Genomic DNA, 60948 nt, shown 5'->3' on the forward strand with positions numbered 1-60948 from the left:
AAATTATTTGTATAGAAAGTATAGAGAGAGGAATCTAGGATGATTACAAGACTCTATCTGGGTAGGTAGGAGAATGGCAGTACCATTCACAGAGAAAAATGACTTTACAATGTTGAGAACAAGAGAGGGAAACATTTATTCAATGGGAAAAAACCAAAAGAATGAAAAATAATCTTTTTGAAGCAAAAAAAGTATTACAAAAGCCAGCTCCATAAGAAAATTCTGGGAAGAGTGCAGTAAAAGCGTATTTTCATGAATCTTTCTAAATTCTACTGTAAAACAGACAAGCACCTAGCAAGTAATTTCAAAACCCCATGACAATATCTACAAGTTAACTAAGTGACAGTATAACTGTAAGAACCCCAGAATGTTAGCAGGAGAGGATAACTTACAAACAACCACGAGACATAAATGGTGTTACTGTTGGTACATGATAAAGAAGAAATAAGGAACAGGGCATTTAACTGATGTGAAATAGGAAAATATCAAAATAACTTATAGGTGTTTATGGGAAAGTAGTGAAGCCAATTGAGAACAACAGCTGAAACAGTGATTTTTTTTCCCAATTGAATGGCAAGTGAATAAAAAGTAATATAGAGAGGACTGAATGAGTACAGTATTAAAGCTCCTATGAATTTGTGAAACTGAGGGACCAGGAGTAGCTTCTTGCATAGGTCTCTACACCAAGGAGAAAATTCTGGGAATGGAATCAAAATATAGCAGGGATAAAAGGACTGATGAACCCTAGATAAAATGACTGAAGGGTACAGAGCAACAAAATCTCAGGATAAAAGCTAATAAACTTTTGAACATTACACAAAAACAACAGAAGAGGAGCTCTAAGAAGTTAAAAGAGCTACATTTAGCCATACTTCCTTTTAAATGTTTAGAAAAACAAATCTGATGCTCAGCACAGCAGGGGTGGGGGCACATACCTATAATCCCAGCTACTTTGAAGGTTTAAGCAGAAGGATTTCAAGCTAAAGGTTCACCTGGGAAAATTAGCAAAACCCTATCTCAAAATAAAATTTAAGAAGGAAAAAACAAATTTTACATAAATGTTGTTATAAGAAATTTCACAAAGTCACTATAACAAAAAGGAGGAAAAGGTGAGAAATTAAGTGACAGAATTCATGGAAGAATTGTAGGCAAAAGATGATTTTTGAATACAAAATCAAACTAGAAGGGACAATATTGAATAATGATAACATATTATGCTTTTATAAAACTAGGCAACAATGAGAAAAAATTTAGTATGCTTTATTGGTGTATCATAGTCTCGCATCATAATATAAATCATGTTCACGGTGACAAACATTCACACGGCACTTGGTGCCCCCACCTCCCCATTTCATCCCTTCCCAATATAAAGTACTGAGATTGACATTGGTGTATTCACATATGTACACATAGTTGATGGCAGTATTCCCATAAATGAACCTCAGTCTTCCTCTTCCCCTTCCCTTAGACCAACTTCCTGACTCTACTGAGATATCTCCTCCATTATCTGGAGTCCCTTTTGTATTCCAATTCCTCACTAGCTTGTGCATATTAGAAAAAACATATGACCTTTCACTGTCTGTGATTGGCTAATCTCACTTAACATAATGTTCTCCAGATCCTTCCATTTCTTGCACATGACAAAATTATGTTCTTCTTTACAGCTGAGTAGAATTCTATTGTGTGAATATCCCATAATATTGTAATCCATTCGTCTGTTGATGGACAGCTAGATTGGTTCCATAATTAGACTATTGAGAATTGTTCTCCTTTGCAATGAACATGGGTATGCATATATTACTGTAATTATCTGATTTCAGCTTTTTTTTAAAAAATACTCATGAGTGGTAGAGCTGGATCATGAGGTGGATTCATACTCAGTTTTCTGAGGAATCTCCATAACAGCTGAACTGATTTGCAATTCCACCAACAGTGTAGAAGAGTTCATAAGTAATAAGAGTTCAAAATAGTTGAAGAAGAACTGTAGAAGAGTTAATAAATAATAAGAGTTCAAAATAGTTGCAGAAGAACTGACGTACAGATAACAGGATTTCCATAAGAAATAAAACAAAGGGAAACCCAAATCTTAAAAACCTACCTTATTAAAGGACGCCACATAACTGAAAACAAATCCATATTGATTAACACCAAGACATATTCTCAAAGAATTATTGGGCTACCAAGAAAATACAAACTTTCTCAAGAATCTATACTGCAGTGGTTCTTAACCAGTATTATTTTTTTCTGAGGTGAACACTTAACCTAAGGAAATGCTTTTTGTTGTCACAACTAAAAGATGTGGAATGCTACTGAATATAGAAGATAGAGACCATGAATTCTGCTATACACTTTATAAAAGATAGAAATAATCCCCCAAAAGTAACCATCCCAAAATATCAATATTGCTAAGATTTAGAAACCATTATATACACTGAGCACAGTAGCAAAGGCTTGCAGTCCCAGCTACTGAGATTATGTTGAGGCAAGAGAATTTGAGCCCAAGAGTCTAGCTCAGCTGCTGAGGCTGGCCTCTAAACTGTGACCCAATTTATTTTTATTTCTTTCGTAAAGTTTTGTGAATTGTTTATATGCTTTTTGTCATTTATATGTATTCCTTTTTGAAGTGTCTGTTCAGATATTTGGACCAATTTAATTTACATGGTCTTTAAAATTTTATTGATGTCATAGTGATATTCAAAGGATAGATTCTTATGTGATACAACATCTCTTGGTGTGTTTGCCTCCTAAATCCATCCTGCTTTCCCTCTCTTCCCTCCTTGTACAAGAAAATAAGGTTGTTACTGATACTTTCATATATGGAAATAATATTATTTGATCTGTTTCCTTCCTCAGGCCTCTTTTTATCCCCTCCACTGCCCTTTCACTTCTACTGGTCTCTTTTTGTTATCATGAAATTTCTTTGCTTTCCTATTTTTTCTCTAGCTTCCACATATGAAAGAAAACATATGATCCTTAAATTTCTGAGACTGGCTGATCTCAGCATAAAGATCTCTAGTTTTATCCATTTTATTGCTAAATACATAATTGTGTTCTTTTTAAAATTTTATTGGTATATTATAGTCAAACATCTTAATGGGATAAAAGACTAGTGGAGACATACATGCACACATCATTCAATTAGCCCTTACCCAATCCTCAACCCATTTTCTCCCCACCCCTCCTTCCCATGCTTAGCTTAGTGAATGACTTCTATATGTTTAAGTACATTGTGTGTTTTAGAGAATTTCCTCTTCCCCCCTCCTTTCTCTTCCTTTAAGGTCCCCTGTTTGCTCCTCTATAGGATCTCCTTTTTCATCTAGAGTTCCTCCTATGACCCCTTTCTCCCTAACTCTCACATATTAGGGAAAGCATCTGCTTTCTTATTTTTTGTGACTGACTAATCTCACTTAGCATAATATCCTCCAGTTCCATCCATTTCCCTGAAAATGATGTAATTAAGTGTTTTTAATGGCTGAGTAAAATTCCATTGTGTACATTTCCCACAGTTTTGTAATCCATTCCTCTGTCGATGGACATCTTGGCTGGTTCCATAGTTTGGCTATGGTGAATTGTGCAGCTATGAATATAGATACACATGCATTACTTTGGTAGTTTGTTTTCCTATCTTTTGGGTAGATACCCAGAAGTGGTATTGCTGGATCAAATGGTAGATTTGTTCCCATTCTTCTGAGGATTCTCCATACTGTTTTCCAAAGTGGTTGCACTAACTTGCAATCCCACCAACAATGTCTTAGAGTTCCCACTTCTCCACATCCTTGCCAGCATCTGTTGTTGTTTGTGTTTTGAATGACTGCCATTCTAGTTGGAGTTAGGTGAAATCTCAGGGTAGTTTTGATTTGCATCTCTCTGATTGCCAGTGATGTTGAGCATTTCTTCATGCATTTATTGGCCATTTGAATTTCTTCTTTTGTGAAGTATCTATTTAGTTTATTTGCCCATTTTGTTATTGAATGCCTTGTTTTCTTAGTGTTGAGTTTCTTGAGTTCTCTGTATATTCTAGATATTAGTCCTCTATTGGTGCTGTAGGTGGCAAAAATCTTCTCCCATTCTGTTGGCTCTCGAATGAGGTTCTTGACAGTTTCCTTTGCTGAACAGAATGCCATATATTGATTCACCTTTTAATTTGTTGTGCCTTTGGGGTCTTTTTGAGAAAGTGTTTACCTGTGCCTATGTGTTGCAGTGTTGGACCTATGCGCTCTTCAAGGAGCTTCAAGGTCTCTGGTCTAATTTCCAAGCCTTTGATCCATCTTGAATGAACTCTTGTGCAGGGTGAGAAAGTGGGATTTATTTCCATTTTTCGGCATATGGTTAACAATTTTCTCAACATCATTTATTGAACATTTGCCAACACCATTCTGTTAGCTCTTGATTGAGGTTCTTGACAGTGTCCTTTGCTGTACAGACGCCCTTCAGTTTCATGCAATCTATCACATTTTCTTGACCTATTCATCTCCAGCCTATCTCAGTTATATGTTTTCAGATATTTCTCTTAATTTGTGGTTTGATCATTCATCTTTCTTTTTTGTGTGTGATGCTGGGGATTGAATCCAGGAGCATTCTATCACCGAGCTATACTCTGAGCCCAATATTTTTTTATTCTTTACTTTGAAGGACAGTCTCCTTAAGTTGCAGAGGTCTTCACTAAGTAGCTGAGGTTGGCTTTGAACCTATGCAATCCTTCTGTCTCAGCCTCCAAAGTACTGCGATTACAAGCGTGTGCCACCACGCCTAGCTGTATATTTTTCTTAATGATGTCTTTGGATGGACAGTTTTAAATATATATGAAGTATGTTTTTTTAAAAAAAGCTTTTAATTGTAGTCTCACATCATAATATAGTTCACAGTGACATACAAGCACACAGTACTTGGTGAACTTTCCCCCAGTTCCCTCCCCACTCTCCATACAAGATATTGAAATAAGCATTGGTTTTCTCATATATGTATATAATGTCAGTGGAAGTGGTTCCTTCACTAATTCTCCCTCTCCCCTGCAACCCGGGTTCCTTTGACCACCTTTCTTGCTCCACTGGGTTTCCACAATGCCACTGTGGGTCAAGAGGGAAAGGATGGCCATCAACAGGAAGCAACATGTTACTATCAGAAACAGAAAGAGCCAGCAGTGATGAGTCATCTTTTTGCCACTTTGAGTATTAATACTACTAAAATTGCATGATTAAATATTTATTCATAAATGCAGAAGGAAATTGTCATAGGGGAAAGTGTTTTGTTGATTTAAGTCCTGTAATAATCATATAGCTAAAATAGAGAAATTTATTTCATAATTATCTTATTACAGCTAAAATAGTATCTTTTACATATCTTTGTAGTGCATTGGAGATTTTCTCCATTTATTTAATATCCTTAGGCATACATAGACAGTCAATAGTAAGTACTGACCAACTTGACACACAGACTTATCTATATCTTGCTAATTACTTGATATTGATATTAGTCAATTAAATGAATTTTTCTGCTTACTGTATGAAATTGATACAGCTATAACTTGTCAAGATAATACTTAATCCTACTTATGAGCTGATGTTATAGAACAAAAGCCAAATGAAAAAAATTCAGGGCCGGGCATAGTGGTGCACATTTGTAATCCCATTACATGGGAGGCTGAGACAGGAGGATCACAGGTTTGCAGCCAACCTCAACTAACTAGTGAGGCCCTCCACAACTTAGTGAGGCTGCAAAAATAAAATAAAGAATAAAAATAGGGATGGTTGTCTTGTTTGCTCCTCTATAGGCTTTCCTTTTCCATCTAGAGTTCTTCCTATGACCCATTTCTTCTTAGATTTCACATATTAGGGAAAGCATCTGATTTCTTATTTTTGGTGACTGATGTATGAATATAATGCATCAATAAAAAAGAAAAAAATAGGGATGGGGTTCTTGTAGCTTTGAGGGAGAATGCTCCTTGTTTCAATCCCCAGAACTGCAAAATAAATAAATAAATAAATAAATAAATAAATAAATAAATAATAAATTACATTCACAAATACAGAAATAATATTACATTTCACTGATGAATATTTATGTATACAATGTTCAAAATACTGTATATGCATAAATTTGAAAAGGCAATTACTTGATTCCACAGTTGTAGAAAGATCACTAGGTGTCCTGAGACTCATCCAAGTTGTCTATGAGGCAAAACAATTTTCTTAATAATTATGATAATTTATTTGGGTCTTCATCCTATCCTATTATTAGGGTACAGCAGAATTTTTATTTTTTGATTTTTATTTATTTTTCAAGGTACTGAGGGTGGAAACCAGGGGCTTTTCTATCCCCGGTTTATACTCCCAGAGCTATTTTATATTTTATTTGGGAACAGGGTCTCACTAAGTTGCTGAGAGCCTCACTAAGTAGCTGAGGCTGGCTTTGAAACTGTGTGATCCTCCTGTCTCAGCCTCCCAAGCACGGGGATTATAAGCATGCACCACCACGTCCGGCTCAGCAGAGTTTTTAAAGGATTACAAGATATATTGTGTTACAACAGAGTGAATGTAGAAGCATACTGAGAACTCAGTTATCATCTATCAAGCTAAATATGAAGTGCATTTACAAACATACAAAGTATATAGTTATTTCATAAAAACGTTAATCATCACTATGCAGTTGATTTATTATTACTATTTACATGATTTGATGCATAATTATTTTAAATAATTCTCATCTCTTTTTTGTGGTACTGTGGATGGAACCCAGGGGCTTTTCTACCTCCGGGCTATACTCCCAGACCTATTTTATACTTTATTTGGAAACAGGGTCTCACTAAGTTGCTGAAAGCCTCACTAAGTAGCTGAGGCTGGCTTCGAACCCGTGCGATCCTCCTGTCTCAGCCTCCCAAGCGCGGGGATTACAAGTGTGCACCACCACGCCTGGCTTACTCTCATCTCTTTTTAAAACATTATGTGAGGAAAAAGTTATGTGGGCACCTCAATAGCTTTTTAATGTGAAAAAGTCCAAAGATGAAAAACTGTTGAGAATTGCTACAGATATATGTCTTCTTCAACTAAAATGTTCTGTGATTTCTTGAACAGAACACTATATTAGGCCGATAAATACAGTAACATTCCAATCATGGCTTTTGTTCCTTGGACCATTAATTTTCAAAGATTTCAGAAACACCATATAAAAGAGAAGCTCTTGGTTTCATCTATAGGAGACTCACTATACTTATTGTCTTTTAAAGGCCTTCTAATTTCTCCGTTTCCAACTCTCTTCCAGCTAAACCCCCTTTCTCCCCTTTTCAGTCCTGTGTATTTGCCCATTTTCTTTAAGCTTATTAACTCAATCACAATCTAAGTCCCCATAGAAAAATTCTGCCTAACAAGGACAAATATGAAAAAGAGGCACCTTCTGGAACTTGATCATCTATAAAACCTGGTTAGAATTGGCAGATTTGTTATGTGTTCTCCTAAAAGAAAAGCACAATCTGGAAGAATATATGATTAAAAGAACACATGTTATTTCCTTAAAATACATGTATATTTAATACATAATATTTGTAATTCTATGGTTTGATAAATGAAATAATTTGGTATTTATTATCTGTTAGTTTGCATGTATTAACCACACATGATTCATTGTGGTTGCACATCTTACTTCAACATTTGTGAAATGTCCTGAGATGTGTCTATGAATACACTGTGCTTTGTAACTGTGATCAATGAATATGTATGCATGCAAATTCAAAGAGACAGTCCTGCTGGTTTTTATCTACTATGATGGTTCTTCTTACATTTTAACTTATCTTACAATGCTGTCCTTTCACCCAAAATAGTAACCTAATTAAAGTAGTAATGACTTAGGAATACTCAAACATGATCACCACCTACAGGCAGCACATTAAACTACTAAATTAGATTTTAAAAGCTACACAATGATTAAAGATGTCTTTGTCTATCTGTAAGTCAAGAGATATATGAAGTTTTACCAAAAAGATGAGGAGGGTATTTATGCCCTTGATATAGTACTACTGCTCTATGATATAATATCAGAAAGAACTATCGAAAACCACTTATCTAAAACTTTATTTCATAATGTGATTCTCTTACAGCAGCCACTGTCAACACTTGCTAATAAGCATTACTACTTGTACTTAGGATTTCAATAATACATTCTTATCTCTATATGTTATTAGGTGGCAGTTATCACATTGAAAGATGACCATTCAGAGATGACTACTGTTATTAAGTAGGCTTTGAGTACCTATCACATAAAGAATATTGAGAACACAGTTTCAGGTGTGAATCATAGATACCTACATAAAAAAATGGGAGGAAAGATAGAGATTCACATCACCTTGACAAAAAATAATTTTATTAAGTTTTGGCATACGCACCAATCATACTTAGCTTTAAGATATCTATAAATATATGGGCATAATTACACAGGCCTGTAACCCTAATATTTCAGAGGCTGAGACAGGAGAATCACAGGTTCAAGGCCAGCCTTAGAAATTTAGTGGGGTTCTCAGCAATTTAGATCCTGTTTCAAAATAAAAAAAATAAAAATAGGGCTGGTGCTTTCTCAAAGCTAGAATGTCCCTGGGTTCAATTCCTGTTACCACAAAAGAAACAGAAGAAAGAGAAACCCATAAAGGAGAGCGATAACATAGAACACACCTGTAATCCTGATACTTGGGAGGCTAAAACAGGAAGATTGCAGAATCAAGGCCAGCATTGGATAACATATTGAGATGCCATTTCATATAAAAATATTAAAAGGTTGGGTGATATAGCACAATGGTAGGATAACCCTGGATTCAATACCCTGCTACACACACACACATACACACACATGCACGCGCGCACACACACGCACACATACACACACACAGATATCTATAAAGAAAAATAATGTCCACCTGAAAGGAAAGTGATCACTAGGGATTGGGAAGTGTGCTGGTGAGGAGGTGGAGAAGGGCAGAAGAAAGTTGGATGTATATGATCAGTGCATTTATGCATGTATGAAAATCTCAGTGAATCCCATTAATTAGTACAACTAGTATGCATTAATAAAAAGAAACCTGTAAGTAAGCAACGTAGCTATACCAATTCATTTCTTTCAGAACGTTTTTGCTAACATTCAGGTTTTTTTTACAGTGGAGCAAGCACCATGCTAGGTATTTTTATATTTTATCTAATTTGATCCTCATAATAACTCCAAAAGGTTGGTGTTAGTATTTCTGTTTCACTGTTGATATTATGAATCAGGGTGATTACATAATATGTTCAGGGCCACTTAGCTAGTAAACGGCAGAACAAATCCATACTGTTTGACTAACAGAAGATAGTCTTCATGTCACTTGTATTTAGCTTTCTAGCGTGTTATTATTTATACCAATGTGCCCCAATAACTTACACAATTCCTGGTATGTAATACATACTATTTATTGAATGAGTCAGTCCATACATGATTATTTAACACTTTATTTATGTTCCTCCTAAGAAATATTAAGATGAGTTTATTTTCTAAGCACATCAGAGAGAAGTGCCCTAAAATATACTGGAGTAGAAGGAATCCTGCATGGAATTTGGATTTAGGATTGATGTGCAATTTCACTTGCGCAGTGAAGCTAAAAGTTGGGAGAGTAGCTTCCAATTCATTTTGTACCAATTTGTTACACTTTTCTATTTGCTAATCATAACATAATTCTGCTTGGATACAAACATAGCAACAGTAATCATGCTTTACTTCTAACTTCTAATTGACTGTAAACTAATAATGACATGCTTTTACTGAACAATTCTCATAGAGCATACATAACATTCCATAGCATTCCAGCCCTCTTATCACAGTACCACCTGCAGCTCTCTACTTACACTTATCAGTGAAGCCAATTTTATTCTCATGTGCTTTACTTGCAATTTTACTTTTAGACCTCCTCCCACATCATATTCCTAAGACACTGTGTGAATTTTGTTATTTCCTTTCCCACCTGGGTTACCAGCCTTGAAATTATTAAGTGCATTCTGTTCCTTTTCTCTTGCCCACATAGGTTGCCAAGGATTAAGAAAAATGCTGTGGATTAAGCCATATGGGGGATAATTGAAATATGTCTATATATGATTTATTCAAAGCCTATCTGTAGTTGGTTGAACAGATATTAAGAATCAATAGGAGTACTCTGAGTGACAGTTCCAGAGTAGTGTGCATAGCTCTGGAAACACTGAATTCTATCACAGACTCTGACATGCACTAGTTTTGTTATATTGGGCAAGTCTTTTAAATTCTATGAGCATCAATTTGCCTAGCTAAAAATGAGTATGTTATAAGAATGGATCACTGTTTTTCTAGTACTGAGGATTGAACTTAGGGACATTCTACCTCTGAGTTATACTCCCATACCTACTTTATTATTTAATTGGAAATGGAGTCTCACTAAGTTGCTGAGGCTGGCCTTGGATCTGTGATCCTCCTATCTCAGCTTCCCACTAGTACGATTACAGTTGTGCAGCATCATAGCCGCCTCAAATGTATCACTATTATTTTCACTATCATGCATGGAGAGGGAGTAGAAGTGGGCAAAGGAAGGTATGGTGAAAAAGAGAACAAATAGTGTCATGTGCATATATGAGTGTATGACTATGAATCTCACTATCATGTGCAATTATAGTGCATTGATAAAAATTAATTAAAAAGAACTCTTAAAAATGAGTGTGCTGAGTTTTATAGATTCCAAGTGTTGCAGAAAATCTTTTGTCATTAATGTTGATGAAGATGTTGAGGATGTAATAGATGATAGATGATAGATAGATGAGAAATATATAGATAGATTTACTTCATAGTTGGTTGTTGATTTTCTCCCTAGCTGTCACTTATTAAAATACAGCAAGTAGAGTTGTAAATAATTCACACATATTTTCAGAAAGAATGGAAGTTATACTGCATAGAAAAGCAAAATAAATAAGTAAACCTAAAAGAAAGATAAGAAGTACCCGTATGTTTTCACTAAGGCCAGAGGACATAAAACCGTAGTAGAATGCTACCAATCATAAATTTTCTAGGAATGGGCAGTTCTCCTTAGGAACTGTGGACACTCAGTAATATTGTCCTTAAAAATACATAAAGGGTGTGAGTATTTTCCTCAAGCTACCTTTCAAAAATTTTGATGACTTTAAAGACTAGGAATGTTTAATTTTTCTTCCTTATGAAATTATCAAAATCAGTAAAAATGTACAGTTCTCATATAATGAAATGTTACTTCAAATTCAAGGTTTGGTTTATTCTTTTAAGCATGAAAGTTCTAATTAAATATTTTTTGTTAATAGATTTTTTAATGCTGAAAATAATTTCACCTTCATAAAGCATTGTGTCATTCTGGCTAGCCAGCATGATAACTAATTAAATGTTACTAAGTGAGAAAATCTATTAAATGTCTTTATGAATAGATATTAAATCTATATACAAAATTTCAAACTCGATACTCAGATGGCATATCATCTCATTTGCTTGTTGGAAAATATCCATCCTCTTATCATTAGAACAGGTGATAGTAACCAGTGTCCAGACTTGCATAAGTGACAGAAAGTGAAGCATTAGACCAATTGATCATTTAGAAATGGGAGTGACACTTGCCTCAATTTTCTGGATGTTTCAGATTAAGGTTTTCCAATGTATCAATGAGAAAATTACCTCATTTGTCCACTTTACTTTGAAAGTGAGAATCTATTGTCCCTGAAATTTTAATTTAAATGCCTGGTATATGATACATTAAAATAGGTTTCTTCTATGGAATTACTATATTTGAAACTAATCATTCTAATCGTCTTGGCCAGTTATTGAATTAAACAGATTAAATATTGAATTAAACATCTTATTGAATTAAACATCTAATTGTGTGGGAAATTATTGGAAACATGGAATATATCAAGATTTGATAAAGCAATTGCTGAATCATTTATTCATTGAGAAAACAATGGACTGGACGTCAAAATCTTTGGGTTTATGTCCTTAATTTTGCCACGTAAGAGCTGTAGAATCTTATCTGGGTACAATGTCACACCCCTGTAATCCCAGTGACTTGGGAAGACAACCTTGCTTGCAAGACCCTCTCTCAAAACAAAAAATAAAAAGTTCCTAAAACAGGGCTGAGGATATAGCTCAGAGGTAGAGTGTGCCTGGGTTCGATCCCCAGAACTGCAAACAATAATGTAGAATCTTGAATAATCTACTTTCTGAGGACTGTTTTCTCATCTGTAAATACATGTGTTGAACTAAATGCTTTCATCCCTTTTATAACTTCAAAAGTTTCTCTATATAAAATGAATTTAAGTGAATTTATTACAGAATTTATGAAACTTTGAGACTGGGCGTGGTGGCGCACGCTTGTAATCCCCACACTTGGGAGGCGGAGGCAGGAGGATCGCACAGGTTCGAAGCCAGCCGGGCTGGCTTAAGAGATCTTGTTTCCAAATAAAAAAGATATAAAAATAGGTCTGGGAGTGTATCCCGGAGGTAGAAGGGCTTCCAGAAACCCCAGTACCACACACACAAAAAAAGAATTTATGAAACTTTGAGTTTGGAGTTGAGTATTCTCATATTTATTTTATTCCCAAAGCCCTTTAAGACAAGTTGCGATATTCAGTGGATTCAAACTTCACAAATAGAATAAGCATGTAATTATGAAGAATTTAGTAACCATTTTGATGCATCAAACAGAGCAAAATTTCCTCTTCTGTTTGGATACTTCAAAAATAATTGTCACTGAAAGCTATTAATTTCAAATTTACTCATCAGTGAAAACAAACAAACCCACCCATAATTGTGTCTTGTCAGACAGACAAATGACTGAAAATATTTTTAAATTAGGTACTGAACATGAATAGAACATTGCTTTTCTTTATGCACATTTAGGCAAATTTGTTGTATGCATAATTAGTTGTAAAGAGGTAAAACTACTTGAAAATGTTAATTCTATTAATATGTATTTTATGAGAAATGTGAATTTTTAGAACATGTTTGTACTTTTAGTAGAAGCAACTTTTACCTTCATTTCTTTTTCATTTGTCTTCTACCTAACAATACAACAAGTCTTTAATCAAATGTAATAAAACAAAATAATGTTGGTCCATCTCCAAACAGTGCCCTATAGGATGAAGAAATTCTAGGTATAGAAATATGTTACATTCAAGGGATAGCATATGAGTGTTTCAAAGAAGATGTTGTGCATTGACAACAAGCATATGCAAACAAATGAAAATGATATTGTTTAAATTCACTTAAAAATGAAGCCAGGCGTGGTGGCTCACGCTTGTAATCCTCGCGCTTGGGAGGCGGAGACAGGAGGATTGCGCAGGTTCGAAGCCAGCCTCGCTGGCTTAGGAGACCCTGTTTCCAAAAATTAAAAAAAAAAAGTATAATATAGGTCTGGGAATTTAGCCTGGAGGTAGAAGGGTTTCCAGGAACCCCAGTACCACCACCAAAATGAAAAACCTAAGTACTAATCTAATAAAATACAGACTATGGATGCTGAAAAAATAAAATGCTAATAAAAATAAGTTAAAAGAGGAGATGCCAGCAATATGTCAGCACAGGAGGTCACTTGCTTGTATCCTCCAACAACAATTCTGCATCTCTCCACAAACAAAAGTTTTTTGGGGGAAACTAGGGTTTGGGTAGTTGTGAAATTTCAGAGAATCCCAAGACCTAGGTGGGTTGTTTTAAGAGTGCAGACCTATACTGAGGTCGCAGACTCACTAGTTAAACCCAGTGCCACAAGAAATAAAAGAACAGAATGATTAATAAAATATATCTGAATTCTTCTAAAAACTTGGAATGAAGAGAATACTCCCCAAAGAATTGTATAAGGCTAGTCATTATTCTATACCAAAGCAAGCCAAGAACACACAAAAGAGATTTACAGGTCGTATGCCTGATGGACATTGATGCAAATATCCTCAACAAAATACTAAGAAACCAAATTCAACAACATATTAAAAGAATCATTCACTATGATGAAGTGAGTTTTATCCCTGAGATTCAAGGATGGCTCAGTACATTCAAATAAATAAATGTGATATATCACAGAAACAAACATTAAAAACACTATGACCATCTCAATAGATGTAAACAAGCATATGCCAAAATTTAACAGTTCTTCATGATAAAAGTACTCAATAATGTAAACACTTCCATTGATATTATGTACATAGGTGAGAATACCAGTGCCAATCTCAAAACCCTGTATGGAGAAGGGCCAGAGTGGGGAGGGAACCAGGGGAAAGCTCACAAACTGCTGTGTGCATGTGTGCCACTAGCACTCTGAATTATACTCCGATGTGAGACTATAATATTCCAATATAAGTGTATTAAAAATAGTGACATGAAATGGTTGCGAGGATGCAGAGAAACTGGGTCACTCATTCTTCATTAGTGGGAATTTAAAATGAAACAGAGCCGGGCGTGGTGCCTCACTCTTGAAATCCCAGCATTTGGGAGGCTGAGACCAGAGGATCACAGTTCGCAGACAGCCTCAGCTACTTAATGAGTAGCTTTTTGCAAGTCCTTTGCAACTCAAGGAGACCCTGTTTCAAAATAAAGAATAAAAAATTGGGCAGGGGGTGTAGCTCAGAGGTCAAATGTCCCTGGGTTCCATCCCTAGACCTGCAAAATAAATAAATAAATAAATAAATAAATAAATAAATAAATAAATAAATAAATAAATAAATAAAACAGCCACTCTGCAAAATAGTTTAGCCGTTTCTTTAAAAACTAAACCTATAACCACTATTCATTCCAGTTAATCACATTCTTGAACATTTTCCCCAAATAAATGAATACCTATCTTCCTATAAAAATATGCACATTAATGTTCATAGCAGCTTTACTTAGAGGATAACTGGAAGGAACCCAGATATCCTGCAGTGGGTTCATTCCATAGACTACTACTTATAGACAAAAAGAAATGAACTATTTAACATAGAAAACAACCTGAATAAGTGTACAGAGAATTATGGTGATTTTAAATTCAATTATAAATTTTTCTGATGTATAATTTTATCTATAGAATGTGTTTTCAATATAGAAATGGACGACAGATTAGGGGTTGGCACAATTAAGGAGAAAAGGTAATTGGAAAGGCAGTAGGTACGGCCATAGAATAGTAACATGAGAGAACAGTATTATGGTGAAAATGTTCTGTATTTTAATTTTATCAGTGTCGATATCCTAGTTATGGCACAGTCTTATTGTTCTCCAAGATGTTACCATTGGAAGAAACTGGGTATGTTTCGCTTTATATTGCTGCCTCACATAGTGCCACAAATTAAGAGACTTAAAACAACACAAGTTCATTCTTTTATGGTTCTAGAATCCAGAAGTCCAAAATAAGTCTTATGGGGGCTAGGTTCAAAGCATTGGTACAATTCTTTCCTTTCAGAGGTTTCTGAGAAGAGAACTTGTTCTTTGCTTTTTTTGTTTGGTTTTTAAAGTGGGGGGGATCGAACCCAGGGCCTCGTGCATGTTAGGTAGTCACTCTATCACTAAGCTATGACCCAGCTCAGCTCTCTTCCTCGTGTTTTTCAGCTTCTAGTGGCCAACTCCTTGGTTTGCAGCCTTTTCCTCCATCTCCAAAATGCATCTCTCCAATTTTTGTTCTGATCACGACATTGTCTTCTTTTCCCTCACTACCTCCCTCCTTCTTCCCCCATCTCCTTCCCTCTCTTTCATTTTTATTTTAAAACAGGGTCTCCCTAAGTTGCTGAGGGACTTGCTAAATTGCTGAGGCTGGCCTTGAACCTTAGATCCTCCTTTCTCAGCCTCCCAAGTACTGAGATTATAGGCATGTGACACCATACACAGCATCAACTTCTTTTTTGCATTCTCATCTTCCTCCTGTTTCTTCTTCTAAGGACACTTATGATTACATTGAGAGGCTAATCCAGGATAATCTCCCCATCTCAAAACACTTAAATTAATCACATCTGCAAAGTTTCTTTTACCATGTCAGATATCAGATAACAGTCATAGGTTCATTAAAACCTGTGTGTGTGTGTGTGTGTGTGTGTGTATGGGGGTACTGAGGATTCAAACCAGAGGCATTCTACCTCTGAGTTACACTTCCAGCCCTATTTTTGTTATTTTTAAAGCAGTCTCACTAAGTTCCAGATGGCCTCACCAGGTACCTGAGGCTGTCCATGAACCTGAGATCCTCCTGTCTCAGCCTTCCAAGTACTGGGACTACAAGCATGTGTCGCCATGCCCTGCTGAACCTGGGTATCTTTAAGGGCCATTATGCAGCCTGGCCCTAGACAAAGCACACACAGAACTTCTCTATATTTTTTTTTATAACTGGGTCTATCATCTAAAAATAAAGGAAGGATGCTAAATGAGATTAGTCAGTCACACAAAGTAAGAAATCGGATGCTCTCCCTAATATGTGGAAGCTAGGGAGAAAATGGGTCATAGGAGGACTCTAGATGAAGGAGATACTATGGATGAGCAAGTAAGGCGACCTAACTGAGGGAATGGGGGGGGAGTGGAAAATTTTCTAATGTCCATGATGTACATTAACAAACAAATCAGTGTCAATCACTAAGCCAAACATGAAGAGGGAGGGGGAGGGAATGGGATGGAAATTGGGTACATGCTAATTGAGGGATGTGTGCATGTATGCCTCCACCATCTTGTACCCCATTAAGATATATGGCCAAGCTGGGAGTGGTGGCACATGCTTGTAATCCCAGCATTGGGAGGCTGAGACTGGAGGATCGCAGTTCGTGGACAGCCTCAGCTATTTACTGAGGCCCTCCGCAGCTTAGTGAGACCCTGTTTCAAAATAAAGAATAAAAAGTAGGGCAGGGGTGTAGCTCATAGGTTGAATGCCCCTGGGTTCCATCCCCAGACCTGCAAAAAAAAAAAAGTATATATATATATATATATATATATATATATATATATATATATACTACAATGCACCAATAAAAGATTTAAAAATAAATTAATTGGAAATAATTTAATCTTATTTTAAATGAGATACTTTAAAAATGTTTTCATAGACTCTCAATGCTAACATAAGTAGTTGTTATTATGTAAGTTAAATATAAACAAAATATAATTTTTTATATTTCAATCAAATGAAATACAAAATGAAATAAAACAAAACCAGTGAAATTAAAATTAGAATTACCTTATTCTGAGAAATTGTATTATTTGGCTAAACTTAAATTTCTAATATTGATCTTAATAAAAATATTTTTTATCTTTTTACCAGTTATCTTTCTTTTCTAGTTTTCTGCCTTATAAACCATTATTTGAATTACTGGTATTGTATATATGTTGTTTCCTTGTCCCTCTTTTCTAATTGTCTCCTGTTTCTTTCTAATTTATTATGTCCCCCTTCTTTTTATGTGGTCTTTTTAAAATTTTGGTATTGGAGATTGAACACAGGGCCCGGCTTTTTTATTTTCCATTTTTATTTTCATTTTTATTGCAGAACTGGTGTTTACACCGAAGGCATTCTACCTCCAAGCTACAACCCCAGCTTTATATTTTATTCTTTATTTTTGAAACAGGGTCTCACTCTGTTGCAGAGGATCTCACTAAGTACCTAAGACTGGCCTTGAACCTGCAATCCACCTGTCTCAGCCTCCCAAATACTAGTATTACAAGCGTGCACCACAATACCTGGTTTATTTTTTATTTTTTGGAAAGAGTTTTACGAAGCTGCTGAGGCTGGTCTCAAACCTGTAATTATGCTGTCTCAGTTACTAAAAGACCGGGATTATAGGTGGATAGTATCTCACCTGGAAGTTTTTGCTTTTGTTTAATTAATTAATTAATTAATTTGTTTATTTTTTATTTGTACTGGGGATTGAACCCAAGGTCATTGGACCTCTGATACATCTCCAGTCCTTTGTTATTGTATTTATTTTTGTTTAAGTTGCTAAGAGTTTCACTCAGTTGCTAAGACTGGCCTTGAACCTGTGATCCTCCTGTCTCAGCCTTCCAAAATGGGAATTACAGGCATGTGCTACCACACCATTATGTAGACTTAACAGGATTTTCAGTCATAGTGTCCTATAGCTCTATAGCTACTGAAGAGGGGGTAAGCAGAAGACATAAACTAATCCAACAAGATTTGTTTTTCTGATAATTCTAATTCTTAAGTAAAAGAACACAAAGATTAAATCAATTAAATTTATATTGTTCTACATTATTTACATTGTTCCATAGCAAATTGCCATAGAATTTCTCTTGTTTAAATCTTTGGAATTTCCTTTCAACCTGTATACTCTGGGGCTTGGTCGCTCAGCATTTTGTGTTATAAACTATCGTATGAAACATATTTATAATAAAGTGATTTGATGTTTGTCCAAAATTCAAATTTAACTGAGTGTTATGTATTTTTCACTGCTAAAGGTGGTAACCTTGCTATTTAGATTCTCTAATCTAGTAAATTAGTGTTTGTCGGGTGGGAAATTGTTCAACTATAACTTACAAAAAAATGCAACTGACAATGTTTTAACAAATATGAATTTCTCTTTTTTACATCAAAATTTGGAGGTACACAGATGCTAATATTATATCAACAGCTCACAAATGTTATTAGCATCATTATCCCTCTTAGTGTTTTCTTCATTATTTCAATATGGTTGCTATAACATCGAGGCATAACATTGCCATCAAAAAAGGACAAATTGTATGCATGTGAGGGGAATGTTTCTTTTGTCAGGATGGCAGACATATTAGGAGTCCAGGAGTCCCAGCAAACAGACCATTTTTACCAGAAATGAATGCATAATTCTTTCTAGTTACAAGACAATCCATGGAAGCTACTATTTTGCTTTTCTGGCTCCTGTTTTAGGGATAAGAGAAGAAGAAGGAAGTTAAAATAGGTGTCACGTTACTCTTCTGACAATATTTTCTTTATAGTATTTCATAGTTAGTCCAAACTATCCCTTTCATTGAGAATTTAACATTTATTAGCTTAGCTACTAGACTTATACCACCTACTATATACCATTTCATCAAAATGTAAATTGATAACGTCTCTTTAGAAAACTGTTTGGCAGGATAGATACGTGCCCTATGATCCAGATGCATTTCAACAGAAATGCATGCCTATAGTTAGAAAAGACTTGAATAAAAATTTTTATAATAGTTTTATTGATATTGTCCCCAAGCCATAAACTACCTGGACAATAAGATGAATAAATTAGGTTCCCATACTGGAAAAACGCACTTCCAACAAAAATATGAGTGAATCCCATAAACATAATTCTAAATGATAGAATCCAGACACCAAAACAGACGTGCATTGTGATACTATTTATATAAAATTCAAATGGAGACGAAATGAATCCATGCTGTGCAATGCCAGGACTGGAGTTATTCTTGCCAGAGACATGGGTAAGGATCAAAACAGATCAACAGAGGGGAGAGGGGTTTCTGAGATATTTGTAATGTTGTTTCTTGATGTCTTCCCTTTGGAAAATCATTGAATTTCACTTATGACATATCTACATTTCTATGCGTAAGTTACATATGAATCTAAGTAAACAAAACCAAATAAACAAAAACTATGCAAATAAAACTTAAAGTCCAAATTGGGTCATCTAACTACCAATTTTATTCCTTGGCAACTATTTACATGATGTATCTTGTTAAAGGCGAGAGATGGCTTCACATTTTGTTTGCTTGCATGTTTTGACTCTTCATCTGATCGCCAAACTTATTCACTATGCTTGTTTCCAGGTGATCCCTTGCACTATTTGTGCCTAATTAGATTTACTCACTAAAATTGAATTTGTTTAACTGTCAGCCATTTGGGTTTTTTTGTAAAATTATTTCCCTTCCATTTTGAGTCAGTTTTCCCTCCCTCCCTTCCTTTCTTCCTCCCTCCCTTCCTTCCTTCCTTCCATTATTTACCTTCCATTTTGAGTCAGTTTTTCCTTCCTTCCTTCCTTCCTTCCTTCCTTCCTTCCTTCCTTCCTTCCTTCCTTCCTCTCTTCCTGGGAGGGGGTAATGGACACTGAATGGAGGGGAGGAGTTCTACCTCCAAGTTACACACCCAGCTTTATAAAATTTTCATTTTGTAACAGGGTCTTGCTAAGTTGCTGAGGCAGTCTTTGAACCTGAGATTCTCCTGTTTCAGTCTCTCAAATACTGCTATTACTACCAGTACACCAAACAACCATGTAACTTTTTTCCAATTCTAAAGCACTTATCAGCCAGCCATGGTGGTGCACAGTTGTAATCCCAGCAATTGGGAGGCTGAGACCGGAGGATCATGGTTCGCAGCCAGTGTCAGCTACTTAGCGAGGCCCTCTGCAACTCAGTAAGACCCTGTTTCAAAATAAAGAATAAAAAATAGGGCTGGGGTTGTAGTTCAGAGGTAGAATGCCCCTGGGTTCCAATCCCAGTATTGCAAAAAATAAAAAATAAAACACTTATCAATGCGTCCTTACAATCTTAAAGTTCCTGTTGAGCACTTAGATACTTTTGGTTTCATGGCTACGTTCTGAGCACAGAATGCTAAAAGTGAAATGGCTATATCAGGATGAGCAATCTCTTTGTAGTAACTGCTTGGCTGGTGTGTTTTTTCTATGACATTAACAAGGTAGTTATAACTGCTGCTGTGATTATAAATATGACGTGAATAGTTAGAAATGTCCTAGGGCCATCCAGTCTTTTCTCGGGTATCCTGTCCTTCTCATTTATTGAATGATTTAAGGTTGTGTCTGCAATTGATAATTATTTGTGAATCCAAAACTTTTAGTTACTTGTGAACACATATATGTTGTATGCCTTCCAAGCTCTCTTCTGTTTCAGGGAATCAATATTAATCTAAAATTGCATGGAATCCAGATGTAGGGACCACTAAACATCTGTTTTCATAAATACTTTGCTTTTTGTCATTCTCCTAACTTTTGTCTGCAGACTGGTTTTCCTCATTCACTGGTAGGGAGTAGCTTGTGTTTTATAATTTAAAATGTAAAAAAATGTAATATGAAAACGTATACCAAGAATTCTTTTATTCTGATCTCAAAAAGTACGCACAAAAGCAATACAACCTGGGGAAGGTCTCTGACAGCCCATTTAGAACCTAATCTGGTATGTCTCACTTGTCTTAAAGCTCACCTGAATCCCTAATAAAAGTGGTAAAATATAAAATTTCCCATAGATAGGAAGTAAAACTCCATGTATTTTTGACAAAATAAAATCTCCACCCTTGACATAATGAAACAATTTCCCTCCATTATCTTTCTGATAGAGTATACAGGAAATGAAATTCATGAGACTTTACATTATAGAAATGTTCTAATTGTACTTCAATACCTCAATGCTAAATCATCTAGATGTATAAGTCTAGGTTTTAAATTACATTATATCATAATTTTGGAGGCATGGCTTGTCTTCAAGATTCCAGTTTTGTTTTAAGAAGTTTTTTTCATTCTCTTTTTTAAGTATTTTCGTCATAATGCAATTCATAGTGTTAGTGACATACGTGCACATAGCACTTGGCGGGCTTTTCGCCCAGGTCCCTCCTTACTCCCTTCTTCCCCATACAGGATGTTGAGCTGGACATTGGTATTCTCACATGTGTGCATAATGTCAGGGGAAGTGTTTCCTTCATTAATTCCCCACCACCACCTTTACCTAGATCCCCTTCATCAATCCACTGGGATTTATCCTCTATTATCTAATGTCTGCCTGTACCTCATTTACTCCCTATCTTCTGCATATGAGAGAAAACATATGACCCTTCACTTTCTATGACTGACTAATCTCACTTAATAAAATGTTCTTCAAGTCTGTTCATTTCCTGCAATTGACATTATTTTGTTCTTTATTGCTGAGTAGAGTCCCATTGTATGTATATACCATAATTTTGTAATACATTCATTTGTTGATGGATACCCAGTTTGGTTTCATAATTGGACTGTTGTGAGTTGTGCTGTTATAAACATGGATATGCATATATCACTATAAAATTATGATTTCAATTCCTTTGGAAAGATACCCAGGGTATTATAGCTAGATCATACGGTGGATCAGTTTCCAATTTTCTGAGAAATCTCCACACTAATCTCCATAGCAGCTGTACTAATTTGCAATCTCACCAACAGTATATGAGAGAGCTCCTATTTCCACAAATCCTCTCCAGACTTTATTGTTGTTTGAATTCTTGGTAATTGCCATTCTGATTTGGGTTAGATGGAATCTCAGTGTAGTTCTAATTTGCATTTCCCTCGTGGCTAATAATTCTGAAATTTTTTTCACGTATTTTTGACCATTTATATTTCTTTATTTGTGAAGTATATATTTAGTTCAATTGCACATTACTTAATTTCATTTTTCATTTTTATAGTTAAGTCTATTATATAGCATAGATATTTGTCTTCTATCAGAGGGATACCTGGCAAAGATCTCCCATTCTGTAGGCTATTCTATTTCTCTTTGGTGAGCAGACACTTTTTAGTTTAATGCAATCCCATTTATTATTAATTTCATTTTAATTTCCTGAGCTTTGTATATCTTATTGAGGGAGTGTCTACCTGTGCCTATATGGTGGAGTGTTGGGCCTATGCATTCCTCTAATGACTTCAAAGTCTCTGGTCTAATTTCCAGGTCTTTGATCCAACATGAGTTTACTCTTGTGCAGGGAGAGAGGAAGAGATTTATTTTATTTTTCTACAAATGGATAACCAATTTTACTAATACCATTTATTGAAAAGGCTGTCCATATTCTCCAATATATGTGTCTAGCATCTTTGCCAAAAATCATTTGGTAATAAATGTGTGAATTTGTTTCTGCATGGACTATTCTGTTCCATTAGTCTATGTGTCTGCTTTTTGGACTAGTACCATGCTGCTTTAATTACTGTAGCTCTGTAATATAATTTGAAGTCAAGTGTTGTGATGCCTCCTATATGGTTCTTATTGCTGAGAATTGCTTTGGCTATTCTGGATCTTTGTTGTTCCACATGAAATTTAGGACCGATTTTTCTAGGTCTATGAAGAATGACATTGGTATCTTGATGGGGATTGCACTGACTCTATAGATCACTTTTGGTAAAATGGCCATTTTGATAGTATTTTTCTGCCTATCCAAGAGCATTGGAGATCTTTCCATCTTCAAAGTTCTTCAACTTCTTTCTTTAGTGTTTTATAATTTCCATTGTAGAGGTCTTTGACCTCCTTGGTTAGATTTATTCTAATATATTTTCTTGATTTTGAGGTTATTGTGAATAGAATTGTTTTCTGGATTTCTTTTTCAGTGAATTCATGGTTGGCATATAGAAAAGATACTTATTTTCTTAGATTGAGTTTGTACCCCGCTACTTTGCTGAATTTGTTAATCATTTTTAGAAGTCTTCTGGTTAAGGTTTTTTGGGTCGTCTACCTATAGGATATGTGCAAAGAGATCCTATTTGTATTCCTTTTAATTTCTTCTCTTGTCTGTGTGTGTACACACACACACACACACACACACAGAGAGAGAGAGAGAGAGAGAGAGAGAGAGAGATTATTAAAGCATAAGCTTTTAGATGACACTTTTAATCCATGACATTCTAAAAATATCAAAAAATCTGTATGATATAACGATATATTTGTGTGTGTGGTTTGTGTGTGAGAGAAAGAGAGATTAGAGAATGAGCCTTGGGTCATTTTACTTCTGATCTATACCTCCAGCCACTTTTATTTTCTTATTTTGAAACAGGGCCTCACTAAATGTTACCATGTGTTGGCTTCCAGGCTTAATAGTCTTGTGTCAGCCTCCAAAGTATTGGGATTACAGGCATGTGCCACTGCACCCAGCAACCTATTTCTTTTTACTGGGGAAACATTCTACCTCCGAGCTATACCCCCAGCCCCATTTTTTTTGAAACAGAGTCTCACTGAGTTGCAAGGGCCTAAGTAGTAGCTAAGTCTATCTGCAAACCTGAATCCTCCTGTCTCAGCTCCCAAGTACCAGGACAGGTATACGCCACCACACCTGGCAACATATTTCTCTTTATTTATTGATTTATTTTGATTTATTTATTTTAGTGGTACTGGGGATGGAACCCTTCTACCTCCGGACTATACTCCCAGACCTATTTTATATATTTTTTATTTGGAAACAGGGTCTCTTAAGCCAGCGCAGCTGGCTTTGAACCTGCGCAATCCTCCTGTCTTGCCTCCCAAGCACAGGGATTACAAGTGTGTGTCACTGCACCGGACCAGTTGGGTGACTTTTAAAAAAGAAATATGTGCCTGGCGTGGTGGTGCAGGCTTGTAATCCCCGTGCTTGGGAGGGAGAGACAGGAAGATCATGCAGGTTGAAAGCCAGCCTCGCTGGTTTAAGAGACCCTGTTTCCAAATAAAAAAGTATAAAAATAGGTCTGGGAGTGTAGCCCGGAAGTAGAAGGGCTTCCAGGAACCCCAGTACCACCAAAAAAAAGTCACCAAACTGAGCACTTTTTGTGTGTGTGTGTGTGTGTGTGTGGTTCTGGGGGTGGAACCCAGAGTCTTTCTATCTCCGGGCTATACACCCAGACCTATTTTACATTTTATTTGGAAACAGGGTCTCACTAAGTTGCTGAGAGCCTCACTAAGTAGCTGAGGCTGGCTTCGAACCTGTGCGATCCTCCTGTCTCAGCTTCTCAAGCGCAGGGATTACAAGCGTGCGCCACCACGTCCGGCTCCAAACTGAGCACTTTTTAATCCAGAATATCAGGTGATTTAGTCCTAACAATGTTTTGATATTATTTATTTGGTAATTTGTTTCATTTACTTATTATAACAAACTGCTTATATTGCTGATATTAGTTAGCATTTCCACTGTTATAATGTAAAAGATGTGACCATAGAGCTTAGAGGAAGGATTTATCTGCTCCTCATTTTTAGATTCAGTCCATGTGAGGCCAGGGATGGCGAATCTCAGGGCATGGTGGCAGGAAGTGGAGAAAGGGAGAGTGCAAGACTTTGCTCTCACATAATGAAGGTGAGAGAGGGGGGGAGATTGTGTGCGCAGGCGATTGTGTGCAGGCTAGAGGGGAAGAATAACCTTATATAATCCCCAAGTCTGCAGACTCACTTTCTCCAGCCACACCCTACCAGCTCAGGCCACCACCCAGATAAATCCATTACAGTGAATTTATTCACTGCTGAGATTATAACGCCCATGACCTAACTATATGAACACCGAATATTAATAAATGAGCTCTTTAGGAGATATTCTATATCTAACTATAACACTATTCCAGAATTTAGTGATTAAAAAAAGTATTTTTGTCTCTCAAAATTCTGTGCATAAACAGTGAGCTGTGTGGTTCTCAACTGAGGACTCTCATGTGGTTACAGTCAAATGGCGACAGGAGCTCTAGGGTATAGTGACATCTGATACTTCCATTAGCTGACTGTTTGAGATTGCCTTCTTTATCCATTTTGAGTACCTCAGCTGGGATGGGTAGAAGAGCTGAAAATCATCCAGGATTCCCTAGCTGTATGAGGACTTCTTTATAGCATGGTAAATATAATCCAAACAACTATTATGAGTTGAACTGAATTATTACTAATGGTAGATTAGTTTAACTCTATGTCATTTAAGATTTAAAAATACTATCTACTGTGTAAATACCATAGCAAAATTTTTCTTTCACAGTTTGGAAAAGTATCCCTATACAAATCTTTTACTAATTGCCTGGTTTATATTTAAATTAATTCTGTTTATATTTAAATTAAATAAATAATTATTTAAATTATTAACTTAAATATAATTTAAATATTATATTTAAATTAATAATGATGTTTAGAGGAGACTCTAAACATCAACAAATGATTTGATAAGCTTTTTCTTTTATCCTTATATTAAACAACTTGTTTTAAGAGTGACTTTAATTTTGGAAAATTACTACTGTAATGTCTTAAAATAATTTCTTTAAGAGAAAAACCTTTGAGGATTATCAAAACCCGGTTTTTAAAAATCATATCAAGATTTGTGTTTTGGTCTTCATAGGTGTGGTATTGACAATGGCAAAGAGTTCAGAAATAAATACATACATCTTCAGCCCATTAGTTTCCACAGTTGCCTTGACCATTCAATGGGGGAAAGAATAGTCTTTTCAACAAATATTATTTGAACAAATGAATAGCTTCATATTAATGAATTAAATTGGACTCCTGCTTCACATCATATATGAAAACACAAAATGGACAAAAACCTTAATGTAATAGATAAAAGCAAAAAATTCGTAGAAGAAAACATAGGTGTACATCTCTGTGACCTGTGGTTTGAAGAAATTCTTAGGCTGCCAAAAACATAGACTACAAAATAAATAGATGTGTTGATCTTCACCAAAATTGAGTTTTTCTGCATCAAAAAATGTGGGAAACTGTTCTAAGTCTAAAGAATATTGGCTTAAGGATTCATAGCTTTTTACTTGCTTTGGCAGAAGACTTTCTTGAGGGAACTGAAGACAGTGACCTCAGTGCTCCTTTGCTATGTAAGCTATTTCCTCCTGTTTTTCTACACCTTTTGCTTACTTTTCTTAAAGGTGGAAGACTGCCCCAAGGAGGGAGCTGAAGACACCAATCTGTGCCGCTCTTGCAAAACTGCCAGTTAACCACTTATCTTCTAAAGCCTTTCTAACATAATGCTCTACTCCTTAGCCAGAGAATCAATTATTTAATGGCCCTATCATTTATGTGTGTGTGTGTGTGTGTGGTACTGGGGGTGGAACCCAAGGGCTTTTTTCTACCTCCGGGCTATACCTATTTTATATTTTATTTGGAATATATTTTATAAATTTTATTTTTTATTTTATATTTTATTTGGAAACAGGGTCTCATTCAGTTGCCGAGAGCCTCACTAAGTAGCTGAGGCTGGCTTCGAACCTGTGCCATCCTCCTGCCTCAGCCTCCCAAGTGCGGGGATCACAGGCGTGCGCCACCACGCCCAGCTTAATGACCCAATCTTAATTCTGTAAACCTGTAGTAAAAGTAAGAGTTGAGTTTTGCTCAGGGAGTCTGGCTCTCTTGCCTTCTCCCCCTCACCTCTGCAAGACAAGGAATAAAGTCTCAAGAGCGTTTTATTTATTTATTTTTTCATCGTGTCATCCAGTGCTCTGCTGGATCAGAGCCTGGTAAGTTGCACCCTGTGTGAGAAGGAATGCACCAGATAATTCAGTCAGGGGCCACTTGTGCAGACAGAGAGAGAAACCAGTTGATCCTGTGTACTTCATTCTGGTAAGAAACAGTGGCACCAGCTTGGGAGAGTTGCCAAAGAGTAAAGCGTTCAGTGAGATTTTTTATGGTTAATATAGGATGGAGGTCTTTTGTCTTATTATTTTTTTTTTTTTGCGGGTCTGGGGATGGAACCCAGAGGCATTCGACCTCCGAGCTACACCCCCTGCCCTAGTTTGTATTCTTTATTTTGAAAGGGTCTCACTGAGTTGCAGAGGGCCTCACTAAGTAGCTGAGGCTGTCCAAGAACCACGACCTTCCGGGTCTCAGCCTCCCGAATGCTGGGATTACAAGCGTGCGCCACCACGCCCGGCTAGCAGCAGGTCTTTATAATCAGTATTGTCCGTGATTCCCAGGTAGAGGAACCTTAGCTTTAGGACTATGAGGGCTAGTCAGAGCTGATCCATACCCTCCCCATACTTCTCCTCATGGGCCTCAGCCCCTATCCCCACTGAAGGGTGGATTACCTCCTCCTCCTTGGGATACTGTTTGCTCATGAAGGAAAGGTTTCCTTTGCCATCTCCACTGACTTTGCCATCTACCTCCTCTCCCTTATGGAAACTTCTAAAAGATCAGAGCAAGTAGTAGCTCCCTCTTATAGAACTGTTACTGAAAAAAAGAAAAAGAAAAAGAAAATATATGGGCACTCCCTGTCATCATGGCTCAATGTCAAAATCCAAGACACAAGTTTTTGCCCTCTCAGGTACTTAAAGAGTTAAAATGAAACATAACAAAAAATGGCTTCCTAAAAAAAAATCCTTAAAGCTATACCATCTAGCTATAAATTAACCCCTTTCCATTGAGAAGCCCTTGCCCATTCCTTGCTCATCCCTGATCAGTATAATGTATAGCTTTTAAAATATAATGAAGGATGCATGCCTCAAACTTGAGAAAATTAAAAAAAAATTATTAACCCTCCAAAAAACGTATCCCTTGGGGACATGTTAAATTATTGGAAGGCAAAAAAAAAAAAAACACCCGATTTTTTGTTACCCAACTTGTTCCTAACATAAATTAAAAAATAAAGACTTGTTCTATAAGAAAATTTTGAAAAATGATCAGCTATCTAAATATTTGGGTTTTCTACCCTAAAAAGTAAATAATGTCGCCGGGCGTGGTGGTGCACGCTTGTAATCCCTCTGCTTGGGAGGCTGAGACACGAAGATCTCACAGGTTCGAAGCCAGTCTCACTTAGTAAGGCTCTCAGCAATTTAGTGAGACCCTGTTTCCAAATAAATTATAAACTAGGGCTGAGGGTATAGCCTGAAGTTATAAAAGCCCCTGGGTTCCACCCCAAGTACCACACACAAAATAATAGTGTCTGATGCAGTCTTCCTCATGGTGACAAGTAGCCACCTAAATAAGTGATACGTGCTTGTAATCCCAGCATTTGGGAGACTGAGACAGGAGGATCGCAGTTCACAGCCTCAGCTATTTAGTGAAGCCCTTTGCAACTCAGAAAAACCCTGTTTCAAAAGTAAAGAATAAAAAATAGAACTGGGGATGTAGCTCAGAGGTTAAATGCCCCTGGGTTCCATCCACAGTACAACAAAAAAAATTTTTTTAGCCGGGTGTGGTGGCACACGCTTATAATCCCTGGGCTTGGGAAGCGGAGACAGGAGGATCACGCAGGTTCGAAGCCAGCCTCTCTGCCTTAAGAGACCCTGTTTCCAAGTAAAAATATAAACAATAGGTCTGGGAGTGTAGCCCGGAGGTAGAAGGGTTTCCAGGAACCCCAGTACCACCAAAAAATAATTTTTAGACAATGTCCTATGTTCTTTATATTTAAAACAATATGGCTTTCTGCTCTTAATGTTTACTAAAACTTAGCTTATAAAAGGTTATGCTTTATCAAGATAATTTATCAACATAATCTTGTTTATGTAATTTAAGATTTGCTTTACTGAACAGAGAAATACCCTACCTTCCCCGAGCGTGCATGCTTGTAATCCCAGGATCCAGAAGGCTGAGACCGGAGGATCATGGTTCGCAGACAGCCTCAGCTACTTAGTGAGGCCCTTCGCAACTCAGTGAGACCCTGTTTCAAAATAAAGAATAAAAAAATAGGGCTGGGGGTGTAGCTCAGAGATAGAATGCCCCTGCGTTCCATCCCCAGACCCACAAAAAAACCCACAAAAAACAACCCTACCTTCCATAAATTATCACTCTACTCTAAAAACAAAATTGGCTACTGCCATTTTTCAAAATAAAGAATAAAAAATAGGGCTGGGGGTGTAGCTCAGAGGCAGAATACCCCTGGGTTCCATCCCCAGTACTGCACCGCAAGAAAAAAAAAAAAAAAGATAGTGGTGATGTCTGTACAACATTGCAATCAGAACAACCACCATTGAACTGTACACTTTGAAATGATTTAAGTGGTGAGTTTTACTATCTCAGTTTACTATTTCAATAAAAAATAACTTAATGCTTTCATATCACAGTAGGAAAAAAACGAGCATTACAATGCTAACTACAGTTTTGGACATATAACAAACCACAATCATCTTTGAATTATTTTATTAAGATAAATCCAGTAAAACTTTGTGCATACACGTATAATCAAAACTGCCCTTCTGAAATAAACATTTGTATTTCTTTGAAATTGGAATTACAGCTTTGTAATTTTCCCAAACTACTAATAAAGTTATATTTGGGATAGGTTAACTTTAACTCTTAGCATTACATGAAAATAGTTCACCTTTTTATAAAAGCAACCTAGAGAACCACAAGAATGTTGAATGAATCTCTCTTTTGGAATCCCCAGAACGCCGTGAAATTATTGTATAATAGGAATAAAATTCATATTCAAAGATTTTACATATAACTTACACGAAACAGTATTCACCAACAAAGTTGAAAGTATATTTCAATATATTCCACTACTATAATCACAAAATTTATAGAGAAAGGTTTTGTTAGGCATTTTGTGACTAATAATCAGTATGAAGATGTTGTGAAATTAAATGATGCTAAAGAAAAAGTGGTACTTATAAAATATCTGATAAAAATATTTGTCTCTATTGTCATTACAACACAAAGGTACACATTACCAAATTATGAAAGTATACAGGGCAGTTTTAAACAATAATCAGAGACTCCTCTTCCTTCCCATCTCTTTTGACCTCGTCTCCAACTTCAGCCATGTTTTCCTCTCCTCCCTCTATGCCAATTCCTTTTCCAGTTTCTTCTCCATCTTCCTCCATTTTTCCTTCTTCCTCTCCTCCTTCCTCCTCTTTTCCATCTTCCTTTTCCTTTCCATCTTCGTCCTCATTTCTACCTTCCTCTTCCTCCTCTTTTTCATCTACCTTCTCCTTTTCCTCTTCCTCCTCTTTTTTCTCTCCTTTCTCCTTTTCATCGTTTTCTTCTTTACCATCTTCATCATCTTTTCCATCTCCCATCTCTTTCTGGCCGTCTCCCTCTTTGTCATCATCTCCTTTCTCTTTTCCATCTTCTTTATCTTTTTCATCCTCCTCCTCTTCCTTGTCTCCTTTCTCTTTTGGGTTTTCTTCCTTTTCTCCATCTTCTTCTTTCTCATTTATTTCTTTGCCTTCTTTTTCATGTTGTTCTTTCTCTTTGTTCTCCTTGTCTTCTTTTTCAACTTCTTTAACTTCTTCGTCTTTCGGATCTTTCTCATCTTCTTTTCCTTCTGCTGCTGCCTCTTTCTTTTCTCTTCCCTCTTCGTCAAAAGCATCAACTTTTTCTTTTACTTCTTCAAGGTTTTTTTCAGGAGCTTGTGCCTAAATGTGTAGCAAACAAAACCAAGATGTAAATCTTGAACTATTTCTCCTGCATATTTGTATCAGATCATTTCTATTTTGTGGGTTGACTAATAAATACTTCTCTTACAATAATGTAATTTTTCTGTGAAAATTGCATGAGGAAAACATCCTTAGAAATGAGATTAACTAAAATATCTCCACACAGACATTCACAAATAAATATCTGCAACAAGTTCAGGAAGGCTTATTCATAAAAATAAATTTCATTACAAATATGAAGAAGTATGAACTAAACACCCAAAGGATATAGAGTTATTCTATGTTCATGATTTTTCTAAGTAACATGCATGTAAACAAAATATGGTTCTTGGGAAAATATACAATTTGTTCCTAAAAAGTTTTGAGCTTCTTTTATTTACTTATTTGTTTATTTACTCTTTAGTTCTAGGGATTGGAGCCAGGGTGATTGTACCTCCAAACTACACCTCCATCCTTTTTTTAATTTTTATTTTTATTTGGAAACCAGGTCTCATGAGGTTACCAAGAGTCTTGCTATTTGCTGAGGCTGTCCTCAAACCTGTAATCCTCCTGTCTCAGACTTCAAAGTACTGGTATTACAGGCAAGTGCCATAATACCTAGCTGGCCTTCTTTTAAATTAGCCAGGCGTAGAGGCGCACGCTTGTGTGTACCTCAGTACTTAGTGAGTGCCTCACTACTTAGTGAGGCCCTTTGCAACTCAGTGAGACCCTGTTTCAAAATAAAGAATAAAAAAAGAGGGCTGGGTTTGTCACAAGGTAGAATCTCATGGGTTCCATCCCCACTACTGAAATAAATGAATAAATATTACTTGAAATGTCCTATACCACATATATCATAAGATCACTCACAATAGATTTTTCATATATGCACACTTGGTTTGTAGATTCAGTTATTACATTTCAAATTTCAGTATTTTACTGTAAAACCTAAAAATGTAATGTGCACTAAATATGTAAAGCAAAACCTATTAAAAATCATTTATATAATGACTTGTTTTGCAACGTGTAGGGAAAATAAAAGCATCCTATGTTCTGGGAAAAGGAATTTACAAATACCTTATGTGCTGACAAAAAGTATAGAGGATTGGCTTGCATTCAGTAATTGGTTGATTATATTCATACTATATCATGATCACTGGCATAGTTCCAGAACTAGCAATGCCAGCTCACTACTCCCACTACTAGTGTCTGTAAATTTTATATTTTAAATTCATTTTCTTGCCGGGCATGGTGGTACACACTTGTAATCCCAGTGCTTGGGGAGGCTAAGGCTAAGACAGGAGGATCGCACAGGTTCAAAGCCAGCCTCAGCTACTTAGTGAGGCTCTCGGCAACTTAGTGACACCCTGTTTCCAAATAAAGTATAAAATAGGTCTGGGAGTATAGCCCAGGAGTAGCAAAGGGCATGGGTTCCACTCTCACCATACACACACACACACACACACACACAATTGTTTTCTTTTCTCTTTAGGTACCATTATGCTACTGAATTACTGTTCATTTAATGCTTATTGACTTTTTTGCGGTATTGGGGATGGAACCCAGGGACATTCTACCTTCGAATTCCACCCCCAGCCCTAGTTTTTTATTTATTATTTTGAAACAGGGTCTCACTGAGTTGCACAGGGCCTCACTAAGTACCTGAGGCTGGCTGTGAACCTGGATCCTTCTGTGTCAGTATTGGCTTTTAATCTAAAAGACAAGTAAGATTTCTTTCAGTTGTACCCATTAATCTTTCAAATGGATAAATTTGTTAAGATTGTAAGATACCTCTATAATTTTGGATTCTCCATTTTCATTGTTGTATTCATCAACAACTTCTTGCTTGGTTTCAACAACTTCTTTGGCATGTGGCTCTGTATTTTTTTCCACCATATCATTTTTGGGCTTCATTTTCTGTCCAGCAATAGAAAAAGAATAAAAGAATAAAAATAAGTACACAACTTAACTGTTATGTTGATTAAATGGCCACTTTACCAACTGTTATAATAATTTAGGGAAAAGCTTTAAGAGGACACACATAAAACTGACACCAACAAATCAACATGCAACACTTTAAGTATTATTGTAAACATAAAAAGCATTAAAACTGAACAATAAAAGCAGGTATGGTGGGGCATGCCTGTCACCCTAGGACTTGGGAGGCTAAGACAGAAAGATTGCAAATACTAGGCCAGCAACTTAGCAAGATCCTCAGCAGCTTAGTGAGATCCACTTTTAAAAATAAAAAATACAGAACACCCCTGGGTTCAATCCACTGTAAAACACACACACACACACACACACACACACACACACACACACACACACGTTACCCTGGCATATATAAATGAAATGGGACTTTATATTGGGTAATATACATGAGAAACAACACATCAGGCTTACAAATTGACTCTGATTAGAGAGGATCAGTTTACCTCTGTCTAGTCTAATTAATAACCAGTAACAGGTTTTTGTCAGTTATGAAGCCTCCACTCTTAGCAGTTAAGAGACATCCTATGTTAGTGAGGCAGCATCATTTTAGACATATTTTAAAAAAGATCACCATGGAACATAAATATTTCAAAGTTTTTATCTACAAGTTTCAGAATGCCTCAATTATGCTTGCTTTACCAAGAAAGCTCTTTGACTAGGTGTTTATATACTAGGAAGACCACAAGGTTAATGGACAAAAGAAACCTGTGTTTGAAATATGGGTCTCCCACTTATATGATGTGAGCATAATCTCTTTGAGCCTGTTTTTCATACTTAAAAAGAGTATTAACATCTACTTCCTAAGGACCATATAAAAGGCAAATGACAAAATGCAAGTGAAATTGCTTTAGAATCTAAAAATTATAATAAACACAGGAGTTATTGTTTTTTTTAACAAATGGGAAACTGAGAAATAAGAAATTAAAAATTTTAATTTTAATGCCTTTGATCATATAATGCCTGTTTAGCACTTATCTATTTATAATCTATCTATAATCAATCTATCACCTATCTCTCTATCTATCATCTATCTTTCAGTGCTGAGGATCCAACCTAACAACTTGTACATGGGGGCAAGTACTTTACCACTGAGTTACACCCCTAGCCCTATTTTTTTTAAAGCAAATTAACCTAGATTCACAATTTTAGTAAGTCATAAATTGAGTGCATAACTTTAAAAATAGTAAGTCTGGAAAGTAATACAGAAACAAATTAAAATAAATTACTTATGCACATTTTATTATTACTTTTGTTTCAGTACTGGGGATGGAACCCAGGGGCATTGTACCTCCGAGCTACACCCCCCAGTCCTATTTTCTTAGTCTTTTTAAGTCTTTTTAATTTTGAAATAGGGTCTCAATGTGTTGCCAAGGGCTTCGCTAAGTAGCTGAGGCTGTTGCCAAACCGTGATCCTCCGGTCTCAGCCGTTGTGTCACCCCCTCCCCCTGCCAAGTGCTGAGATTACAAGCGTGTGCCACCACGCCAGGCTTACGTCTAATTATTATAAATGTTCATGCATATGCATATCCTTCTTAGAAGCCAAAGCAGAACTTGTAACAGAACAAATCTTTGACTATTGCTGTATCAATATATACGCTGACTCTGATAAATACCATTTAAAGACACAGAAAAAAAATGAAATTTCCCTTTCTGTTGTGATTTGCTATTAGTGGATCAATTATTACTAAGCCTTCATTTACCCTGGTTTTAGCAGGGTAACTTTTAACATTTTCTTTTACAAACATGACAACAGTTTGCAGTTAGTTCAACTACAAAGTGATGGAATTAGATGATCTCTAATGTCCCTTATATCTTTGATTTTTGGCATTCAAGCAATCCTTCAAATATCCTTACATATGAATCAATTAACAATGAACTAAGTATTAAGGTTATTTCTGTCTCTACATCTTTAGCTATGACACCAGAGCATAAAATTCTATGTAAAACAATTGTGTCCATTGAAAAATAATATGTGCACTTTGCAAACTGTATTAGATGTTATTTACTACTATTATTATGAAGCACTACTTTGCTTACTGTAGTTTACACCCTTTGCTTTGCTACAAATATTGGTATTGTGACTATACAATCTCAAAGGCATATACATTTAATGGGCCTATTAGACTAAAATTTTGTTTGGTCTTTATCCAGTACAAATGTTAAAATACAGTGTACACTCACAAAACTGGAACAAATATTCCTCACCCAAAGGAATTATATGTACTACAAGGTACAATATATTACCAACTGAACAAAATAAAGAAAGCAAAAAGGATGATATATATCTTTTAAAAATTATTTCTGAAGGAAAGCTATTTTCTTTCAACATTTGAAATTGAATATTACCCTTTGAGTTGGTGTTCTTCTGGGTTTCATCTCTGGTATAATGGGCACAGGCATCTGCATACAAATATTGTCATGGAGAGAAAAAAATCATAAGTAAAGAGTCTTAACAATGAATTCCAACCTAGGAAGTATAATAAATGGATGTGGTTTAAACTGAGGACTAGGAAAAAATTCTGTGAAATTTTTCTTAAAACTTCAAAGATAAGTCTTTTATCAAGTATAACATCATTCGGGATTCCCTATATTTTAAAATTTCATTTCAGAATACATAGACTCTTATTCAAAAGGATACTTACAGCAGACAGCCTGGCTGATCTTCTCTTTGGCTAGAAGTGGGGAAAAAAAGTATCATGTAAGAGAAGCATGATATAAAACTAAAATTATTTTTATTGTGGTGAAAATACTTGGGTGTTACAGTACATAAATACTGTCATTAAAGAAGTGCTTTTAAATTTGGCTCAAAAATACCACAGTAGAAATATCAGTTTTCTTTTCCCCCTTCTCTTGAACCCTTTATATGCCAAGGGGAAAAAAATCCCCAATTAATCTTCAAGTACTAGGCTAAATTAATATAATGACTAGTAAGAGGGAACATATTTAAAAATGTAAATATGCTCCCTCCTTGCCAACCGACAAAGCGATGTTTTGCTTAAGAAGATACTCTCTCCCAATCTTTTTTAAAATGCTCTTATTAGTGCATTGCAATTATACTTCAAAATGGGATTCAAAGTGATACATTCACTTTCTATCTTAACAAGCATAAGGTCTTAAATTCCACGAAGCTTTGTAGTTTTTATTACTATATACATGAGGCAGCTCTCTGCAATATCGTGTTAGTTCTCATGTGGCACACATATACCAACCAGCATCTATTTTTAGCTGCTTATGTATTTCAAGTTTATAAAATAAATGGACTTTTTTTCAGACAGATTTTAAAACTAAAGACACTCACCTCCTGCCTCATATCACCTTGACCTGCAGCCTATAAGGAGAAGAAAACCACACAGAAATAAGGGCATTGATATAGAGATCGGAAAATATTGCCTATGCATTATAGTTGCATATATATATTGTGTGTTTATACTTAAGACTTTCCTCGGCTTCTCAAGTAGCCATGTGTTGTTTCCTAGGCGCTATATACTACATACTACTGTCTACTAACGTGCAAATAAATGTACACGATGAAGCAAGTGCATGCTTAAGACATACATTTACATAACTGATAGTCAAGTTCGTATGTTTGCGTAAATAACATCTAAAAACAAACGATTTTTATTTTGAAATCCACCTGTTGTACAGTATTAAAGCCGGGGGGGGTGGGGGGAGACGAACGAAGGCAGCGCTGCATGCAATTTCGCTGTTTCTCTTGCCTGGTACTTCGTAGGCAATGGTATCTATCTGGCCCTTTCTATAGATTCTCCACTAATTTCTTCTCCAAGTTTTGTCTACAAGAACTACAACCCCCACAATGCTTCAGAGGGAGAACTTCTTTGTTACAACGTCAATGCTTTATTCTGAGAAGCCAGCCGCGGATTTTAAAAACTTCCCGCCACTACCTGCTACAAGGTTGCTGTCAGCTCGCTGAAATAGCAAGACCCATTGCACAAGCCTCGGAAAACACAGCAACGGTAACCTGAGGAGGGGGGCTGGTGATTAGAAACGCTCGCTTTCCACATCTGAGTAGCCCTTCAGCCCGGGAATCGTCAAGCTATTGCACGATTCATACAGCTCCAGAGCACTGGGGGATTTCAGCTGTATTCCTATGTTCTAGGAATAGGGAAGGCAGACAGATTAAAAGGGATAGAAAACCATCACAACGCCTTACATTCGCACCGTGTTTTTCGGCTTTATCGGGCAACGAAGCCGCTTTCCATTTCTCAGTTAGAAGGGACTTAGGAAAAGCAACCGAAAAACGCCGAACGAAAAACTTATTTCCCGTCTGCGAGGAGCCAGGGATTTTGACAAAAGTGAGCATTTTGTAAAGATCTGTAGCCCTTGAATAGCTTAGCTCAATTGTGCACGTCTAACGTGAATAAACCGCGCGCTGCCGAACACAGACAACATTTCCTCGCACGCGGCTTTCATCACCTTTTCACCTTTAGTTTGAGAAGCTCCGACCGAGAGCGCCAGATCGCTCAGCCCTGAAGTTTCTAATTACAGCGGTGAATCTCTCCCTTCTCTAGGATAGTTTGAAGTCTGCGCCGCCTAATGGCACAGGATTACCATTGCATAGCCATCTGGCATGACAAGTAGTGGAGGAGGGAAGGGGGAAAAAAAAAAGGGAAAAAGAAAACGGAAAGAACAAAGGCAAATACGGGAGAAAGCCGCGGCTTTCGTTCCCCCGAACGGGACGGTGCCCCAAGAAATGCCGGAGACAGAGGAGGAAACTGGTGTCTGGAAGTGTGGTTGGCAGGAGAAGTGTTCTCCAATAGGGTAAGCGGTGGAAGGGGGGTGGGGTAGGAAGCGACAGCACAGCGCTATGGCTGTTTGTAATTCAGCATGGAGACACCTCTCAAGCGATTCTTTTCCTTAAACAAAACACGCCAAAAGTGAACTACCAGTTGCATGCGAGACCTTCCTAAACCTTACACCGACTGCTCTCGGCCCTTCCGTCCTCCTCTCCCACTCAGTACATCACGAAATCGATCTAGAAGCCAAAACGCTTAAAAATAATCTCTCCCTTAGAAAATATGTATTTCAGCAGCTGATCTTCCTGCTATCTTCTCATTTCACTTACCTTTCTTTTGGGCATTGTTGCAGCTCTCTATAGGATCTCTTAATAGTCAGCAGGAAAAAAGCCGAAAGCAGTCTCTGCCCCACTGCTCCGAAAGCAACTGAGTTTTCAATGAACTAATTGCAGCACGACCTGTACTCGCCTGAAAAAAAAAGGAAAAAAAAAAAAAAAGAAAAAGCTCTCGTTATTGGCAACATTAAACACGCCAAGACGCAACCAAACTACGTGAATGGTTAGCAGGAGTGGGAGCCAGATTGGAGTGACAGACTGTCAGGCCAATAAGGGGAGGTGGCCGGCGGGAGGCGTGGCTCGCGGACTTTCCCGAAGCCCTCGTACACTGCCGGCTCCGACCGCCGGCGGGGTGGAGGAGCACGCGAACTTAGCCGCCACACAGTGCTCAGAGGAGACCCTCAGGAGAGCCAGGATTGACGTGGTCCTTTTGGTTCTCTTTTAGGCGGTAACTACAGGCAAAAGCCGCAACATTTGCTTTTCTCCACGGTCTCCAAAAACCACCACCTTTCCCTCTTCGTAGGGGGGAAAGTGCTTCGGGCAGCGGTTGAGTAGGGGCTACCGTCTTTCCTTGCCACATCTGGCAGGAGGATGGAGACGAAGTGAGTGACAGGAGCACTTATTCAGAGTGGGAATGTTTCTCTGACTGTGGGAACTTCCCGCCAAAGCAGTATTCTGGTCCTGTCAGGAGAAGGGTGTCAAAATGGCGCGCCTCCCGCAGGTGGAGAGTAGCGACAAATTGGGGACTGCAAGAGAGGGAGGCGCCTGGAGGCGGGGATACCCGTGAAAATACCGTTATCCCACTTGGAGGGACTCCACCAAGAATTCAATGGAACCCGGTAGGAAGTTTGTAATAGCAGAGGTCTATCCCGAGCAAAAGATTGATAAAATGGATTTTTAATTTTAAAGTAGTAGTTAAGTGAAAGGACTCAGGAAGGTGCCACGCATGAAAATGTTTAGGACTTAGAGCTTGGACTAGCGTAAGGCCATAGAGCCACTGATTCCGGGCGCAAAATGTAAGGCCGGGGCAAAAAGGCGATTAGGGCGAGGTGAGACCTGCAGGTAAAGCATAAGATCCTGTCTTTATATAAAATTATAATATTTGGTTAATTGTAGACTTTTCTGCATTAATTCTGATCTTTTAAAAATAGCCAGGGGCAGTGGCCCACAGCTGTCATCCCTGTACTTGGGAGGCTGAGAAAAGAGAACTGCAGGTTTGAAGCAGTCGTTTAGCAAGACCGTGTTTCAACAAAAAAAGAAAAAAGAAAATAAAAGAAAAGAAAAGAAAGAAAGAAAGAGAAAAGAAAAGAGAAAAGATAGGGCTGGGGGGATTGCTCAGAGGTAGAGCTCCACCGGGTTCAATCCTCAGTACCACAAAAATAATAATGAATTATGTCTTATTTGTCTTCAATACTGAGTTTTGTTATAGCCCCTTAAATATTTTACCTAAGGAGAGTGTCGTCTTAGCTTTTCTGTAGTCTCAGACAGGTTTATGTAGCTTTGTACTATAAGAGAAGCTCCTAGTTGCTTTTTAGTGGCAGTTATTTATACCTAAATATTTGAGGTTTGGGATAGAGATTGAAGAATAAGTTGCTTGTTAATTATGGTTAAAATGGAGGGTCCAGACCCCTGCAGCTCTTGTTCAGCTATGCCTTGCTTTGGTTATAGTAACAGCTAATCATGATTTTTTTTTTTTTTTTGCGCTTGTGGGGATGGAACCCAGGGGCATTCTACCTCCGAGCTACACCCCCTGCCCTATTTTCTATTCTTTATTTCGAAACAGGGTCTCACTAAATTGCAGAGGGCCTCACTAAGTAGCTGAGGCTGTCCAAGAACCACAATCCTCCAGTCTCAGCCTCCTAGAATGCTGGGATTGCAAGTGTGCTCCACCACACCCAGCTGCTAAACATGTTTTAAAAGTGCTACAACAAGCCAGGTGTGTCAGGACATACTTGTAATTCCAGTACTTGGAAGGCAGGAGGATCACAGGTTCAAAACCAGCCATAGCAATTTAGCAAGTCCTGCAGCAATTTAGAAAGACCTTTTTTCAAAACAAAAAATAAATAAATAAAAATAAAAAAGGGCTGGGAATGTAGTAGCAACGAGTTAGAATACCTTTAGGTTCAATCCCCAGTACCAAACAAACAAGGTACAAAACGTGTTCACACAATTCCTTGTCTCTAATCTGGAAGTTAAATCAAAAAGGAAAATTAACCTGTTGAACTGTTTGTTAATTTTAAGGAAGGATTCCATTTGTGTTCGTATGGATTAAAAACACTGGACTCATCATTTTAAAAGATGAATGCTGTATCTGCTACAGAATGCAAAACCATCCCTTCAAACTAAAATGCAGCTTAACAGAAGAACGCATCATTTTTGTTTTGGCCCATTTCTTCCGGTTAAACACCTACAGCATAGAATTAAAGAAATCAGGTAGGACTCACTGGAGCTCAGTTTCTCGCACACAACTTCATATTGCATACTGCATTCTTGTTCAAGTAAACAAATCAGAAAGCTATTTAAAAATGCATATTTTGCCCACAGTGATTGGGATCATCCCTTCATGCTCTAATGCCTCTTTTTACCTTTAAGTAAAAGTATTTTTGGATGAACCTAGATAAGTTTCAATCATGTTATTGTCTTAGAGTTCGAAGGTAATCATAAAAATTGGGTCCAATATAAGGATTGCCTCATAAAGATAAGGAGAAAAATGAAGGGAATGAAAATATGTCAGCGCTGGAATGCATTCACTCGATAAATTCTTATTTAGCATTATTTGGTGAGTCAGATTTTGTTTTTGTAGACTTGCTTACGAAAATGCAAAACAGCATGCAAAGTTGCATTACACAGTTTCTGCCCATAAGGATTTTTCTAATTCTGTAGGATTGAGCAAACAATTGCATACATATTTTTAAATCCAGGTTGTATCATATGAGTAGGGGAATCTAAATCCAATAATAAAACAGGAGAAAATGATCTTTTAGAACTGAGATAATTGAAGAAGGCTTTTGTTGATGAGGTGGTATTTGACTTGGAGCTAAACTGTTGGGTAGACTTATATCAAATGCAGAGGCAGGGAAAGCTTGTACTTGTTCAGGGAACAGAATGCTTAGTCCAAGATTGAAACAAATGATCATGATGAGCTTTGGGAGGTAAATCTTACAATACGTGCATATCAGTGCACTCTGAAATTCTTCCTAAATTTATCAGCATTTTTATTTGGGGTCAGTTTTTTTCTTTCAGTATAACTTGTTGCAGTTGTGATTTATATTTTTCAAGACTGCAAAACTAATTAGGCACGTGTAAGAAAATTTTCTAATTGAGAAGCATTTTTTTGTTGTTTCTTTTCTCTGGCCTTCTCATTCCCCCTGTTGTTTCCAATCACTAATCGAGGTGGTCCTTTATTACCAGTCAAGCTGGTTAGGTATTTTTTTTTGTCTTTGCTTTATTGTCATCTCTGATTGTAATCCTATTCTTTTCTATTTTCAACTATCAAGTGTCTAAAACTATTCAGACATGATCCAGATGTCACCTTTGTGTCTGTGTGTGGTGCTGGGGATTGAATCCAGGGGCCTTCTGCCTCCGAGCTACACCTCCAGCCCTATTTTTTATTCTTTATTTTGAAACAGGATCACACCGAGTTGCGGAGGGCCTCACTGAGTAGCTGAGGCTGTCCGCGAACCCGTACCTTCCTGTTTCAGCCTCAGTACTGGGATTACAAGTGTGCGCCACAATGCTCAGCTTTAGATGTTGCCTTTTGACAAAAGCTTTGTCCCATCCTTTCTTGGTCCCATCTAAATTCTATAGCATAAACCCTCTTGCAAGGCTCATAGGAAACAAGCAAACTTGATTTTCACTACTTCCTCATCTATTCAATCCTGCTTCTTCACCTTAACTCAAACTTCTCTACGCTTCCTTTTCTTGCCTAAATATTTTTCAGCACAACACACTCTATATGCATCCTCTGGAATTTATATATTCACACCTTATTTGACTAAAATTGATAAATTGTTCTGAAAGGTTTATTTTTGTGTAATTTATGAGGCCCCTTTTTCTAAAAATTGCACTGATTTGTTTCCCTATTTACTTATAACTATGAACGTTGAGTGCCTGACAGTTCTCTGCAGAACTCCCTAATTTCCTCTGGCTGTTAAACATATGCTTACTAGAACTCTCAAGTTTTATAAGATCTGGAACATGTCCGTTCAATAACCAATGAGACAGGAAGTTGTAAAAAGTTATAGATTACAGATATTAATCTGTTAGTATTAAAGGCATTAATATGTTGGAGACAGAATAAAAAATAAGTATCTAGGGGTGCTTAGCACACACTTGTAATCCTATTACTTGGGAGACTAAGACTGGAGGATCACAGGTGTAAGGACAGCCTCTGAAATTTAGCAAGGCCCTGTTTCCAAATAAGAAATAAAGTCTATCCGTGGATGTAGCTGGGAGGTAGAATGCCTCTTGGTTCAATTCTCAGTATCCCAAAAACAAACAAAATAAGATATTAAGATTATGTGTTTATGAGTAAAAGGATGCTGGAGTCCAGATAAAAAGCCCTTCAAGCAGGGCGTGGTGACTCCCGCTTGTAATCCCCGCTCTTGGGAGGCAGAGACAGGAAGATCATGCAGGTTCGTATTCAGCCTCGCTGGCTTAAGAGACCCTGTTTCCAGATAAATAAATAAATATATAAAATAAATAAATAAATTATATATATATATATATATATATATATATATATATATATATTGGTCTGGGAGTGTAGCCCGGAGGTAGAAACTCTTCAAATTCTCTATATATTCAGTTTTAAATATAATAATGCATAATTAAAAGTTTTGCATACAATGGGTTCTCAAAGGTACTGATTGGTAATAGGTATTTTCTTTCCCCTATTAAAATATCTCTAACTTTGGCTTTATTCATTACCATTATTATTCCTGTTATATTTCCAAAAATGTTGGAAAATTATTAATAGTATAAGATTTAAAGTATACAATTAAAATACTGTGTTTAAAATATATTGTTGGTTAAGCTGGGCATGGTGGCGTACACTTGTAATCCCAGCATTTGGGAGGCTGAGACCAGAGGATCACGGTTCACGGACAGCCTCAGCTACTTAGTGAGGCCCTCTGCAACTCAGTGAGACCCGGTTTCAAAATAAAGAATAAAAAATAGGACAGGGGGTGTAGCTTGGAGGTCAAATGCCCCTGGGTTCCATCCCCAGACCTGCAAAAAAAAAAAAAAAAAAATATATATATATATATATATATATATTATTGGTTGATGTTTTCAGTGGCAAATATATGATAAAGCTACAGTAAGACAAATATATCAGTACACATATATTGAACCTTGCTTATGATTTATATGAGGAATTTTCTTACATTGCTAACAGCACTTACCTGAGACTGATTCTTGAAAATGGTAATCCTGAGGACCCAAAGCTTCTAGTTTCCTGTGTTTATTCACAATATGCCTGAGACAAATAAAATATTGAATTTAGAGTAATCCCTGATCTGATGCACCTAGAAGGTATGCTTATAATGGTAAAAATAAATAAGGCTGCTTTCGAGGGTGAAAAGCAACATGATATATTTTATGTTTCTAATTGCAAATTTTCAATTTTAAAAGTAGTGACTTAAAGAATAGTAGGTTTAGACTCTGAGATATCAAAGCTTAGAGGATACTACTAGAGATTTCCTAGTTTAATACTCTTGGCTATAGATGAGTAAAGTCAAGTTCAGAGAGTTCAGATGACTTACCCAATATCATGCATTTAAAAGTGGAACAGTAAACCCGGCGCGGTGGCACACGCTTGTAATCCCCACGCTCGGGAGGCGGAGACAGGAGGATGGTGCAGGTTCGAAGCCAGCCTCGCAGGTTTAAGAGACCTTGTTAACAAATTTTAAAAAAGCATCAAATAGGTCTGGGAGTGTAGCCCGGAGGTAGAAGGGCTTCCAGGAACCCCAGTACCACCAAAAAAATAAATAAATAAACTTATCAAGAAATGGTGCTGGAGCCGGGTGTGGTGGCGCACGCTTGTAATCCCCGCACTTAGGAGGCTGAGACAGGAGGATCACGCAGGTTCAAAGCCAGCCGCGTGCGCTGGCTTAGGAGACCCTGTTCCAAATAAAAATGTAAAAATAGGTCTGGGAGTGTAGCCCGGAGGTAGAAGAGCTTCCAGGAACCCCAGTACCACCAAAAAAAAAAAAAAAATTGGAACAGTAAGCCGGGTGTGGTGGTGCAAGCTTGTAACCCCAGTACTTGGGAGGCTGAGACAAGAGGGCCACAGATTCTTGGCCAGCCTCAGCATTTAATGAGGCCCTTCTCAACTTAGTGAGATCCTGTTTCTAAGTAAAGAATAAAATAATAGGGCTGGGGTTGTAGCTTGGAGGTAAAATGACCGTGAGTTCAATCCTCAGTACCACAAAAAAAAGTGGAGCAGTACTTTTATTTTTGTACACAATTTTTATTTATGGTTGTGATGGTAACAACTTTAAGTATATAACTTAACCTGAAATGTTAGTGTCTATATGCTTTATTAATTTAATAATTCTGTTCAATCTTAGTAACTTTAAAATTCCAGACCCTGGCTGTCAACACTCCTAACAAATATCTTTCTGTTAATCACTGGATTGTCCATTCATCTCTGAGCCTAATCTTGAATCCTCTAATCAGTTTTTAACTACCTCAAAAATAGAAAATTTAGGGAACAAAAATTTCTTCCATTTACACCATTTTCTCTTTTTTTGTTCTAAGATAATTTTAGTTAACGGGGATTTTTAATACTGACAGTGTCCAATACTTGTCTATATTTTCCTCTTTGTTTTCTAGCAGATAGGTTTTCAAATAAGACTGAAGATGAACTTTCTCATTAGCCAGAAGTTATTTGAAGATACCCAACTTCCAGTATGTGTCCTCATTTACTTCAAAAGGGTTTCAAACTTTCTCACTTTGGCTCTAAAAATTTCTGCTTCCCTTAAATTAGTTTATTATCGAACTCTTTTATTTATTTGTTTTTAAATGACTTTATTCATTCAGATTAAAATACAATTGTATATATTTTAGGTATATGACAGCTGCCTTTACCAGTAGTTACCCTTTTTGTTGTGAGAGTACCTAAAATCTATCCTTTTATCAAATTTTTAATAAATTTCATAAATTCTACTTATTATAAAACTTAATTCATATTTTGGTGCAATTGACAGCTATGTTTCTTCATGAAATATGACTTTTTAAATCTTAATATTCTAATGTTTTACTTTCAGTCTTACAGAAGCAAATACATTAATTCATGGCCTATAAAATATTAAGATGTAGATGGTAACACTTTTATAAGTGAGGCAAATATTATGGTACTCTGAGATAATGAAATCTTTAAATTAAACCAATTTTGTGTGTGTGTGTGTGTGTTTGCATGTGTGTACATATTAGCTTTGTATATTTTAATATACCTCATGGTACTTCTATCTACTTAGAAAGCTTACTAATGCTGGTGACTCTTCTAACAGGACACAAAACAAGAATTAATAAATGTCCCACATTGCCTGTGTGAAACTACAGCCTATTTTCAAAAAATAATCAGTTTTTTTTTATGTAGTTCAACAGTTCATCAGTTAGTTGATTAGAAACAGTCACCCTCCACTGAGAAAATAGTGTCTGGAACTAATACCTTCACGAAGAAATAAGTATTCAATTTATTAAACTGATGCCTTTTAAGCAAAAATTAAAGTTAAATGCTGGATTTTTTATTTCATCAAATTTATAGAGGATTTATTTATTTATTTATTTATTATTTTCGGTGGTGCTGGGGTTCCTGGAAACCCTTCTACCCCGGGGCTCCACTCCCAGACCTATTTTTATACTTTTTAATTTGGAAACAGGGTCTCTTAAGCCAGCCTGGCTGGCTTCGAACCTGCGCGATCTTCCTGTCTCCACCTCCCAAGAGCGGGAATTACAAGCATGCACACCCGGCTATTTATTTTTTTATTGGTGCATTATAATCATATATCGTGATGAAGTTCAGGGTGATAGAGGCTTGCATGCACACAGCACTCTTTGAGCTCTCCCCCAGTTCCCACCACACTCTCTCTCCCTCCCCACTGCCCATGCTCAGCACAGTGATTGGTTTTGATAACTTTGTGTGTGTACATGATGGATTTTTTTTTAAGATACCAGTAGCAGCAGATTCTCTTAACTTTTTATCATGCTATAATTTTTTTTATCCTTTTTCAGCTTTTGGCCTTTATCCACATATATAGAGCTGTACTTACTAGCTCATTTTGCATTAACCTCTGTATAACAGATTGTTTTATTTTGTTGTATATTGCTTGAAAGACAGGATTTATCATTTGGAGATTGTTTTAATTTAGGGATAGTTAACATGGGATAAGACAAAGTTAAAACTAGTTTTCTCCAATCCTCAAATTGTAGATCTGAACACTCTGATGAATTTGTAGAACTTAAACAGATTTTCTTATTTTTGGGAATTGGCAATCTATGCTATTTTTAAGCTGGCTGTATATTACTTCAGGAGGATAAACAGAAACATTTGTTTTACAAAGGTGTTAAGTCTTAAAATATTCTAGAGTGTACATCAAAGGAAGAGTACAGGAAGGGAGAAAGGAAGATCTGCCAGGGAAGAATCACTGAGAAATTTTGCCTTCAGAGTAATTTTTTTGGGGGTAAATTTCTATGCAACCCTCTGTTCTTACATTCTAAAACCACTGTAGAAACCACTTAACATGATGTTTCCCTAAATCAGTTTTTTGCTTGTTTGTTCATTTTGTCTTCTTTTATTAAATCAATTTATGTTCAGTTCCTTTGTTAAACAATAGCTGACAAACTTCATTCATTTATAACCTACTTAAAACCTGAGATACTACATATTATATTGAAATGAATAACCATTCAAGCAAATAGGCATGTTCAGTTCTTATATATTTCATTGACAATAGTCTAAATCTACATTGTTTAGTAGTCTACTTCATATATGAACACATAGTTGATTCAGGTTGAGGGGAAAACATAATTTCCCATTCGGTCTCCTTATTGTTTTGATGATGTATTTCACTTCTTGATTTATTGTAAGATTAGTTGTCATTCAGTGTTTAATTTCTCCTGGATAAGACCCATGCTGGAGATTTTTTAAGCAATAAAAAATATACAGGGCATGCAATTTTAGTTCATGAGGTAAGCTCTTCTTTTCAAAAAAATATTAATATTTATGTAGTGCTTAAAAATAAAATCTTCATTTTGTGAGTGTATGCTAAATTATACCCATAAAAGTAGTATCTTGTTACATCTGATTATCTGTTTAATCATTAATGTTTGGTTGTATTTAATTTCATCTTTCAAATAACCATGGCAGGATAATTTTCTTAAATATTAATTTCTGTTTGTTTTCATTTAAAGAACTTAGCCAAGTCTTGTGTATCTTCCCCTCGGCCAGGTGTTGATAGCTACACTTTGAAGTTTACACTGATTAGGTTCTTGGAATTTGTAGAACTTGTGTATCAAAGAGGGGAAGGGGCTTCTGGTAGGAGGAGAGAAGACAGCCATACTGAATGAGTTCAACGTTTCTATAAAGCAGAAGAGGGAATGGAGGTTGGGATTGTGACACCAGTGCTACTTTTTTCACTTAATGCTCCAAACTTAAATGCAGCTGTGGGATGATAAATTAGATAGCAGGAATAATGTAAGATGGTCATTTTAAAGATGGAACATAGGTACCTCACAGACAGGTGACAAGCACCAGCACTGGAGAGCAACACCAATTCACACTCTTCCTTCCCAACACACAGTTTTCTTTTATCTTATTTTGTTTTATTTTATTTTACTGTGGTATTGCGGACTTAACAGGATCTTACTAAATTACCAAGCATTGGCATTGAACCTGCAGTACTCCTGCCTCAGTCTACCAGATGCTGGGATTAGGTGCATGCACTACCATGCCTGGCTTTGTTTTTTTATACTTTTATGGGTGCATTGTAATTATACATCATAATGAGGTGTAGACTAATAGTGATATACATGCACCTAACATTTGGTGTGTTTTCTTCTGAATCCCAAACCACTCCCTCCTCTTCTCCATACATGTCTTTGAGATTGTTATTAATAATTTCTTATATGAGTCTAGCAATTTTTAACCTAACTTCATTGCGTTTATATCATCCCTGCGCCTTCTCCTAAGCCCACTCCACTGGAGTCTCTGCTTCTTTATCTTATCTCTCTTTTGTTACCCAGTTTCTCTCTAGTGTCCACAAATGAGAAAAAGCATACAACTATTTGCTTTCTGAGGATGGCTGATCTCACTTTACATAATATTCTCTAGTTCCATCCAGTTTCCTGCAAATAACATAATTTCATTCTTCTTTGTGGCTGAGTAAAAGTCCATTGTGTGTATATGCCACAGTTTTGTGATCCATTCATCTGTTGACGAATACATAGGCTAGTTCTGTAATTTTGCTATTATGAATTTGCTGCTATAAATATGAATATGCATGTATTGCTATAATGTTCTGAATTCAGTTCCCTTGGAAAGATGCCCAGGAGAGGTATAGCTAGGTCATATGGTGGTTCCATTCCCAGTCTTCTGAGAAACTTCCACACCAATTTCCATAGTGATTGTACTATTATGCAGTCTCACCAACAATGTATAAGAGTTTCTATTTCCCTACACCCTCACAAGCATTGATTATCGTTTGTATTCTTGGTGATTGTTATTCTCATTGGAGTTAAATGGAACTTCAGTGTTGTTTTGATTTGCATTTCCCTGATTGCTAATGATGTTGAACACTTTTTTTTATATATTTATTAGCCATTTGTATTTCTTTTTTGGGATGTGTCTATTTAGTTAACTTGTCCATCTTTTGATTGAGTTTATTTTTAGTATTAAGCTTTTTTTAAGTTATTTGTATATTCTGGGTATTAGTCCTCTATCAGAGGAGTTGGCTTCTGTATTTTAAAATGTATCAATTTTCATGAATTGAATGGATTAAAACATCTTTTAATTTGCATGTGTTTAATTCTGAGTGAAATTGAATATTTTTGTAAGTTTAACAGCCATTCGTTTATTTTGTGTGAATTGTTTAGCTCTGCTTTTACTTTTCTTTCTTCCTTATTTTTGTGGTACTGGGGATAGAATCCAGGGACATTCTACCTCCAAGCTACACCCCCAGCCCTATTTTTATTCTTTATTTGAAACAGGGTCTCACTGAGTTGAAAAAGGCCTCTCTAAGTAGCTGAGGCTGTCCACGAATCACCATCCTCCTCCTGCCTCAGCCTCCCGGATGCTGGGATTACAAGCAAGCACCACCATGCCTGGCTCAAACATTTATTAGTTCTTTGTGTTAGAAAATTTCAAATTTCTCTCTTTTAGTTATTTTGAAATATATAATGAAAAGCCTTTGTAAATTATAGCAGCCCTACTTGGCTATTTGTACACTACAATTTATTCCTCATAAAAGTATGCTGGTAGCTATTTTTGACCCCTGCCCTACTCAGCCTCTGGTAACCAATATTATACTACCTATTTCAATGAAATCAACATTTTTTTAGCTTTCATATATAAGTGAAATCATGTTGATTTTTGAGCTTGGGATAGTTATATTTTCCAGGCAAAAGATCTAAGTATTTTCTCTGTAATCTTAACATTTTTTCTTTATGATTTCTGGGTTGTATTTTCTTTTAATTATTTGTCTCCATTCCAAGTCAGGCACTGTGGCACATGTCTATAATCCTAGTATTTGGGAAGTTGAGATTGGAGGATCCAAGTTCTGAGGTCAGCCTCAGTCAGCAACTTAGAAAGACCCTGTCTCAAAACAAAAAGCAAAATAGAGAACAGCCTGAAAAAGGTTATATCCATACATGAAGATATCACTACTAATGGTAGTAACATGCATGGGGAGGGAGGAAGGAGGAGTGGGTTGAGATACGGAGGAAAATATACCAAGTGACGTGTGCATGTATTTATGCATCACTTGGAATCTCACTATGATGTATAGTTACAATGTATGAATAAAAGTATAAAAAAATTAAAAATAGAGCTGGGGTGTAACTTAAAACTAGAATGTCCCTGGGTTCAGTCCCTAGTACCAAAAATAAATATGCAGTTTCCCCATTCCAAAAACATAAACATGTGCATTCATATTTTCCTGTAGAAATTTACATAGTTTCACTTTTTATAGTTAAATATTTGTTCATGGTTTTAGGCATAGTGAGGATACAAGTTTTTTTTTCTTTTCTCAGTATCTCAGTATCTCGGCATAGAACGTATTATCCACAGGTGAGGAGCTTGAGGCCAAAAGCAATGAAGCCACTCACTTAAGATGCCGAAGTGAGTTATTAGCAAAATTGAGACTAGAAATTGGGTCTCCTACTTCAACTCTTGGCCTGTAATTTTTTTTCCAGCAAAGTACACTGACTCATTGTCACCTCTTCTGCTTAATTAAGTACTTTCCTGGTTTGACAGCATTGTGATTTACTCTAACCCAGTAGAAATTGGATGAAAAAGCTTTTTAATTATAAACAATTATCTGCTTGCCACCAGGAAAGTGTGAATTAGAAAATGATTTATTTCCTTGTATTGAGAAGATCTATACTAAGAAGAGAGAGAGAGAGAGAGAGAGAGAGAGAGAGAGAGAGAGAGAGAGAGAGAGAGAGAGAGAGAAGTCCAGCTATGCTTTAGGCTGCTTCTTGGAGCAAGTTGGACAGGTAATCATCACAATACTATCCTGAGAGGGGGTTGGGATATGAATGAAGAAGGTAAGGGGGGAAATGGACTTCATCATATTTTTTCCAAATCAGATCTCACAGAGTCACTACAAGTAAGTAAATTATTAGGAAGGTACTTCCTCCGGGTGTGGGGCTCATGCCTGTAACCCCAGTACCTGGGAGGCTGAGACAGGATCGAGGCCAGCCTTAGCAATGGAGCGATACTCACTGCAACTTAGTGAGACTGTTTAAAAACAAAAAATAAAAAATGCTGGGGGTGTAGCTCTGTGGTAGAATGGCCTTGAGTTCAATCTCTAGTATCACACAAAAATGTACTTCTTAGTTTTTTCAGATTAAATTAATAGTGATAGTATTCATTTATCAGGGACTCGCCATGTGTCAGTTACTATGTTCGGGTTATCTCTGATCCTCAGTTTATAGACGATACAGCTAATAACTGTTGAAACAAAATTCAAAGTCAAATCAGTTTGACTCCAGAACCTCTTCCCTTTTAATTACATTTCAATTCTTTCACCCTTTATTTTTCGAGTATTTCTGCTTTTGAATCTCATTTCAGAATCCATTATTATAAGAAAACTCAGCATATAAAATGTTGTTAATGTAATTAATTTGATAGAGAATTAATTATGTTTGGTTTCCTGTCTGGCAGTTTTAAATTTTCAATTCTCCAAGGGACATAGTGCCATCTTGCCTCCAACTGAGAAATAGCTGCTAGATCAATGCTTGTAGCATGTAATTATCCTGACCACAGTTATAATTCATGTCCATTCATTGCATAAATATTCATTGAGCATTTATCGTGATTCAGCCACTGTGTTAAGCACTGAAGATACAAAGATTTGACTCTGATTCTAGAGGAGTTCACAGTTTGTAGAGATGGATGTGCCTGCAAAAATCACAATAAAACCTAAGATGTGATACAATAGTGACATGTGTGAAATAGTATGGGAACCCAAGGAAGATGCAACTCTCACTGTCTAGAAGTGGAGTCAAGCAAAGACGTACCAGGGTAGTAATGACAAAATAAGAGGGATAGATATTCTGAATAAAGGAATTAATTAATAATTCTGTAGTTTTTAGTCATCCTAAAACAGTAATATTTGCAGAAGCACAGTTTTGATGTGAAAATTATTTATTTGTGTAATACACATGGAAACAACTACATGGCTTTTTTAAAGCTTTGCCAGTGTATCTTCCTGGACTATCTTGTGTACCACCAGTGGTGGTGTGTACACATTTTGAGAAGCATTACTCTATCAGTGCCACTGGCATTATTCTTAGGGCTCAGGGCAGCTGCCTGTTTTTTATATTATTATAGAATCTCCTGCCCATTTGGGCTATGTATTTATCAGTCCTTGCTGAATCTGTGGTAGGTTTTCATTCATTCTTGACTAGAGAGAAATGAGACACTGATCAGAATAAGTTCAGGTAAACCTCTGCAGAGGAACTCTGCTGGGATTGAGGAGGTTCTTTTGAGTGATAAGGATGAAGAGAAAATTTGACCTTGGCAGTTATTATTTTAAGCAAGCAAAGGTCAATATGGATCTGCTAGTTGATTTGTGAAATAATCCAGCTTCCATGTGTAAAGTGTTGATTAGGCATGACTGACAAACATGTATATAGATTGTTATATGTATGCTGCATAATTTTGCTGACAAAAATTGAAACCATTGTCTTTTGAACTTAGCTGTGATTTTGTTTGTTTTTGTTGTCAATTCACATCAGTGTTTCAATGAGAATTTGAAATATAAAAAGACTTGGAATTGTAGTAAATTGAATTTCCATTATATTTTTATTATAATGAAAGTGAAAATACTTGTTTTCAATGGGCACCAAAAAATGAAACTATTGATGACGAAGCTATGAGTAGATTTACATCTAATAAGAGTAACAACACTAAAACGAAAACAGTTGTTGCTGGGCATGGTGGTGCACACTTGTAATCCCAGTACTTAGGAGGCTGACAAAGGATCACAGGTTCGCGGTCAGCCTCAGATACTCATAGCAACTGATTATTGGACTATAGTATGTTAGAAACCATGCTATGTGCAATATTGCTAATTGAGTTATTGGGCTCTTTGCCACAAGCTTTTATTGTAGTCAGTTTAGGATCTTCATGATGTGTTTGAATACCATCATTTGATTTCCTATTGTACTCAAAGTTTTTAATGTGTGTTTGGTTTAATTTTTGCCTTTTTTTCAGTACTGAGGATGGAACCCAGGGGCATTCTACCTCTGAGCTACACCCCCAGCCCTATTTTTATTATTTATTTTGAAACAGGGTCTCACTGAGTTGCAAAGGGCCTCACTAAGTAGCTGAAGCTGGCTTTGAACCTGTACAATCCTCCTGTCTCAGCCTCCCAAATGCTGGGATTACAAGCGTGTGTGCCACCACGCCCAAAGAAGTAAAGCATTATGCAAAATATACTAATGTTAGTGAGGCCCTTTGCAACTCGCTAACTTGCTGTGGCTGTCTTTGAACCTGAGATCTTCTGTCTCAGCCTCCCATGTACTGGGATTACTGGTGTGCACCATTGCACTCAACTCAATTACACATCATTCTGAGAAGTGTGGTGAAATTTCATTCCATCCTGCTCCATCCTACTTGGGATAAAAATCATCCCCTTTTGCAGTCTATCCATGATGTATATGCTACCTACCAATTAACCACTTAGTAAGAATCTCAGGTATGACATCAACTGTTGTGCTATCACAGTGTTTGTGTTTAAATAACTTTTATTTAACAATGGCCCCAAATTGAAGAATAGTGATAAAGGCAATTTGCTTTTATTGTACTAGGGCTGGAGCCTAGGTCATTCTACCTCTGAGACACACCCCAAATCCTTTTTAATTTTTATTTTGAAACAGAAACGAAGTCTCCTTAATTTGCTGAGTGTCTTGATAAATTGTTGAGGCTGGCTTTGAAGGACCATCAGTACTCCTATTTCAGTTCCCAAGTACTGGGATTACAAGCATGTGCCACCCATGCTCTGATTTGATACTTGCAGTTTAAATATGCCAAAGAAAAGATGTAAAATGCTTCCTTTAAGTGAAAATTCTTAACTTAGTAAAAAGACAAAAATAATGCTGACGTTGCTAAGATCTACAGTAAGAATAATCTATCCTTGAAATTGTGAAAAAGAAAAAAAAATGCTGCTAGTTTTGTGGTCCCACCTCAAACTGCAAAAGTTACACCATGTACATGAAAAATTTTGAATTCAAATAGAAAGGTATTACATTTTTGCCTGTATGTATAGGAAAAACATAGCACATAAAAGATTCAGTACTATCTCTGGCTTCAGGCAACCACTGAACATGTAATCTCACATAAATAAGTGGAGACCATGTGAACTTCTGCATATGATGAAATTGCATAGAATTTAGCACATGCACATAAAAATAGTGCATAAAATTCTGGGGAAATTTGAGTAAAATCAGTGGATAGTATCAGATCATGTTGTCATATTATGATGCCATTTTGAGAGACTTTTATTGGGAGAAAACAGGTAAGGGTACATAGGATCTATCTATTTTATTGTCCATAACTCCATGTGAATCTATAGTTTATCAAAACAATTTTAATTTAAAATATATAGTAGGAGAGATTTGACACATGGAGAGTAGTTTATTGACTCCTGCTCTAGAGAGTACTCACTGCTATTTTTTCCTTACAGGAATTAATTGATCATCATAGTTAATGACTCATATCTACAAGAACAAGTTTGTCTCAAAGGCATTATTTGAAGCAGATATTTGTACTGTGTGAATGTGATCTATATCAGGGTAAACCAGAATTTATTCAGAAGTGATACAGGACTAACACATATCAGCAAAATCTAACATCATTCCTATTGGCCTATTATTTCATCACAATGACTGAAGCAACAGTGAAAAGTTTAAATCAGAGGTGAAATTCTCTACTCATTACCTCTGTCTAGAACTATTCCTCTCTTACCCCAAGCTCCTTCAAGTTTAAATATCACTTTTTTAGTGAGAGCTTTTGTGATGATAATTTTTTGGTGGTACTGGGAATGGAACCCAGAGGCCTTCTACCTCAGCTGGTTTAATAGACCCTGTTTCCAAATAAAATATAAAATAGGTCTTGGAGTGTAGCCCGGAGGTAGAGGGTTCCATCCCCAGCACCACCAAAAAAAAAAAAAAAAAGAATAATTTCTTGTTGGGCACTCTTGCTGTTGGTATGATTTGATAAAGTAGGTACACCTTAATAACCTATATTCATTGGTGTGATCAGTAGGCCAAGATCAAGCTCATAGTTTGGGATGCTCCCGTTGATAGTTCAGGCATAGATCTAGAGCAACTGAGCTCAAGTGCCAACATGAGCATGAGTATGAGTATCCCCATTATGGTTTCCTACACTAGTAAGTTCTCGTGGATGTTGGATCTCTCAGTCCACTGCCATTACAAATGCGTACTAAATCTGGTGGAGGCTTGGAGTGAGTCTGGGTCTGTTGGATTGTTATTAAGGTCCCCAGTGCCCTGAACTCTGTCCATCAATGGGTTATAGAGACATCCCAGATTTCTCTAAGTTGAGATAAAAGATGGAGGAGAACCTGGCTGATTTTTGTCATTATTGGGTAGCTGTAGTATTTTTTTTTGTCAGTGGGCCTCGTACACATGTATTTTAAGTGGCTGAATATTCTGCAATAAGATGTTTTATGTTATTGTATTTAGTTATGTCTGGCCCTGAACTGAAGCGGCTAGCAAATGGGTCCAGATATCCAGTTAGCTTGCAGCTATATACACAGGTTAGTTATTCACATAAAATATGCAAAACCTTTTTCTGGAATGCCATGTTTAGCGCAGCATCATTCCATAGAACATTCTTTCCAGCAACTGGAAAGAATTGTGTCTGTTTCCTGTCCAGGAAGTATTGATGTTTCTTTATGAACAGGAAGTTACATACCCACCAGATTGCTAATACTAATAAAATACAGTTCAGACATAGAGACCTAGGCAAAAAATGACCTGTATCTGTGTATACTCCATTAAAAAAAGTTCTGCCTTATTCAGAAGTGTGAGGCCTGAGTATCCTTGAAATTATTTAAGTAATTCTATCAACTCACACAGAAAAGGGAAAATATTCCTGAAAGACACTATATACCTGGACAAATATGCAGATGTGGTACCTTGAGATGTAGAAGTATGTCCATTAATGACAGGGCCAAAAGTTCTTCCAAGTATTGCTGATTATTTTTCAATGATGCCTTTTTGGGGATACTGAGGATTGAACCCAAGGCCTCCTCACACATGGGAAATATGGGCATGAGTATGAGAAGCCCTAGTATGGTTTCCTATACGAGTAAGTTCTTGTGGATGGTGGATCTCTACACCACTGAACAGCCACTTTCAGTGATTTCTTAATAAGAGAACTGTAAGTTTTGGCAAGTCATTTATTACCATATGCATATGCTTTCTGGAATTACGGATTTCATAATATCATGGTCATATTCTGAACATTAGACTATGGAGAATTAAATAGCAATCCCAGTCACAGAGTTTTGGGCAACAGGAGAACCAAGTGTGACCTGAGCCAAAGTGAGAATTCAAATGAGAGCCCTTAAGGTAATCAATGATATCGGGATAATTTTGTCTCTCGGCTACTGTTTAAAGCACGTTTAAAACTTTATCAGTTTCTTAATAGTTAAAATTGTGTTTATGGTAAGGCACAACTTTTTTTATTTGAATTAAAAGTGACATTTTGCTTTGCTTCATATATAATTCCCATACAATATTCATCTCTAATATTTGAAATGCAAATATAAATTTATTAGTATACTTGAGTATTTTTGTTTGTCATTCAATGTTTTATGCAAACCAAACCTTCGGGGAATGTATAAGAGCCAACAAATTTTTATATTTCTAGTTATGAAGGTATTATGTGAAAAATACTTCAGATATGGTAATAGGTAAAGAGAGCTCATTGAAAATTGTCTTTACATTGTAATCTCAACTCTCTACATCAAACTTGATAAGGATAACTTAGCAGCTTTAGGACTTGACGAGTGTTCCTTGATTCAGGAATATTCATGAATTACTGTAGGGCATCATGCCAGACATAAGATCAATAGAAATTTCAGGAAAAAATATTGTCAATTATTTTCATTACTGGGGATTGAACCTAGGAGCATTTTACTTCCAAGCTAACCCCCAGCCCTTTCTTTATTCTTTGTTTTGAAACAAGGTCTTAATAAATTGCAGAGGGCCTCACTAAGTAGCTGAGGTTGACTGAGAATCTGCAATCCTGTCTCAGCCTCCCAAGTACTGGGATTACAAGTGTGTGCCACCATGCCTAGCTGTCATTATTTTAAGATGGCCATGATGGATTATCCAAGGGCAGATAACATGTGTGGAGCTATATGAGCTGCCACTTTAAAATAATCATTTGAGACAGATGATGTTTCAGTGTCTTTCACACATGAGTTATATGTAACTGTCTATTGCATATTAATATCTGGTGAGTTGTTTCTTTTTTCTTTTAAATTTTTTATTGGTGCATTATATTCAAACATCATATTGGGGTAAAAAACTTGTGTGTACAAACATGTACTCATCGCTGATTTAACCCCTACCCAATTCCCACCCCATTCCCTCCCCATCCCTCCCTCCCTTGCTTGGCTTAGTGATTGACTTCGATTCTAACTGCTGAAGAATGGCTATGATATTTTCAGAGTAAAGGATCTTTTGGGGTTAGGTGGCTTCTGCCATTCCATACCTTCTTTCCAGGCTTTCATGACAATGTGTATACTCAGTATATCATGTTTTAAACTTGAATTGCCACAAGAATAGTACTCAATGCATCAGTTGTGGTCTGTGTTTTCTCATTAGTCTGATTATTACAAGTTGTGATGACTGACTTTTGGATGCAGGATGATGGTTACCCTCAAACCGATCTCCCTTAAAAGAAAAGATGTCGTCAGGAAACAACATGTAGGAATTCTGGACAATAGTCTCACCTTAGACCCAGCCAGTTCCAGGAAAAGCCCCAGCCAATGGCAAGCATCATCTGCCAGACATTTGGATTAATAAGTCTTCAAAAGGTTCTACTCTGAGTTTTTTAGTATTCTCCAATAAGGCATTAGATACGTTAGAACGAAACAAGATGACCCTGTTGTATCTTTTCTGAATTCTTAACCCACAGGATCTCTGAGCATAACAAAACGGTTATAGTTCAGTGTTTCTAAGTTTTAAATGATTGGTAACTCAGTTATAACTGGATTAGAATTTGTTACTTGTAAGTGGAATGCTGCCATAACAATGCCTGCAGATGTAGGCTACTGGCTTCAGGACCAGCAGCAGATGAAAGTTGAAAGGGAAGAGAAGGGAGTAGTAGAAAAAGCCCAAGGGCCTTGAAGAGGCTGTTGGTGAGGGATTAAGTGAATATAAAGAAAATTAGAAGCTGAGCCAAAGGGAGACCTTGTTACTATAGAAGAAGAAATCCAGTCACACACTATTGTGGTAACACAGGAAAAAGGAAATATAACTTGTAAACTTAATCATCTAGTGATAGAGATATATAGGAAAATATTGAAAGTACTACCTGCCTTTTTTTATTTACTGTATATGATAAAACACAAAAGGATTTATGTAAGCTAAAGCCTGGACTCTTATTATAAAGATCTTAGGACTTGATGGGCTTGAAAATATTGCTGTTTCTCTTTCCCAGCCTCTCCAGACAGTAATTCTCAAATAAGAAAGGGCTTTAGGCCAAAGACAGGTAGTGGTTGTAATATCCTTTGTTAAAACCTCAAAAAAGATGTAAGCTGTTTCCTACTGAATCCTTTCAGATAAAAAAAAATGTCTTCAAAGAATCTTTTGCATGTATTTTTATGAATTTTTTTTGCTAAACAATGGGGCATCTAAGAAGTTTAGGGGGGTCTTATTCCATAGCATTCTCACAGGGAACCAAAGCTAACAAAAGCCATAGAAATCTACTTTGGCTATGGTTTTGGGTGTGATGGAGCTGATTATGAATTGGTAAACAGAAGGCAAACAAAGTTTTTTAAGGAATTACGTTTCAGGTTGGATTAGAAGTTGAAGCCAAGAGATTAGAAGCAGAATGAGGAGTGCGGAGAGTAAATCTCAAGCAATAGGATGGAATGAGGAACTGGCAACATGATGGTAACTAGATTTCAGACTTGTAATGGACCAGGCTTTGTGGCAGCCTGCTTCCCACCCTGGCCTGTATACAGATGGCCTATATCAAAGCTGGAATTTTTTCTCCCTTCTTTTTTGCCTCCTCTTCTCCTTCTCCCTTTATTCACAAGTAACAGGCTCTTATCAGTTTACTGACCAAAGGAGCAAAGATCAGGCACCTGTCTTCTGTGAGTCAGAGAATAAAAACAATAAAGGGAAAACTTAGATGTGAATTGTGTCTCTTCTGACAAGCCCATGTGACCTTGAAGGTCTAACTCTTAAAAGGGACTTGATTCCTTTGTCTGGAGAGAATCCAGGATTTAATTTTGAACTCTTAAGTTTAACTGGCTTCTCCGGTTTGCTAGTAAATCAATACATTTCTTTTTCCTTCTTCTCAGAGGCATCTCCCAATTATTTGATTTGGCAGATTGGAGCAGGTATCAGAATTTGGTTTCAACGAGACTGCTGCATTCTTTTCACTCCACTGTTTCACTCCATTCTTTTCACTCACCTGTTTCCCATGTGAGAATTTATAGTAGTTATTTTAGACCCGCCTCCACAATTTTACATTGGATGCATGGAGCACATCACTTTCAGCTTTAGTTTGCATATCTTCATGTCAAGAGGGGCTCAAAGAACTCTTCCTAAAGAATCAAACCTTAGGATCTTTGTCTACACCTGGACCTGATTTAAACAATGAGATCTGGTAGTAAGACTACTGTCATAATAACATTCAACTGCAGATTATTTGAAGAGGGGGTCAACATATTTTCCATATGAGAGAGGTGTTAGTTGTAGCCAGTGGGCAGATTTCATTTTCTAAGATGACTAAAACAATATATCCAATGACACTTTCTCTTCCTAAAATGTGCCTTTGACATTTCTTCCATCAATAAATGGGTTCTATAATCCCACCATTCAATCTCAGTAGAATCGTAATAATGGCAATGTGGTGTGTGATTTTCAAGGACAGGACACAAAAACTAATCAAGCTTCCACTTCAAGACTTTTTGGACACTGACACCTGGAACCCAGTTGACATTCTGTGATATAATCAAAGCAAGCAGGTACAAAAAAGGATATATATATATATATATATATATATATATATATATATATATATGAATGACAGTCGCAGTTGAGATCATAGCTGACAGTCAGCATCAACTGCCAGACTTGGGAGGGAGTAAAGCTTTATAAGATGTTTGCCTTTAGCCTGTGAGTCTTCCCAGCTGAGTACCCAGGCACTGGAGAAAATTCTTAACCCTATGTTAGAGTCTATGAGCAGAACAAATCGGTTGTTGCATGGCACTGGATTTGGATGGTTATAGAGCAATACTAACTGGAATTATACTTGCTAACTAGTAGTCTTCATTTCTAAACCAGGTTCTAGCCAGACAGGTGGAATGCTCTACTAGATGTCTCTGGCTAAAGAATTCTCTCTGTAAATTCTTTGTTTTAGTTTGAAAATATTACTCATATGGGAAATCCATTATTGCTTGGACCAGTAGTTTGTCAGATACATCTGTGGAATATATTTAAAATATCTGACAGGTCAATCTTATTTAACCTTTCTACCTTTCCAGCATTTCTAAGGCTTGAAACCCTTTCTAAAAATAAGTGTCTCCAAATGATTTTTGTGAAAGTATGAATGTATCATTGTGGATGCCATTATGATGTAAAATCATGCACCAAAAAGGAAATAACATTGTCACATTATAGCATAAATTTTAGATACAAGAGTAGGATGAATGTATTATAAACTACAAGGAATTAGAAAGGGGAAAGTGTACTTTGAAGAAGCACCCAAACCCAGGAGATTGGTATGAGATCTCCATTTGAGATTCACTGATTGGTACGCTAATATCCTCCTAAGACATGAGACAGGATATTGTGTAGGCTTCCAGTTCTCAGCATCTGAGGACATTGCAGAGAACTAAAGAAAGCATTAGGAGCTGAGATTATTGTACAAGTGTGCTTGGGTTCCCATTAAAGCTTTGGCGCTCCATATGTTTTTAAAAGTGGCCA

The 60948-nt window shown here is 36.7% G+C and overlaps 1 protein-coding gene across 1 annotated transcript; it reads right to left on the reverse strand.

Moving 5' to 3' along the window:
• Positions 1–27077: 27077 nt before the first annotated feature.
• Positions 27078–36249, reverse strand: HMGN5 (high mobility group nucleosome binding domain 5; the record flags this gene model as incomplete). The annotated part of the gene is made up of 6 exons (XM_080719016.1): positions 27078–27119; positions 30513–30944; positions 32736–32861; positions 35286–35339; positions 35582–35611; positions 36238–36249. The coding sequence occupies 6 exons, from the start codon at positions 36247–36249 to the stop codon at positions 27078–27080; spliced, it is 696 nt and encodes a 231-aa protein (XP_080575142.1).
• Positions 36250–60948: the final 24699 nt, after the last annotated feature.

The sequence above is a fragment of the Muscardinus avellanarius genome (assembly GCF_963383645.1).
Source record: "Muscardinus avellanarius genome assembly, chromosome: X".
Lineage (NCBI taxonomy): Eukaryota > Metazoa > Chordata > Mammalia > Rodentia > Gliridae > Muscardinus > Muscardinus avellanarius.